This window comes from Excalfactoria chinensis, chromosome 2 (assembly GCF_039878825.1).
Source record: "Excalfactoria chinensis isolate bCotChi1 chromosome 2, bCotChi1.hap2, whole genome shotgun sequence".
NCBI classification, from domain to species: Eukaryota; Metazoa; Chordata; class Aves; order Galliformes; family Phasianidae; genus Excalfactoria; species Excalfactoria chinensis.
The window spans coordinates 121,440,459-121,501,406 of NC_092826.1; the positions used below are offsets into that span (position 1 = coordinate 121,440,459).

The following is a 60,948-nucleotide window of genomic DNA, read 5'->3' on the forward strand; positions in this document are numbered from 1 at the left end:
TCCAACCCTTCTGCCACAGGCAGGATAGCCAGTTGCTAGGTCAAGTACCAGGTTAGATTGTCCAGGGCCTCATACAACCTGGCCTTAAACATCTCCAGGGGTGGGTCATCCACAGCTTCTCTGGGCAGCTGGTTCCAGCACCTCATCACTCTCTCAGTAAAAGCAAACAAAACAACAACTTTCCACTGACATGTAATCTTAATCTCCCTTTCTTTAGATTAAAACCATTCCCCCTTGTCCTGTCACTATTTACCCATGGGTAAATAAAGATGGGTAAAAACATGATTTCCTTCATGATTATAAACTGCCTTTAAATATTAGAAGGTCATAATGTAGTCTTCTTCTCTTTTCCAGACTGAACAGAGTTCCCTCAGCCTGTCCTTACAGGAGAGGTGCTTCAGCTTCTGGATCATCTCTGTGGCCCTCCTCTGAGCCCACTCCTAATGCTCTGCATTCTAAGGATTTACTAATACAGAGTAGGGGGAGGTATTCAGATGATGGCACTATATGAAATTATCAGGCAGTAGGTTTACAAGAGACAAGGAAAAAGGGTGTTTTTTCCATACAAAACATCATTTAGGAGGTGAACTTAAAGTTTTGCATAATGAAAATTTAAATGAGAAAGTAATGAGACATTGACAAAGAGCAATCCATCAAGGTGCATTAAAAGTAAGTTTCTAGACTTCATCCGCATTCAGGCTGGACAGTGGGATGGCATATTAGGGAATGTCTACTTTTTAGTAAACTCATATCTCTCTCAGTGAATGGTATATATGACATGTATGATCATCTTATTCTTTTAGCCTTAGAATAATTTTTTTGGGGAGTAGTGATTTATTCTGTCAGGACAAAAGATTAGATGTATTTTTGAGAATCACTTTCATGGCATTGTGAGTTATTATGATATTCCAGTCTCTAACAATTACTGATAACGAACATCTATTGATGGTGCCTTTTAAGTTATGACCCATTTTTTTGTAAATTTTTATGGGAAGTTCCATCTCTTTTCAGGTCAAGGTCTTCCTTAATTGTTGACATTTAATGTTTGGACTGTTCATCAATGTCACTTTTTTTTCTTCTGGTCACTGCCAACTCAGTTTGGTCTCTCACAGGAAGAATTCATCATTTTAGATTATACTGAATGGTAGTAGGATGTGAAATCCAGCAAGCATATATCATGGCATTTCTTTTATTCTTTCACTTTCTATTGTTTTAATGATAATTAAATGTAACACGGATAATTAGATTTAAAAAAAAAGTGTGTATATATATATGAAATATATATATACGAAAAGTTTTCTCTATTACACGTGACCTTGTAATGCAGCTTTCTCTGTTACTAGGATTCCTCAAATGGGCATATTATTTGGTGAGAAGTATGGTTATTTTTTTGCTTTTCACTTTTTATGATCTGATACAAAATTAGAAAAATCTCCAAGGATGATGAGGACTGCAGTATTATTAGATGTAGTTGTCCTTCATGTGCTTCTATGATATTCTAGATCCCAGTTATTTAGGTATGTAGGTTTATTTGTATATAGTATACTTGGCACATACAGGACTCAGGTTCCCACATAGTTTTTAGGAAAATAAGACCTAAATTTCATGCTATAATTTCTGATACACAGACCTTTTGTCCATTAATAAATTCATTTGCTACTCTCTTTGAGTGCAAAAATAATTAAAGTTATGTATAGCAAATAGATAAATACAGAACAAAACAATTCAAAGGCAAATTGAAACATACTCAGAACAGTGTGTTGAACAATCTGTGGTAATTAACATATCCTACCTTAAATACGTTAAAAAATCCCTTACAGAATAGAGAAGTTCCTCACATGCAGCTGTTTAGCTATTCCCCGTGGATAGGTTTTGCAGCTCTATGTTAATACACACTCTATCGCGATCTGTCTAAAAACATTTTTGATTCTGCTCACATTCAGGGTGATTATTTTAACCGTCAATTCTGAACATGAGGGATGTCTAAGTTATAAACAAAAGCATATTAGTACAGAGAAGATGTGCAGGAAAATCTACCTGGGGAGATAGGGAGAAGATGGTGTAATTACTGTTATGGATGATGGGAGGTGGCTGTATCTGTCACCTTAATGGGACTGGAAAAACAAATTACACAGCTATTCTGTCTTGGTAAATGTAAAAATTAACAATCCCATGGGGGAAAAATGTGCAACCTTGTAGTAATCCTGTGTGTGAAGCTGTGAGATTTGGGTTCCTTCAGGAACAGCTGGAAAACAATAAGCATATAACAAATTAGAGCATAAAATTTGAGCCCTGCAACATGCAGAAGGGCGTGGGTTTGCCTTGGACATGCTGGCTACTAAAACTGTGACTGAGTATCTTGCTGGTTTTGCACCTCACTTCTTTTCAGGGAAGCTCTTAAATTACCATTATGCATAGCCAACTACATGAATATATATATATATATATATATATATATATATAACACTAATAAAAGTTTCTGCTAAGGCAACAGACTTTAAACAGTGGTAGCACAGCTGCCTCTTCATGATCAACTTTGTCTCAAGTCTGGGAAGCCTGAGAGAAGGGTGGGATGAGATACACCATTACCCAGCACGAAGTCAAGCTGATCCCAAATGTTCTAAATTGTATCATTTAAACATCATACCGTGACAACTGTGTTTTGAATTACTAGCATGAAAAACTAGATTTGTAAACTTTGCAGTACCTCAGATGAGCTTGAGCATGGGCTGGAAAGAAGCTGTCCCTTCCTTGGAGAAAAGAAAGAAGTCTCTGTGGGAGATGGCCTGGCAGGATCTGTGAATGTGTATTTTGCTAAGATGTTTCACTGCAGTACAAGCCAGGGTGAGAATCTGAAGGACTGTTTGGTGTCTCTGCCACAGCCTTTCTCCTAACAATTTAAGTACTCCTTTGCTCATTCATGTTCTTTCATGCATCTTGTATTAACTGTCATATAAACTTAGTGGCTTACTTTGGTGCTCTGGATTTCATAATGTAGTAGTGACAGCAAAAGCTCAGTTTGGAAATATGCCTTTGTATAGATCTAGGCTTTGATCAGAGTGACCTAACAAGGAAAATACAGGAAAGTAAATTTGCAGAAGTTGTAAGTAGGATCTCATCTAATAGGAAAAGTTACCATGTATCTACTAAGAGTCAACCTGGAAGCTGAAAAATATCAGAAGTGCCAGCTCCGTAAATCAAAGTCTCCTAAATCAAACTGAAACCTTTAGAAAAGTGTTGCAAGGAGTGCAGGCATGATGAGCCACTCCACTGTTACCCTTCTGTTAAAATCTGGTAAACATAGGGATGTCCTTCTGTGCAAGAACATGGCTTATTTCTCTGCAAATACATTGACTTCATCTTTTCCAGTTAAGCGCCTTGTGTGTAATTATGTGTTCAAGGTTTCCTGTAACTCAGCTGTAAGCTTTTTCTATCCTTTTGTGAGTAAAAGTCACAGTTGAAGGTGAATTTTGTTTAACAAATGCTGTGTTGCTGAGTGGTGAGAACTGACCTTTGGAGAATGTGGAGAAAAGATTTAAAAATAATAATAATCAGCTGTAATCTGTCAGATTCCTGAGAAAAGGTGAAGTAATAACAGCACAGTAACAGTGAAAATTAGCCTATGAATTCTGCATTGTAACTTGCTAATTTTAGAGAATTAAAACATTTATGAAATAAATGAATTAGTCCATTTTGAAGAAGAAAAATGGTTGACATGAAAGCAACTTAACTGGCTGATGGAAAGAAATGTTGGAAATCTGCCTGTACACTACAGGAGGATACTCTCTATAATGCAAGTGTAGGTCTCAGAATAATAAAACATGGCTTAAAATCAGCTGTTAATCTGCTCCCTGAAACTTCACATGGAAGTATGGAATATTTAATCTATCTGATTATTTGTCAACGAATTGAATGTATCTAAAAGAAAATTAGATTAAATTGGGGGGTGGGGGGGGGGGGGGTGGGGGGGGAAGGGAGGTGGGGTGGAAGAAAAAGAATTGTAAATACATGTAACAACATGAGACAGAGGAAACTGAAGGCAATGGTCATCAAAGAGGAATGGTTTCAAACTAAAAGGGGGGAGATTTAGATCAAATATAAGGAATATATATTTTCATAATAAGGGCAGTGAAGCACTTGGACAGGTTGGCTGTAGAGGCATGTGGTGGATGCCCTGTCCCTGCAGACACTCAAGGTGAGGCTGTATGGGACTATAAACATCTGATATAGCTGTAGGTGTCCCTGCTCCTTGCAGTAGAGTTGGACCAGATGACCTTAAAAGCTCCCTTCCTAATCAAATGACTCTATACATCTATATGACACTAGATGTACAGAGTCAAGGTGTTAGAATGAATATTCCTGAATTAAGATTCCAATAGTATTTGTAGTGTGCTTTTCAAGAATCATCACTGCTTGAGTCATAGCCATTATGATTAGATGGAAATAGCAAAAATTAGTTAAAATTTGTGCATAGAAAACACAGCAATGTAACATTTGATATTTTATCAGTCAAAAAAAAAACAAACAAACAAACAACACATCCTCTAGGTAAAGGCATGAAAGGCACAACTCAGAAATAGTGTTTTGTAAAAGCCCGGACTTAGAAGATATAAAGAAGGTATAGGGAGCAGCAATAAAAAAGGTTTTGTTTACTCTAGCCCACAGCTGTGAAGCCACTCCACTTGCTATGCACTTTACACAGATTTACAGTGCCTTTTGTACTGTGTGACACATTTACTCAGTGGCCCCAACTAAATGTTAACAACTTGGTCACAATCTTAATATTAAATATGGTGCAAACACTAACTTGTTATTCATGGGTCATGAGAGAAACCCAGGGCCATGTTTTTATAGACTTCCAAATAGTCTTTAAATTTACACCTGTTGGGTTGCAGGTACCCAGCTCCATTTGGCCAAATACTTAATCAAAGAGCAGAGATCCTGAATCAAAAGAAAATTCCACACCACTTAAAACATTTTGCTTTCCAATAAAGATCAAATGGCAGAAATAAATTCTTCTGTTCAAAATACCATGGAGTCTGAGGAATTTCTTTTGACCTTCCTGCCATCTATCTTTAATATCATAAGGCTAATTGCTCAATGGGAGATTTTATCTCAGTCTTCTATAATTACTAATACAGGCTAATATAAGTCATCTTCCAAGCTCATGCAATGGTTGTCAATCAAAATACAAGCTGAAAGTAAGAAACAATTGTGAAACACACACCTGACTGAAAAGTGATTTATCAGACTCTACAATGATATTTCTTCATTATTCTTACCACAGGAACAGCTGAAGAAACATTTCTGGACTAGCTATGCTTTGTGGAAGATACACACACCAGCAAGTAGGTAATCTGCAGGTAAGATAATGTGATGGAAATCTTCTGCTTCTGTCCACATAGTGTGCAACCTCCAGAGTCTGTGCTACAAGTCTTCTGCTCTTTCTCTTTGCCTTTCTTCCAGTTTTCGTAGATCCTTCCTTGTGCTTTGTGTGTTTGATCCTGCAAGCAGCAGCCCACACCAGATGGCTGCTGATTCTTGAAAGAGATGTTCTCAACTGTCTGCCCCTCAGCAGTAATTCTTGCACAGATCTTCAGTTCTCTGCCAGCTTTGACAAAATGTGCAAAGTTCAGTACATTTGTAATCACCACTTAAAATTATTTCAGACTAAAATTGTTCAGGAGGTTCTGAAGTTATTAAGAGCACTTGGTGGAACCCATTGTTTTTTGCTTCATGGAGATCTTGCTTTCTGAGGCCAATCATTCTGACAGAGATCTTTTTACAACTTGACTCTGCAATGAACAGAATCAGGCAGGAATTAATACAAGAGGGTAAGAAGAGTTTAATTTGAGATAGTGAAGAGTATTCAGCATAGCATGAAGAATACAGCTGCTCTGATAAAACCAGAAAGTCTTCATTATCATGGCTCCCTAAGAATTTATAAGTAAATTCAAGTTTCTAAGGAGACATGTAATCTTTTGTTAGATCAATACATACAACTGACAAAAAACAACAACAGAAAAACAAAACCAACCATCAAAACAGCAAACAAGTTGTCCTGCACATAACTTTATAGGCATGAAATACATGCAACGGTCTTCATAATGGAATACAGTACAGGTTGAAAATTATTACTTGGAGTTTAATTTGACAATTAGAATTTTGCTGCCTTAGTAAAGAAGGGAAAAAGAAGCTGCTGCTATAGCCTGTGTAAAATGTTGTAACAAGACCAGAGTTCAATAGAGCAGAAGATGACAGTCTTGTCTGTTCCAAAGCTTGTCATTTTTTTCAACTATATTAATTACTCTAACAGAAGCTCTACATACAAAGCCAATGTAGGAGTTGAAGTACAATGAAGGCTATAACTAAAACAAGCTCACTGTTTAACATGGGCATTTCTCAGCTGTGTCACACTGCTTGAAATTGTTAGTGATACATCTCACTTCTTATCTTCCAGATCATTTAATTAGACACTGTTTGCAGCCGTAGTTTGAGAGGCTTTTGAATTTAAGAAGAAAACATAATAGCTTTTGGAGAAATATAAAATTAAAAAGCCATTGCAGCTTTGTGGAGGAACAAATGCAACCACAGTCTGCAGTTATGCTCTGGATAGTCCAGCCACAGCTCTTGAGGATAATTACCTGAGACAACAGAGGTTAAGTATGCCAGCCAAGGCAGTATTTTCAGAATCCTGCTTCAAGGATAAAATAAACTGCAGAACAGAAGTGGGAATGCAAAACTGTTGTTCATTTTAATCATGACATAGTGTTCAGTCCAGGCAGGAGTGGACTCCTTACCAAGTCTTATCTGGAAGTAATTGTAGTTTCCTGCACATTCTGACAATATATTCCTCCAGGGGGATCTGACCCTGCTTCTACCTTTCTGTATGCTTTCTTTTTATATTTCACTTCAGTTGAGAACTCCTTGTTCATCCATGCAGGCCTTCTGCCTCTGCTGCTTGATTTTTATTTTATTTATTTTTATTTATTTATTTATTTTGCATACTGAAATAGATTACTGTTGAGCCTGGAGGAGATCTTTGGAAATCAACTACACTCATGAACCTCTCCTCTCTCCTGGGCTGCATTCTGTGGTGCTCTTCTTAGCATGTCCATTAACTGGTTGAAGTCTGCTCTCCTGAAATCCAAAGCTGTGATCCATCCTGTCGCTCTTAGGATCCTGAACTTCACTATCTCTTGGTTTTTTTAGCCAAAGTGAATCCCAGCCTTCTCACTGCTGATCAGTTTTTTCTTGATTGTGAGCAGGAGGTTTAGCAGAGCATCTTCCCCCTTTAGCTTTTGAATCTCCTGTGTCAGAAAGTTACCTTCAACGGGCTCCTGCATGATATTGGTGTGGCTAAGGCTCCCCATGAGATTTTGGTCTGTAAGCTGTTTACAGTTGTCTGAATATCTCATCTACTTTTTTACTAACCAGTCTGTAGCAGACACTGATAGCAATGGGATCATTCTAATCTCCAGTTCTGAGGCAGAGTTCCATGCATCCCCGACAATCTGTCATGTGATTCGTAACTCATCTTCTTCAACATACCATCCTGTCCTTCCTAAAAAGCTCATATCTATCCCTGCAGCCTCAGATCTACAAAGCCAGACTCTGTCAGGAGCCTGCTCTGCGTCAAGTCACTGCTGTGACCTTGTACCTGCTCCCATGGGTGCTAGGGAATCATTGCTGTGCACGTGTACACCAACATCAGTTTCTGACCAATTTCTGTGTGGAATTCCAGATTAACAGTTCCATCTCCTGGCTTGCAGAAGCCATGACTACAAGCTATACACTGGACCTTGGTTGGATAGGGGAGAGGAAAACACAGGCTTTGAGCCCACTGCATTTTGAGGAGCAGAGTCTGCAGTCCAAAACAAGGAAATTGTCAAAATCAAGCTGAAAGAGAAAGAAAAGTGGGAGAGTAGCACGGTTGCCTGTCTTGTAATAGACAGTAATTAGGACCTATCTTATAAAGATTCTGATTGTAATTCTTCCATTTTATGTGGGACAGAAAATCAGCAATAAACCAGTCAAAAAATATACTCATTAAAACAAGATCTACCTTGGTAAGGGATTTAGTTTTAAAATAAGCCTGGGATAGCATTTGTACTGTTTCCTATCTCTCTCTGTGAATTTAAAGGTCTGTAGTTGAAACCAGAGAATCTGGAAATTGCAGATGCATTATCTGATCCAGAACTAAGATACTACTGAGAAGTAACAATTAGTTCAGCCTGGTGAACTGACCTAACTCCACTCCAGTGTAGCTGCAGAGAGTTATGTGAAAGCTAGTGAGAGCAATTTTGAATCTTATTGCTACCTTGGTACCAAGTACAAGACATAATCTCTTTGCACAAGAAGGGAGAACGTTTCTGAGAGCAGCCAAAATAGATGCCAGTTTTGCATAATAAAATCAAACAAAAAAATCCTTCAGGGAATATGGGAATGAGAAAAGTCTTAAAAACAGGTTCATTAAACCATTTTCTAGCCAAGTACAAACGCTGAACAGAAAAGAAGAAATTACAGCCTGTATTTTAAATGTTACATGTTCTTACTGTCATTACAACCATCTAAAGGAACTAATGTTGGTAGAATTAGTGCCTGCCTCTCTGCAGGGAAAGCAGGCTCAGACAGGGCTCATTATACTGTAAGTGGAATGGCCATTTGTTAGCTATTGATTGTGATTCCAGTTATCTGGAGACTGCTGTGCTGTCAGATGCAACCTGGATTTTGTGCCCTCTTTAGCTGCTCTTGACAGTTACTGGATGTGGAATCCCCACCGCAAAAGCCATGTGGGATGTGGGGGACTGTCTTATCCTGTTGCACAGTATAAAGTATATGCAAAGCTTAGAGAATGAACGTGGCAGCTCTATTTCTTTTCCTGAAGGAAATGCCTCAGCAGAAATAGACACCATCCTTAACAGGCTTGTTATAAACAAACACATATGCATAGATGATATACATATATACATAAATGTAAAATACCTAGTTATAAACATACATATTTAAACACATACATATGTAAATATGTGCATACATAAATTTGTGTGTGTGAGCATGTGCATACATAGGTAGCTATGGCGGCATGTTGTTAAGAAAATGGAAACTGAGAATTAGTTCTCTCAATTCAATATGAAAGGGCCATTTAAAGAAGTTATTAGAATCATAGTACAACCCAGACTGGAAGGAATATCAAAATATCATACATTCTGACCTTTAAATTGACCCTGTCTTTCCTCATGATGCTGGCAAAGATGCTTCTTCTTATGGATGTTTTTTTTCCACTGTTACAATTTGTTACAGGCTTGAAGAACATACTCAAAAGTGCCTGATAAATCACATGGCTGCTTCTGCAGCATTCCCTGTTTTGGAGTAAGTGGAGAGAAAACTGGAGACCCATGTCTTGAGTCTGACTTACTATGAAATGTTAAAAGAAACAAACCTAAATTCTTTCTTTAGAATTAAGATCTGTTAATTAAAATAAGAAGGACTGAAGCAGAGTAAAATACTCCATCTGTCAGCTGAAAACACAGTTGTAGAGGCAGAGGTATAGAGCAGCTCTGTCTGGTTTGGAGGTCTGTATCTGTTATGTTGGCCCACTTCAGTAGAATCTTTCAAAACAAACTGCATGTTGAAAGGCTCAGCAAATTCTGCTAAATTGTCTGTTCTATGTCCATGTGGGGTAGGGTGCGTGGAAGGGAACTGCAACATCAAGAACTATCCCAACCTATTGTTTTCCCCTAAATGTTGGGTTTTTGTTATCCAAATCTGTTCTGTTGCTGCACAGAGCCAGAATATCTTTCCTTTAATCAGTGACTAGTATAAGCCTGCAGGATTACCTAACAAGTGGATGTGAACAATATAAGCTTTCCTGTAGATAAAACAACCATTTGGGAATGACTGATATCCTCATGCCTTAAGGACTGTTAATATATAGGACAGCCAACTTCGAGTACTTGCTTGATCTACTGTAGATGGACATGAGACTTCAGTGTCTTTCATTAGCATCTTTGTTTCTGGTCAATCATTTGTTCTGCAAGGAAAGAATCTTTAGTAATTTTTTTTTAAAAACATTTTTTTCTGAAGAAAAACACATTTTGTGGACTATGAGTGCATGTGTGGAGAATTTAGTTTTCTTTAGGAACTTCTCAATTCATTTGAATAAGCAGAGGCAGAATTGTCACTGTTATTACTAAGGTCAGTTAAGTCCCTTAGAGATTTTTTTTAATCCATATTCTGCTTCTCTGGTCACTAATTTTTGCTTTCAAAATAAAGAGAATGCATTCTTTGACCATGCCCTTGCTTTCACTTCCCTCCATCTTAAATTGTATCTGTTTCATTTGAGTGTTCATGGTGGTATCTTTCCTGTTTTCAGATAAATACTTGCAAGTCCTGTGATATTTATGTCATGATATTTTAGGGGAGCCAGAACATTTTCACAGAAGAAATTTGCAGGGATGTTTTGTTATGTAATTAAAAAAAGCAATTTGGAAGGCACTGGATCACCATGAGACTGGTTACTGCATTTTTACTCCTATTAGGCTTCAGTGAACTGTTGCTAAAATTAGTTCATAGCTGAAAATCCAAATATGCTTTCATTAAGATGTGACAGAATTTTTGCCATTCAAAGCAGTGATAATTCTGGTTGTTTGTGAGGAGTGTAGCTGTTCACTAGACAGGCAAGCAAGCAGGTGAGGATAAGAATGACAGATGGAAACAGATGAATGTGCATATAGTTGTTTAACATCAATTGATTGCAGGTGCTCACCCTATCCCTCTGTGGTCTCTGTCCTTTTGGCTTTCTGAGTCCAGCCTGACACCCTTCACAGCCATGTCTGCCTATGGTTCCCCATATTGCCACAAAATATGTTAGAAGGAAAGGTAAATGAACGCTCAGGCTCAGATAAGTGAGTCGCTTTGTCCCATTCACAACCTGTCCCTGGGGTAAGAAACCACCTTCTGTTGGAGAAGTAGAGCAGGTGTCTAAGAAGGGGAGCATCTGAAAGCACACTAACCTATTGGCAAGAGGATATCTATACTCTGCCAACTGAAGTTACTTTAAGATTTAATTGTGGGGTTTTGTTTGTGTGTTAAGTTGCATAAGATTTCCCTATTCTTATTTGCATTATTGTATCAGTGTATCAAATGCAGTAAAATCACCTACTTTGTATTAGAACAGTTCTTCTTGGTCAAAGTAGTGCCCCATTTCAAAGTTGATGTTTAGCATGCAGTGGTTTTTGTTATTTAGCATTAGAATAATTCTTAATCATTGTACTATCACTCCCTTACCTGTATCTATGCTTTCCCCTCCTTGTAGTTTTCACCTAAACATAACACATCTATACATATGTATTCTTTTCCTTCCTTCTTCTCTGAGAAAGCACTAAGATGATTTTTGTTTTCAAAAAAGGCTGAAATTTTACAAAGGCTGCTGGCAGGCAGTACCTGAGAATCTCTGCCACTGCACTGAAAACTAAGGGGAGCTCTGCTGTTAGGTATTTCTCAGGTGTCAGCCTCTTTTGTGATTTTTAGGTAACAAATTCTGAAGAGGAGAAGATACAGAGCAAGCTGTCTCCAGGCCATTACCACCATTTATGGAGAAGTCTTAAAAAAGATGTACTTCGCTGCAGACCTTGGACCAAATATTCAGTGCTATGTGAAAGGAAAGGCATTCCCAGAGAGAGCTGTTCCCTTCCCATACCTTGGATTTTTTCCTAAGAAGGGACTGATTTCTGACAGGTAACATACTGGCCCAGCGAGTAACGTTTGTGTCAAAGGGCAGTTGATTGGTTAAGATCTTGTAGGATTTGACTGTGGTGAAATGCATACAAATTGTAATGTGAGGGACCTGAAAACTGTTTTAAATGGTTTTAAGTCTTCAAAAATATTTAATTAACCATAAAAATAAAAAAATAAAAAATAAAAAAATAAAAAAATAAAAAGATGTAGGCTATATAGCTCTGAGTGAACCATTTGGTTTTTGCTGGCATTAATTAGAACATGGGAAATATCTGTAGAACATAGCCACGGACCCTTGCCTAAATATTTACTTTTCTGTGGTTCTTCTCTGTGTGAAACTATTGTTAGAGAAACAAAATCAAACCCTTTGGATAGCTCTGTGTTACACTGAAACTGGATGAGTAATTTATAAAAACTTGATTTCTGCTCTGAGGAGATCCATGTTAGAGTTAAATGCTTTAATTGGTAAACCAACATGTTGGTAGCTGCTCTGATGCCTGATTATAAAGGAGGTTTTTCAGTTCTACAGCTGATCACGTGACAAATCCACAGAGATAAGGGAAGAATATCAGAGTTTTTAAAGCAATTCCTGGTTATATAAAATTGCATCTCTTGACATGCTTACATATGAGCACCCACAGAGAACCCCCTCAAACTCTAGCAGTAAAGCACACTAAAACTAATTCAATTATTGCACTGATTTCCTGCTTGAATATATTAAGCAAATGCTTACTAACCATGCTAATGAGCAAGTGCAGACTTTTCAGTACATCTCTGAGGAATGAAATATAAGAATTCTTTGATTTGTTTGCCTACAACAGCTATAGATGCTGACATCAATAATAGGTAAATAAATAGAAAAATAAATAAAAAGTAGCAGCAGCAGGACCCTAAATGGTTCTGCACAAATAAACTCACCTGACATTTCATAGCCCGTGCAGTCTCTTTTAGCTCAGTGACCTTTGCTGGAAAAGAGAAGTACTGTTGATGGGCCCTGAACCAGTGCCCACTGGGAGCAACTGAGAGCTTTTACTTCAAGTGTGTCTTGACTGGGATCATATATAGAGATATAAATGAAAATGCAGGACTTAGTGTTGGTGTGATTTTATGAAGTGCATGACAGAGACCAGCCTGAATCCAGTATTGTCTGACTGGAAAAAGATCTAGTACTGCAAATATCTGAGGGAAAAAAAAAAAAAAGTCTTTGAGAAAGCACATACAGAGGAGAAACCAGCATGTTGTCTCGATTATGCAGTGACGGTGCACTGAGATTCAACAAACTAAGCAAAAAAAAAAAAATGTTTAGGCTGAGTTAGCAAATGAAAGTTGAAATTCTTCTGTCTAGAAAGGAGGGCCTTGCAGTTCTCAAGATGTAGAATAGTAAATCACTCCCTTGTGAGTGCTCATTTCTTTTGAAAAGTTTATCATTGTCCATGGTTAAGTATTACCCTGTCTATATAAGTGTAAAGATAAACTGTAAATGGAAATCAGTGTTCTCTGTTTAAAATATATAATTCTGTAAAGCAAGACACAGCTGATTTGAACACTGTGCACTGACAAATAATTGTTCTCATGAGGCAGGTGACCTGAGTGGGCAGTATCTTTCATAGAAAGTAAAGATCCCATTTCTGAGGCATGATGATAGAAAGGCTGCTTTGTTATCCTCACCTTGGGTATGCAGTTCTGTCTGCTGCTATTACTGGAGAATGCCCATGGGGTTCCTCCACCGTCTCTTACAGCACAGCAAGCCAGGACTTTGGCATCAATGCCTCTAACTGCCTGAATAACCTGCAAATTAATCAGAAATGTAATATCTGTGAGAATGTGAAAAAGACTTTAAATTGCTTTCTCTGACATCTTCAACAACCAAAAGATGCAGATGCCTCTCCCATGCTCCAAATCAGATCCAGTGGTTGTAACATCCTTTGATGGCTGATGCCAGTGGCCTACTCCTGCCTGGTGCTGATGACTTGCATGCTCTTCTAAGTAATTTCAGTTTCCATGGAAACTAAAGAGGGGCTAAGACCTATATAATTTACTTTTCTGTACATTTGTTATGAGGAATGCATTATTTTAGAACAGTACTGCAAGTACATAATCTGTAGGAAAAGTTTTCAGTTTGTACTACAGATTTGTATGGTACCTCCTCATACTTAGCCTGAATGCAAACCTCCTAGTAGCACTGTGTGTCTTGCCTAAGCATTCTGGAAAGGCAAAGTTTGTCTAAGTTGCATTTGCAGCTGCTTTATGCAACTCAGAAGTAGTTATGAAGTGTTTAAACTGCAGCTGATGGAACTATCTCTGTTCACTTGCCACTACTCTTGCCTTCCACGATTTCCCTTTATTGTCTGATTTAACTGCTCACATTACTGCTCTCCACCCTCCTCTGTAAAAGTAGCTCTCATTATCAGCCTTTCTTAGAGGTTTTTTTGTTTGTTTGTTTTGTTTTTTTGTTTGTTGTTGTTGATTGATTTATTTATTTTTAAATATCCAGCTCTCCATCTCTAAATCGTTGCGGAGAAAAGACAGAGAGCAATCATATGGGGAGTTATGCTAGCAAACCTGAAGTTTGGAAAATGCTGATGACATATTAGGAATAGGAGCAAATAGCTGTAAGGTGTAGAGAGGAAAACTTGTACCAAAGCCATTTCACTTCTGAAAAAAAAAAAAAATACAGTTTCCATCAACCAGAATTTTTTGCTTCTTTCTTTCCTGCAAAACCATGGAAGGGGAGTCACCTCTGCAGGTGGAAAGGAATGCCCATTTTTGGCTACTGAAATCTCATCTTACTGATATTTTCATCTAGAAAACAAAGTACTGACTACTGTGTCATGGCTACAGCTACCAGTTATCATTAGGGCTACTTTTCCCTGCTGCTGAATAATGAAGAAAGATGGTTGATCTAGGCTTACCATTCCTCATATTATAGTGATAGCATGCGTTTGTGAGTTATGGTTTAGAAACTTCATGTAATCCAGTTTAGTCGAGTGTTCTAACAATACCTGCTGGGTAATTTCAGAGAAGAAAAAGAGAAAGGATGAGGAAATCCTTCTTTCAGCTTTCCTTTCAGCATTTTCAACTTCTGTCCTTGTGGTCAGAGGAACCTGATAACATCTGCCTCTTAACTAACCTACAAAGATCTCTCTGCCCATAATATGTATACTTTGCTATTTGAACAGTAGTTGCCAGCAGGTTAGCCACTTTTAACTCCTAAATATATATATATATAATGTCTAACCATTTCTACCAGAACTTTATAATCAAAGGCTTTGGGGAAAAAAAGTGTTTGTCTTCTGCATGTAGCAGAGTCAGGCTTTGTCATTGGTTATGTGGCAAATCATGCACTACTATACATGCAACAATATATATGTACAATCCTAGTTTCCTTAGGAAGCCAGGCTTGAAATTTCTTCCATAGCAGATTTTATTGCCTCGCATTGGATTTTTCTCACCAGTTGTTTTTAAAGAGGGGTTGCAAGTTTTGTATAGAAATGTCTGTCAGCTGATGTCTTGTTGCCACACAATCCGAGCATGTGAACGCTTCACAAGTTTCCATACAAAACCCCCTGCAAGAAGGAGAGAGAGAGAGAGAGAAAGAGAGAGAGAGAGAGAAGTGCTGTAATGCCATTTTTGAGGTGGGGAACAAGGAAGAGATATGCTGTGTCTTCTGATAAGGGACATTGTTCCATGGTGCAGCCCCTTTAACCTCAGTCATCCCCCCAGTAGCCTTGCTGGAGCTTGTGGTATCTCCCAGACAGCCAGTGCGATTGGTTTTCTTCCTACAAAGCCCAGCTGCGAGGAGCTTATCTCCTGTAGTTCATACCTTGGTATAGGCCTAGAATAGGGTCAGCATGAGAGCCTAAGTCTGAGATCTCTGCAGCAATCCCATATCCACCAGTTTGCATGTTGCTTGAGTGACTTGCTGGAGGTGGCAGAGAAAACCTGAAACAGATGTACTACAGTGTCCCAGATGTGGAGCTGACAGCTACAACATCATATTTGCAAGATACCTGTTCCTTTCTGGTGTAGCAGCTGGAGACAAGTCTCAAAAATGAGAGTAAGATATTTAGTAACTGCATCCCAGCCTAGGATTCAGTTAGGTCTAACTGGATAGTTTTGAGAATCTTGGGCTTTATCCATTCTCTATTACTACATAGTCATTGAGTACATATGAATATTTTTATAAGCATTTGGATAGCATACAAAACTGAAATATTTGAATTCTGTTACTTTAAATAATGTTGCAGAAAAACACTTAATGAGGTCTAAAAAAGCCAGTTGTGCAATTAAAAATAATAAATATTTAATGGCACATCCTTTGTCATGACAAGCACTTGAAGGAAGGTATGAACCTTGACTAGCATCTCCAAGTGTCTGCCATAATACTGTGTTTGACATATTTGACAATAGAATTCTTTTTCACCCTATTGTCAGTTAGTTGCTTATACAAATGCATTTGCGTCTTTTGTGAAGGCTGAAAAACTCAGCCCATCATTTCCTGCTTGAATCTATTTGTCTTTGCCATGCAGTCAGAGCTCCAGGGCATGTTTTTGATAAATAATTAAGGGATAATCCTGGAAATACCTTGTATGTAGAGCTGCCATTGAAATCAATGGGAGTTCTGAGCACACAGAACTTGCCCTAGTGAGCCCTTAATCTTCCAGTAAACTGGAGAGCGTTTGTTTTGAAGCCTAATGTTTTGTGCAGTAAGGAGAGTGTGTGTACTGAGATTTTATTTTTCATCATTCTTTGCAAAGAGGAAGGACACTGTTGTGTTTATATTCAATACCAATGCAACGCTAGGAAACAGTAGTGGATTTCTGGAGATATAATCCTCCTTAGCCTATAGAAAAATCATTGTTGACTATCAATCACTATCAATTTTTCATCAACTAGTAGATGAATGGTATGTCTCCTCAGCCATTAAATGTTTATAATCATCATTACATTATCCTATGATTCTATAAGCCTATATACATAAGTAATCAGAGTAGCTTTGATTTTCTCTTTGCTTAAAAGTATCAGAGATAAAAACTGCAAACAGTTCAGGGCTTGTTCTTAAATACAAATGACTAAGGTAACTTATGAAAAACAAACGTGATGGATGGCATAATAACATATAAGATAAAGCTTATTGAGAAATGCTGCTGTTCTGAAAATTATGTCTGAAAAAAAATATTTTGCACTGCCACTGTCTGAATAATTCTTTTGAAATTGCTAGCTATTTTATCATGACTGTTATAAGATTTTTAAAACAAAATTGTAGCTGTGCGTAAAGGTCAGGAACCATAAACAGATGAGCCCTTCCTTTTATTTATATACTCTGCACTTGAAGCAAACATTTTAGTTCTTATTGCAATAAGGGTTTGAGGTTATTATTTTATTTTATTTTTATTTTTTTCATTTAGTTTGGTTTTTCTGTGCTACCTATTTACGAAGCAACAGCTTCAGTGCGTCTCAGTGGGCTGAAAAGAGGATTAGTAAAAAGCTGGATGTACACTATCCTAAACCAAACTTCTGCCCTCATTTGCCTCTTAAAAAACTATACTATGGAGGGTTCTCCACATTTATTTCTTCCATCAGCCCCTTTGTGTGCTGAGCACAACAGCCCACCCCAGCAGACAAGCATGATGGTCCCACTGGATGGCTCGGTGAGTCAATGTCTGCTTCTGAGCTGTGTGAAGTGATGTGACAGAGGCTGGTATTGTTGCTGTTGTGGTTTGAAACCCACAGTGTGGCCAGCTTTCAATTTCATTATGCCCTGTGTTGCATCTACCTGCCCCAGGTAGAAAAACAACCTGATTCCACAGCTGTGTCCTGGCCCCACATTTCATACCTGGATAGGACAACAGCAAAGTCACCGCAGTTCCCTCTCTTCTCCTCTCTTTAGCTTGAAATCGCACAGCTATGTAAGTATTTCTGCTCTGGGGCATAAGCTGGTTGGTTTAGTCTTTCTAAAACTCAGTCACTTTTTTATCTCCCTTTCTCCCTCTCTTTTCAATTAGTGCTGGGAAAAGCTTGGCAGGGCATGAAATGTTGTAGAATTAAATGCTATGATAAAAACATGAAGTCTGTATAAATTCTCCCTTTATAAATCATTGCAAACACATGGCTATAAAAATGTTTCTGGTTTGTAAATGTTGATAACTCTATTTCTAATATGTGAATAGAATTTTGGTTGAAAAAATTAAATTAAATGCCCCTGTGCATAAAATTTCTTTTCAAAGAACACAGCATTTGAGGTTAACTTTCATGTAATAGTCTTTTGAAAATCTTCTTGTATTTGAAAGGAGAACCACACAGCAGCAAATATCCAATACAGAATCCATTTTTCCTCTCTAAACTATAAGGATGCTGCTCATTAAGCAATTTGCATGACTATATGGCTTAGTTTTCTCACTATCTTCCATATCTGTGAAAGGTTGTGATCTGATTTTTGCTAACTTATGGACACTGAATTTCTGGTCATTCAGTTAAGGATTATGCTCCTGGTCCTTACCAGAGAACTTTCCATAGGTCATCACAATTGAGAGGTCAGGTATGAAGATGGTTTTTGTGTGACTTCAGTCATTTGGTTCCATTATGCTGCACAGAACAAATGCATGAATAATACTTTTAAGTGGGACAGCCCCTAGGAGGCAAGGAAGGATTTTCTGGGGTAATTTCTTTGAAAGACTCAAGGAGAGAGAGTAACAGAAGACAAACGACCAGGTCTTTGTTATGCAAACAACCTTTCTCACCTGAAGAATTCATTTGTTGCTGGCCATATCCACAAGATGCAAAATTAGGATGGCTTGGTGCACTGATGTAACACAGTTCCTGGCAGTTCCAGAACTAGGAAACAGGAATATGTTCCAGTGCCAGGGAATATGGGTTATGTTCTATGATGTCCTCTCTTAATTTCTCTGCTTTCCATCCCTGTAGTTTTTGTAACAAAGAGATGTAAGGCTTTCCACTGGAAGCATACTGAAAAGATTTGGAAATGCAGGTGCTCAGGAGGCTCTTTTTCTTGGCCAACTTTCTCTTCCCTCCCGTACCCCAGCAAGGACTTTAGTTTGGATGTATGTGATCAAGGATGGAGGCTTTACTAGAAAACAGGCCAAGGAAAACACAACTGGGCAAAGCTTGCAACTGGAGAAGGTGTGAGAAAATGATAAGGGTCATGAAAATCATGCAAACATTGAAACTTTAAATAAAAGCTAACAGAACATTTTATGAATAGCGAATGGCGATAATACCAGTGTTGTCTAAGCTAAAATAGGATAAGAAACTTCATTTTGTGTTTTATTAATGCTGCTTTTGAATCATCAAGAAGCTTAAGGTTTGGATTTTATCCTGAAATGGGCTGTTAATAGCATGGGAGAATATTAGTTGCAGCCTTGCCCTGATGCTGGTAGAGTAACTCCTGTGCTGCACACTAGTGGAGAGGAGCAATTTGTGCACAGTAAGCATTAGAGCTTCTGGCTTTAGCTTGATAAAGAGATCTAATCTATCTGCTGAATGAAAAAGCTTCTGAGTTTTAAAGCCCTGAACAGTTCTTGTGTTTTGGACTTGTGTAAAACTTCCATTCAAAATGAAATGTGGCTCTCGGTTTTGATAGATTCTGCTGAGATAAAACCCAAAAAATGAAAGCAGAGTTTACACTGCACCTACCCAGAACTGTATTCTCTTTATTAAGCCATGCAAGTGCCAGAGGGCTATGGTCTTGTTGATATGACAACACTATTATTATTTTGTCTATTAGAAAATATTAAAAAACAATAACAACAACAGCAACAATTGTGATTCAATATTAGCAAAAATAAACAAATGTATGGAATTATCAAATAGACTGTTAAGTGTGATGATGACGGGGTTCTCTTTTTGATCACAGAGCACCATTTCAAGGATATCTGGGAACAGATTAAGAACACCATCAATTGTTTTACTGATAACAACCTCATCCAATGCATCCGAGTTCTTTTGGCACAGGATACTCTGTAAGAAAACTGGTACATGGTGTAGATGCAGATAAACTGACAGCTTCATGCTTGGCATCAGATTTATTGTGCCTGTTTTACACGGGAAATTCTACTTGCACATTGCTGATGTATGCTATATAATGTCATATATATGTTATATATTAATTTTGGGTGCATTCAGAAGTGTTGCCTGTAAGGTGTGATGGAACTGTGGGCTTGTGATTGCTATGCGTGTGGGGCACATGGGAACAGCCTGCTCCTGGCAACAATGCACACATAAATGGAGCCTGTCCAGATATTTTTTTAAGAAACAGGAGAAGAGAGCTGGGTGTGGATAAATTAGTCTTGTTGAGGTTCTTCCTAGATCTAAGCAGAGGTGGAATGATTATGCAGTCAGCAGTGGTTTAGTTTAAATAATGTTGTCAATCAATTACACTGTGCAGCTGAACTTTACTTTGATGAACAACTATAGCTTTCTTGTTTGGTGAGTTTGTACACCTTGAAGTACTTGTTTCCTTTCCAATTAAGTCCTTCTGAGGAGTGGGAGTGTAGCATTTAGAGAAAAAAAAGCAAAGGCAATGGTTGTGTGTGCTCATTATATTGCCTCTTTATACCACATTTATTTGTTATTCTGGACGAGAATCAAATGGCAAATTCCTAAATATCTTTGTCCTGTGACCTCTCTGGTTGCTTGTCTAACTCTCTAATTAAACAAACAATTTTCAAGCTACAGGTATTTTTAGTTGTTTTATTTTAGTGGGCTAGTGACATTGCAGGCTTGCTTGTACATACGGCTATATTGTTGACGTAGCCTGATACAGTTTTGTTGCTTGTGTTCTTACAAAATTCTTAGGCAACTAGCATTAGATATGCTTTTCTATCTGCTCTCTTAGGTTCTTTTATACTCTGCTCTTTAAATTCTCTTTGGGGTATATGTTAACAGTTATGACTGTACAAAACAAGGGCATGTCTCTAGTGCAGTGTTGCTTCCCCATAGGTTGAACCTTCTTTGCAATTTTTATTTGTATTTTAAGAATGAATTTCTCAACCTTGAAAAAAAACTGTGAGTTCTTAAATTTGGACTTTTTTTTTTTTTTTTTTTTTTTTTTTTTTTTTTTTTTCTACTGGAATCTGTATAGAGCAAGCAGAAAACTTGAATTTCTGTGCATGGTTTCTAACATGCTTCAGACTTGACTCTGTGCTGAATCTTCAGAGACAGAAGGAACTCTGTGTTCCTTGATATATTGTCTTTCCTGCACCAAATGTCCAAAGGAGTGCAGCTTCGTCCCAGCTGTAGTGGATAGTCAGCGTAAAGGAAAGGGCATGCAGTTTACTGTGGCTGTCACTTTAAACTATTTGGTTGGAACCAGCTTTAAACAGAAATCAGAAGTTTCATTCAGAAGTAGGTATCTGTTTGTCTTGTTTTGTTTTATATTGAGAGGGAAAAAAAATGAATGCAATTTTGCAAAACTCTTATAATTGGGTCAAAATGGCCTAAGAATTATGATGATACGTTGTGCTTGCAATACTGGCATTAAAAGTCAGCATTTAAAAATTCCAGAACTGATACTTTTCCTCTTCAGCAAACTTTGCACTACCTGAAAACTCCACACTACCTACAAATTAGCTGAATCAATTCTTTAAATATGCTATGATGCTTCTTGGCAACAGCTAAGTATAGGGGTAATTTAGCCAAAATGGTGAGTTTAAATATTAAAAAGAGGGAAGAAATTTTGTTTGAATGGGTTAGCTTTTTTTTTTTTTTTTTTTTTTTTTTTTTTTTTTTTTTTTTCTCCCTGTTTCTTTCTAAAGGATGTGTTTTAGTCCAGGTCTTGAAAAAAATTCTAGAATATCTATGCCGATATCGTGCTCTCTTTTGGCTTAATCTGGGTCCATGAATATGGCCTCATGCACTGCTCTAGATTAGTAAGCTCCAGCAGTACATGGTATGTTTCTGAAATATAAATAATAGCTTCTCTGTTGCTAAATTCAATTTCTTGATTAACAGAGGCCAGCTGGATTAAGACTCCAGTAAGAGAAGCAGATGAATAGCCTTCAGTTTGCTTGACCTTGTCTTCTAAAGGAACATTAAGCTGTGGATATCTACAGTGAGATTTCTTTCTAGCAGGCCAATTCATCTTCCATTTTGTTTTAATTGACCTTTTGAAACATTAGTGCAATAGAACAAAGAGTAAGATTAATACAGATATCTTTACCTGGTCTATGAGAAATAATCTATTTACAGGAAAAAAACTAAGCTGAATAAAAAAAGAGATTATATCTAACCTGGGGGAAAGAAATAAATATCAGTTTGGAACTACAGACAATCATATCATATTTATATCTATTGCCTTCAATAATAAAGTATTACAGTATTACTAGTACCTCATAAATTAATAACTTTTTCAGAACATCATTTATCATCCTTCTTCAGTGTTTATTTCTGTCTTAAATAGGAGTACACTGCAGTTTATATGATATTATATAGCAAAAGGAACAAATTTCTGAAGCTTGAAAAACCCGATATTTCATGATTAAAATGCTATGCTGGGCTGACATTTCAAGTTCAATGACATTCTTTGTGGTTCTTCCTCTTTTTTTAAAACTTTTTTTTTTTTTTAATGTAAAATTTTTTGTGTGGAAAATTTTTGTAAGTAACATTTGTTACCTGTAGTGTTGAGAGAGAAAGAAGTGGAGGATACTCTTGCTTTGAAAATCATGTGTTTTGAGTCTCGATTTTAAGACTGAAACTACTCACAACTTTACAAGTCTATAAACAAAGAATTTTCTTAAAATATCTTCTATAAGCTAGCTATGAGGGAATGAAATAACATGTGAATGAATTTATGGTCTGTATTTAATGGCCTCAGCTAAAACTGTGAAACCATTGTCTTTCCATCTGGTTTTAACATTAATCTATTCTCTTATTCTCTGACACCTTCAGTGCTGTCTTTGAGATAGCTCTATCCCAAGAGCTCCTGGAAGTGCCAATTCCTGGGTAAGAGCAAGCTCAGGGAATGAGTTAGCAGAGATGAAAGACCCAGGAGTTATTTACTGCTAGCCTTGCCTCATTTCTCACTCTACTTTATTGATAAGAAGCTTTATCCAAGGCTTTGGATTAAAATTCACACTCCCTAGACATAAATAAATGTTGTTAAATCGTTTTTGTTTTTTTTTTTTTTTTTTTCTTTTTCTTCTTCTTCTTCTTTTTTAAACCAAAGAACACTGTAAGGCACAGAAACAGTGCTCTGATTTGACCTGCTGCCTTATCTTCAGCTTGCCTTAGCGCTGATGCAGTTGTAATTGCTTCTGTACTGGCCCTGCTCCACCTGCTTTGACAAAGGAGTAACAGAAGAATGGCTCAGTTCCTGCTGTTTCTTGCTGTTATTGGCAATACTTTGCACATTTTTTTCTGAATCTGTACGACTAAAGTGCCAGATCTATTCAGACTGTGATTGATCTCATTCAAATGTCAGTAAAAAAAAGAAGGATGTTCTTCATATCATCCTCTTTCAAACCTTCTATCTCTAGGACAAGTTTAGGACCCAACTTTAGAAGTTTAATGTTGTTTACTTAGTTGCTACAAACCCTGAAAAACCAGGAACCCAAAGCATTTGTATTTCTCTGACTTGATAGCACAAATTTTGCTCTTTCTCCCTCATCTGTGTAAATATTGGCCTCCTCCTCTGACAGAACACTGTATTGCAACTTTGCTGAAGTAATCCAGCATCTTTAAATAATAATTCTGCATCACATCCTCTCAGCTTTTTGATTCTTCTGAGATAATGACAGAGGTTTCTTTTCTCCCTGTCCCTATATGACATGCCTTCCATAACAATGTCAAGTGTTGACTCCTGGTCTTCCTTACTGTACACTTCACAGTCACCTAGTATGTACTGTCCTGATAGTGCTCTTCCCATGCTTGCTACTTTGCAGGTGCTTGTAGATGGGGTTACAAGTGAGTTATATAGCAGAGATAATTGTCTCACTCAACCACTAACATTTTTTTAAGAACTCAACTGTGCTGTGCAGTGCTACTGAAGATATAGTTCTGTTGTAGTTGACAGTTCATAAATGCATGCTAGATCTGTTGTATTTCAGGAAGACTGTCTGTCCTCATCACTTACTAGCTGTGTTATGTGTATCTTATTTTACACTGCTGCCCAGTGTGATAGGCAAGCTTGTCCTAGAAGCTGGTTAAGTAAAAGAGAAGCCACCTGGCACAGAAGGAGAGGGGGAAACCTCGTTAGTATGTGAGATGATGCTAAGAACTGAAGGGACCTTAGCAAAATATTGCAGTGATGATGGGGAAGGCATGAGTTAGAAAAAATGTGGAACGGGAACAGTGTTGAGGAGAAGAGAGTAAGGCAGGACAGGAACACAGGATGCAGCATAAAGAGGTTCATTTTATTGCTTACCTGTTGTTCTGTTGATGTTGCAATTTGTTCTTGAACCTAGTATCTCTTACCACAATAACAATTATCAGGTTTGGGAAACACTGTATAGGTAAGAATAAAAGATACTGTGAACTAGCTCCATCAGACAGGATTGAAGGACAGATCTCTCCGGAAAAAATACAGTTCTGTTGAAATCTAATGTTTCATGGGACTGCTGTGATGGGAGAATGGGAATGTCTAATGTTTCGCTTTGACAATGTAGAAGCATTTATATCAATTTGATGTGACTTACTTATTGAAGACAAGGTGTTAAATACAGAGTTTAAGTGAAGTGAATCAGAATATTGAAGTCTAATATGTTTAATTGATATTAAAAGTTCTGATTTTGAAAAGTTCTTTAATTGAATTCTCGAGTTGTTTACTTTCAGTTTTTTACTTAACAATATGAAATTTCAGGATACTTTGTGGAATGAAATAACTCATTTCAAATCAGGAACAGAAATAACTTTTAATACCTATTTAGTTGGTTGATTTAAAATTTAGTAAAATCTCATTTTCCTAAACACTGGAAGAATTGATTAGGAGCCTGAAAGAGCTGGCTACAATTCTGTAGATGAGTCTTTTATTCAGTAAGAAGTCATTCAATTAATTCCTGTTTTAACAGAAACTCAGTGCTTAGAATATGATTTAACAAGTCAAAACCACAAAGTTTTGCTATATTGCCCCAAAGGTTAATTACTTTCAGTGTAAATTTGTGCCTTGTTACCAGTATGAACGTGTCTAGTTTCCCTCGATCTCCAGCCACTGTGTTTTGTTATGCTTTCATCTATTAGATTGAAAAAAATTCTGCTCTTCATATTAGAATTATGAACTGGGGTTGTATCATTGTTTAATGTTCCCTGTTTAAAATTAATAGACTGAGGTCTTTGACACTTTCCTTATAAAAAATGTCAGCATTCTTTTAGTAGCTGTTCTTGGAATTTTTCTTTTTCATCAATACCTTATTTGAATTACGGATACCAAAAGTCAACAGTGCACTTGCTACCTTTGTAACGCATGCAGAATTTGTAATCTATGTTCCTCTGTCTAAATCTGTAGGGAGGAGAACAGCCTGCTAGACTAATGTTGCATTTCAAATCATTTGGAGCCCAGATTCAGCTTTTACCTCCATATCAGCTTCTGGTCCCATCTAGATTTCTGACTTTTGTTAATTAATCAAATTCTTCTGAAATGTTTATTTTCACTGTTTTTACTGAGCAATATGAAATTTCACTCTTCCTTCTGGAAATTAAGTAAGCAGAAGCAAACTACAAATTACTGAGGTGTTCTCCTATAACCTTTATGCTCTTCTATACTTTGAGACCAGTTCATCAATTTTTAATCCACTTAAGATTTGGTCTGTTGACTTTGTGTTCTCCAGATTTCTTTATCAAAACAAATGTATGTCACTAAATCACATGCACTGAAGAAGCCATAGCTATGATTAGTGTTCATTCTTCCAGGCAAATTTATAATTTATATATTTATAACATTATATGAATTCATATAAACCTCTCAAGATGCACCAACCTTCCTAAAAGTGAGCTTTTATACAGAGAGTCATTGAGGACAAAACTGAATGTCATAGTAGAGCCAGTAGAGAAATCAAGAGACTTGGCTTTATTGAGTGGGCAGCGCTTCTTCCTCATTCCACTCTGTAATAACCTTACATTTTGGTTTAGGTCTTTGTTATGGGAACAGCAGTTTGGAGGTTAAATACCAGAAAAACTGTGAACTGTGACTGCTTGGAATAAAGGACTGCCTCACACCTTCTAAAAAAGTGCAGTGCAGGAAATGGTTTGTATTTAAACATTTTGATTTGTTCATGAAATACTTTTGCTAATGTATGCAGCTATGTAAGTGCTTGAAGCTGATTGCGCACATTATACTGCTATTTTTGTATTAACATAAAACGTATATCTTTAATAAGTCTGTTCACTTTATTACTTAATCAGAGTGTGTTTTCTGCAGAATATCCAGAATGCTAAATTGCATTTATTTGATGTATAGTTACAATTCTGCAAGACTATCAGGAAAAGATCACAAGGAAAACCATTAAAGAAGAAATGAGCAGTTCTGAAAAAAGCCCACAACACCACACAATGTGCATCAGAGGGAGAGAAAATGCCTATAAAATCTTACTCAAATGCTGGATACATGAAGACAAGCTTTGGCGGCATTTGTCCCAAGGCAGACAGCAGTCTAGGGGACCTTTCCATTTTATCAGCTTGCAAAGCAACAGGGGACTGCAAGGCAAAGCTATGGGATTTATATGTGGTAGCAGAAAGAAAACTGTCAGTACTAAATTACTGATCTTTACCTGCCATATTCCTGACAAATGTCTGTCTCTTAATAAGTATCTATGCATGGAGTCCATCACCCTGCCATTAGCTGCCTCAAGGAGCATCTCTTGTCTGCTAATATGTTCCCTGCACACTGAAAGGTGAATGCAGAGGCACCTATGAAACTTAATTTCCACCCATTTTAGATAGTTTTGGAGATGTCAGTCACCCTTTGCTGTCAAGGGAGTCTGGGCTGAGATTAGTTGCTTGACATTTTGGACTTAACCAGTGTGATTATCTCTATTGTGAAATTGGCTGCGCTGTCAAATGGGGACTTAAAAAGAGTTAGAACTAAACAGGAAATTATTGTTGGTCATCTATGACAATTATAGGTATGTTTTTTTGACATGTCTAATGCTATAGCCATGATGTGTTAAGCAGTGTGGAAGAAATGGCATAGCTGCATAAGGAAGTATATTTTGCAGTAGTTGAATAATAGTTCCTGATTTGATTATTAATATGATTTCCTCAAAGTTTCTGGTTGAACAAGAATGTACACCGCAGAATATCAAACACACTCCTTCTCTTTGCGTGGTTGTTGAGATGAAATATAAGCGAAGAAAAGGATAAAGAGTCTGATACAACATAACAAAGTACTATGCATTAAGTGATTATGGTAACTTTCTCTGCCTGACTGCCTAGGGAAAATAACTCAGCATGGGCCAGATCCTCATCTGACACGGTGATGTAGATTCACAAAGCAAAAAGGAATTTTGAACTATAAATATTTTGCCAATTCAGAGTAACTGACGTGAAAAAATCATATAACAGAGGTTCTCCTGCTCTAAATTATTCTTCTTTCTGTAGGTACCAACTCTGGTGAACTCCTGCTATATTTAATTGTGTTACCGTGGTCTGCTCTCCTCAACAATCATGTTTTTTAATAACTCAAGACAGTTCTGAAGAACTTAAAGCTTACATGGAAGGAGCTGGGATTATTTTCATTATTTTTTGATTCCTTAAAGCCAGCTCCTCAGCAAACACAGCAGCCAGGCTTCATCAGCAACGCTTTTTGTTTCCTTTCTAGCCTGATTATTCCCTTCTCCCTTAACACATCTCTCAATTTTAAAGTTGTCCAAAACAGACTAAAGCAGGTTGGAGACAGCAGGCAATGTGCATCTAACCTCACACCTCAGTAAGGGTTAGGGTAAGGTCATCTGCAGTCATGAAAAATGAAGGTGATCCACCGGGACTAGGCAAGGTTTGGATCTTAGAACCAATAGAAAGGAGGTAAGACAGAAGGGGGAAAGTATTTCTAATTAAGTTTGGTTTACAAACCTTTTTTTTTTTTTTTTTTTTTTTTTTTTTTTTTTTTGTAATCCTGACACTTAAATGAGACCCTTAACCTGGTGATGTGTGGTTGAGTACAGTCTCAAAACCACTAGCTTAAAACAGCACACCTACTAATGTACTATGTGTTCTGATCTACCTCTGCAGAAGTATACATACTTTGGTTGGCTAAGTGTTTCAGAAACCAACTGTTTTCATCACAAACCTCATTTGGATAAGGGGACAAATAGTGAATGGATTATTGCACTTCAGTAAATAAATAGCTTTATAGAACTACCTCTACAGACAAAATATCTCATATCTGGTAATGTGTAGTTGGCAGAGATAGCAGAAAGTATCCCTCTGTTTTAACTGCTATGTGTGGTGCCTGATGATTCCTGCTGTAGTAAAGATGAGGAATGTTTGATATAATATTTCTAGTGAGGATTTATGATGCGCTCTATTGTTTTGAATCAAATAGAAGATGAAGAAGCATGTCTAATTAGAAAAAAATTCAGTTCTTCTAACAATAATGAAACAAATTTATTTTGGAAGGAACAGCAAAAGAGATTTCCCTCTCAGTTCTTTGAAGTCTGAGATTTAGTTTATTTTTATTTTTAAACACTTCCTCATATTATTGAGTCAACGGGGAATGTGTTCTGTTCTTTCACTTTTGCTGTGTTCACATGATGCTTTTGCTAATGCCATCGTGTCAGATCCACTCAGTAAATAGCCACTGTGCACTAAACCACTTTGCCACCTTGCATCTTTCTTTTGCAGAATTCTTTGTGTGCAGCAAGGCAGTCAGCAATTTTTTTCGTTGTGGCTGGCACAGCAGAAGATTTGGTAGGAGCTGGTCTGACAGAGAAATGATTGATGACCATAATTGTCCCTGTCTGGATGGGAAGTGTATCACCTACCAATTTGTTCTGTTCCTGCCGGCTAGAAAAGCAAAGGTCCTGACTCCACTAACAAAATAGCTGAAGGTCTCTGGCATAGCAGCAAACCTCTGCACCAACTATTAGAATTGGTTGACACCTATTTGCTATGTGAATAAAGAAATCTAAGCTTTCTCACCCTGTAGCTATAAATTAGATAAGCTGTGGTTTAATTCTGCTCTGCTGAGCAGGCAGGAGACATAAACAAACCAAAGTAGTTAATTCTGCAACACCAGGACGATGTGTACCTCACAGCTCCAAATGGTTGTCAAAGTCTGGGGAAAACAAAGCTTTAAAAAAGAATGCTCTTGAAACTGTTTTCTGGTTTTCTCAGTCACACATTCTGAACTCATACAGTGCGCCTTGAGACAAATGATTGTAAGGCAACCGTGTATTTGATCCTTGAAACAAGACTGATTTCTCTATGTGGTCCCTGTAAAGCTCACGGGGGAGGGCAGTGAGGTACTGAAGGAAGACTAGGATAGCTAACCTCACAGGGGAACTAGTAAAATTATTGCTGTGATCCTATTCAAAACATTTTGAAGTCACTGGAAGGCTTCTCAGCAGCTAATGTGTCTCTTTTCTGCAAGGACCAAAATGGATATTTTCTTTCCTTCAGAAGGAGGCTTGAGACATCTCATCCTGTTGTCAAAGAGCGCTTCTGCATCCAAAGGGCAATACAAACTCAGGATTTTATCAAGAATTTTCTTGAAGTTGCTGCTGTCCTGAAAGCTTCTGTACCCAACTGATAACGTCTGTGGTGTTTTTTCAGCATCACAATAATGTTATGCCTGTTGTCTGGGAAAAGAGCTTGAAACTAGAAACATGTGAAGGTGTGATGGTAAGATACCCCAGTAATTTTATTTATTTATTTATTTATTGGTCTTTTTAAGAACACCTCATGATACTTTCAAAGCAAACTTGCAGATTTGTTTTTTTTCTAGCTTTAAATGGTTTCTTTTGACAGTTCCAAGCCAGGTGCACAGCACGTGTCAGGTGAACAGGGATGTAGGCACTTTGCCTGGGGAAGAGACACTTTTGTAGAAAGAACAGATGAACAGGATGGTTAAAAATCAGTGTTCCCTTTGAAATATAAACATGATTGCATTTAGTTTGGCATATCTTTTAAAGGTCAAATCTGTTCATAACCACTGAGAAAAAATAAAACACACAACCCCCCCAACATATAGTTTATATAAAACAGAACTTGCAGTGACTGTTTCAGCAGATTAAAAGTAGCAGCAGTTCCTGAAGTGTACTGTGTTCATGCACTGTGTTCAGTGAAAATTCAGTAGCCTAAACTTTTGGTTTCCTTTTCTTTTATTTTAATTAGAGGATGACCTATTTCAAATTAAAATCTTCTGTGGATGCTGCATAATAGACTGCTGATCCCCTGCTCTGTGACAATTTGGACTGTTCCCAACCACTGTGCAGGTTTTTCTGTCAAAGTAACAAGAGTTTACAGTTCTTTTGAGTTAAGGTTCTTGGAACCATTAAATACACATATATTGTCTGAGCAAGAAATCTCTTCCAGGATAATCTAAAGAGAAAGGTATTTTGTATTTCTTAATTCAGTAGATCATTTTAATTTAGGCCCATATCAATTGTAAAAATTTCTTCCTGTTCTGGATTGATTTGGGTTATTCAGGCTGTTGATTATCTGGGTTTGTACAGTTTAGACTTCTTTCTTACTCTTTTGGTGAAGATTTTATGAAGGCAGAAGAAATAATTCACTACTTACTGATATTTCCCAAAGTCTCTGCTGATTCTTACCTGAGACTAGGAATAGCTATTAATTCTTAATTTAATTAATTAATTCTTCAAATTCATTTTTTTAATTGACAGAGGAACCATTACCTTAAGATTCTTGTCAGATATGTCAATTCTGCAGAAAATTCTTAATTCCTGCAGGACAAAAGGCAAAGTTGCATGAAAATCATTTCTTTCACTCTTTGTGTTTTCTTTCCAGTTTTTGTTATCCTGTCTATCTGCTGGCCATAGTCTTGAGGCCATCTTGTTGTTTTCTTTTCTTTGATAGTATACAGCTTTGTCTTTGTCTTTTATTCCAGAATGTTTTCTTGATTTCTTTTTCTGAAAATAATTTATTTGGGAAATATCATTATGAAGTCTGATTCTGTTGAATGTCTTCAGGTTTTTGGTGCTGGGAATTGTTTGAGGAATGAAGCCAAATCTATGTAAATGTAGATTTCAACTATGTAGTATTTTTCCTCTAAAATTTGGTCTTGTGAGGAATTCTCTGTCTGACTAAAGAGCTGACCCCAAACTGCAAAGGATCTTGAATAAATGGAAACTTAACAAAGTCCATAGCCTGCAACGACATGGCTGTTAGCACCCAGCACTCATGATTATGAAGCTCCCTCTGCTTAGGGATGTTCAGAGTGGCTACTTTGTGTGACAGTGTAGGTTGAGTCTTTGGAAGAAATGCAACATGAAAGGGTATGCACATTATCACCAAATAAATTACAACCTTAGCATAAAAGAAATAATGAAGGGCTTGAAATTTGTTCACACCCATGAATGGGTGCCTTGCTATCATATCTGCAAGCAGGCTTTTCTCCACTCATGGACATGTGCAATGTAATCATTTGTTATTTTCAAAACCAGCTAATTAAGCAGCCTGAGGAAGCTGGTCAGTTAAATACTCAGCATATCGTTATCTGACAACATAGAAAGATGTATTGTTTTTCCTCCTGCAGAGACTGGTAGCCAAAGAAGACTCTTGTGACCGACATCTCTATTATGAGTACTTTGGTGGGCTCCTCACATGGGCAGCGAAGCTGGTGGCCTACTTGTTTAATTTGGATTGCCTGAAATGTAGATTTCTGTTCTGTGTTACTTAGGCCTGTTCAGCAGTCACCAGTGAGAAGCAGACATTTCATGCCATGTTAAATTTTTGAGAGGTGGGAGGAATGGCTCTCAGATATGCAGCTGCTTTTCCCCAGTAATTTCATGGGGAGCAGATATGATGAATGATTGTCCAGCTTAGACTAGGCAATTATATTTTAGCCAGCTATAATGTTGTGCACTTAATCCTGAATAGATCAGTTAGAATCTGTCAGAGCAGCTTTCTGGCAGAGGAGAAAGTCATAAGAAAGAGCACTTAAATATTCAAAGCTGAATTTGCTTAATTTACACATGTGTTCTGCTTATATTATGTCAAGAGAAATATAATGGAACTGCCTTTGTTGTTGGTTTTATTTTGTTTTGCTTTAGGTAACTTCACATCTGATCAAAGACAAAGACCAGACATGATTGCAGTTTTTTTTGCTGATTCACAAACTCACATCTCTAGCAAACTCAGCATCACTTCTTAAGACCTCATTTATTTATATATTTACTTTGATGCTAATAAGATAACTAAGTATATTACACCTAAGGTGTTATTCAGGGACACCTGATATAGTATAATACACGTTCACAGTTGTTTCCAGAAAGTAAAATGTAATTGATTTTCTTGAAGTTGTTCTGTGTGCAATTTGCAGATGACACAAAGCTTGCCTGCATGGTGTACCGATTGTTACCAGAATGATGTTAAAGAACAGCACTTTATAGTATTCACTTCACTTTATGTTCAGTACTGCTGAGCATAGTATGTCACTATGCGTGTGACTCAGCATGGCACATAATTGTGAAGAAAATGGAGAAAAAACTCATGCATATTTCTGCTACAATGCTTTCTTTTATATATATATAAAAAAAAAAAAAAAAAAAAAAAAAAAAGCTTTTATTGCTTTGAAAAGAACAGAACTGTAAATTGCTTATATGCTTTATCTTCATGAGAAAGAACAACCATTGTCCAAGGAACTGGCAAGTAGGGAAGCAAGCCTGCCCTAAGCTTCATGTTACTGCATAGAGGCAGCACTGAGGTTGCCAGCTAAACTATTTGACAAGTCTGCCAGTGAGTCAGATCCTGCTGCTAGAGAAATATCTTTCAAAGCCCAGCATCTGGGTCCTTTATTGCAATCCAAGAAGAATGGGAACTGTGTTTTTGTTTAACTGTAGCTGGCATAGACTTAGACAGAGCTGTCAGAGTTACCATTGCCTTTATCTTCTTTCTGTTAGCTTGTTTTCTCTCACTTGCTTGTTTTATTTGGCTGTTTTGGTTTATTCTCCACCCCATCCTTCCAATATTGCTTTCTGAATACCACTGGTTGAAAGAGGTAGATTCTGTTCTACAGTGAGTTAGATGCAGATCTTCCTAGTTTCTTTGTGTGTTTGCAAAGGAGCTGCAAAGGAGAAACTCGTGCATTACATCTGGAAGTCCAAGGCAGGGACAGTCATATGTTTATATATGTTGGATATAGCTTCTCAGTTCAAAGGGCATAAAAATGCCAAACGGATAGGGGGGATTCATTTTTTATATTCATATTCCAGGTAGAATAGGGTCATACTCTTGTTTACTGATTCTGAATCCTTTTAATTGAATAACATATTTTCAGTATGACTAAGGGGATCGTGCATTGCGAAATGTAGCAGAGTAGCTCTGTGTTTCCAAATCATGTCCAAGTGGACAACAAATAGAAATGGTTACCCCTGAATGCAGAATACAGGCTGCTCCAGAAGGCAGACTTATCAAGTTTGACTTATCAAGTCCAACATAAAGGTCTCAAAAATCAGAGCTCAGCCAGCTCACATGGGTTAGAAGCTATAGAAACTTCTCAAGTTCTTTGGTACTTTCACTAGTGATACTGTGCTTGACCTTGTGCAGGACACATCCTTTTCCTACATACCCCATAGGTGAGTGGCGCTTTCTTGACATGATGACTGGTATTCAGTGTTGTAGCTTGGGGCAGGATGCAACACAATCCAAACATTTACAGTGCTCTGCAGACTCTAAAACAAACAGGAGATTTTTAAAGTAAGGACATGGATTTTTAAATATTGTTTTGAAAGAGAAAAAAAGTCTTTCTGAGGCCAAGATGTTATAAATTTGTATTTGGAATGGATTAAAGTTTTCCATAAGAGCACAGAAAACCTGAGAGAAGCTTTGATTTCTTTTAGAGCAGGAAGCCAAAACAGCTACAACCTTTCAGGAGAAAACTGTGCTTTTCTTTAATATTTTTTTTTTTTTTTGAGTAATTGTTCAATTTTACATAACTGTGGGGACATTTGCATTCCCTCCATAAGCTCTGTTCTGCTATATAATCATTCTCAGAAACATATTCATTATTCTGATATAGTTCATCTCTTAAAGACTGTTCTACTCAAAGTGCATAGTAGTTTGTAAAGTTTCTGCTATTTTTTAACATATAAATTCTATCATCAAAAAGTATAGTCAGTATTTGAGCAAATAGTCATTTCTTAAAATATTCCAGCTATTGACTTTCTTGATTAAATGAAGAATTGTTCTGATTTTCACATTATTGCACTCTTCATTTGACTGCTAGTGGGTGGATATTTCAAACAGAATCTTTTTGATTAGGGAAGTCTAGGTGATATATTATTTTCTCACTACCAAATAATCTCCCCATTAGAGAAAGTGTGAGTGGTAAATGAGAATTTTCTCCTTTGAATGTCCGCTGTTTACATACAGCAAGTTTCCCAGGAAGTGCTCGTTGGTATTTGTAAATGATCCATTCTCCATCTGAGAGCTTTAAGTACTGGATGCAGCTGCTCATGCTTTGCCCCATTTGTAAATAGTTTTAAATATGCATGATCGTTTCTGGCTGATTGCTTTATTTGCAGGATTTATGAGTTTTTTGACTTCTCTTTTACAGCATAATTCACCATAGTGTTTTCTGCACCTTCTTTTCCAAGTAAACAGAAAAGAAGCACGTTTTGGGAGGCAGGATTTTAGAAAGAGCTGTCAGAAAATGTAAAATCAGAATGTCAGTAATTTTTATGTTAAGGTTGCTAATCACTTACCCCCCAGGAGTATTTTTTTCTCCCCTCCTTATTCAATATGCCATATGTCAGCAATTATCAGTGAGTCAAATTACAGCTCAACACAGTTTTGCTCATGCAGTTTGTGGAGAAGGCAAGAACCAAATGTAATCCAGCAACTATTTGTAAGTGCAATGCAAAGGGCAAATGGAAATTGGTTAGAAAATTATGGATGGTGAAATGTCAATGTTATAAATTATTTTTGCTTTAGAGTTCTGGGATGCAAGGAAGGGCTTAATAAATGTGGAAGTATTCTAAAATTTCATGTGTTTTGGCAAAAACCTGTGAATCCTTGCACTCTGAGACCCAAAAAAGCTCTAACTGGAATTGGGACCCCATTGTGCTAATGATGCTTGTATGAAGTCACACAAATGAACAGGAAGACATGATCCATTTTGACCTGAGTAGCACAATGTTCTAGGCTTAATATACTGACTGCAACAGACAGAAGAGAGACCAGAGTTACATATGCTTCTTTCTAAAATAAGGGATGGGTGCATATTGCAGTTACCACAGCAAGGTAACACAGATCGCCGAACTTCGCTGAGTTTCATTTGAGGACTGACCCCAGCTCTTTACAGCTCAGGATTTCCTGGTTGTTTCCCAGAATTCTCTGCAGATCTTTCAAATATGTCTTTGTACATATGCACATATAATCATTTATCAAAGACTGTTCAAAAGCAGACGTGAAGTGTCACACTGGAAATAACACTAGTATTTAGAGCAATGATAACAACAAGCACTGCTGAAAGACACTGCAGTTCCCAGCAGAAAATATTATTTTTTACAGTTAAGTACTTTTACAAAAAGCACAAAATTTAAAGAGTATTAAAGTAATTATTTTTCTCCGTGTGCTAATTTCTCAAAGCCCAATTTTTACCTATTCCATATTTATTATCAAAATCATCAAATTGAAAGGTGACTCATAACAGTACAAACTAGATTTTGATTTTTTTTTTTTTTGTCTCTTAAAACTTTCCTTCATACCAAGACTTTCTTCTATTGTTTGAGGTGTTGCATAACTGACATTCATAAAAAATATCTGACAAGCCAAGACATATTGCAAATGCATATCAAACTTACCTATGCCTTGCCTATCTGTAATCTTTATTGAAAGATACTATTTCAGTTCTCTATTTATTTTGCCTTCAGGAACCAGAACCAGTATTACATTTTCTAACATGAATTTGTTTCCAGGTCTTCAGCTTGGTTTCACAGAATACTAACTATCACATGGTTAACATCATGTCCATCACGTTATCTTATTTCTTTGTCCTATTTCTCTTCAAGACACTTAAAATCTTGAAAGGGGGATTTCAAATGTCTCATCCCTTGTAGTCTGAACTGTATCTAGCATTGTATTTCTATCTACCAATTCTGCAGAAAATATATCTACTATGCTCGAATTCATGCTTACTTAAGGAAAAAATTAAAAAAAAAAAAAAAAGCAAACCAACAAACAATAAAACAAAACAAAAAAAAAAAGTGTTGTATTGTTGTACGTCATTAAGAAACATTCTCCAGGTAATTTTTCAAGTACAATGAAATATCATATTCTGGATAATATGAATCATTTGAAGGACTAGTCTCTGTCACAACTAGATGTCCTGCAGCTGTATAACCGTATTGAAATGTGGGTTTGCAACCTAGTTCTGATTAGAACCAGTCTGATAACTTGATGCATTTGTATGAGCATTTGCTCATTTAGATTCATATTGATTCAAAAGTTTCACATGAATGAGACAGAGATTGCATACGAGGCTGCATGACTAAAGAATTTCACATTACCTCCCCTTATTTTTTTTCAAATCTAACAAGAGTTTCTTAGGGGCTACTGTAAGGATATTTAATCTTACAGAAATATTATGTGGCCTTAAATAAATGCTCATTCTCCGTGTCTCAGATTGCTGGCATTCTAGCTGTCCTATAGCTGGTCATTGTCACGGGGCCTTTCTCAATCACAGGGACATGCATTTCTATTATAAATCTGTAAGGCAAAGATTACAATAAAAACATGTTGAAAACTGTATTTTCCGTATTACTTTCACTGTCAGATGTTTGACTGCAAGACACTGTACTCAGGTTCTGTCAGGCTTTCACAGAGTATCTTAGATAATCGGCAGAACATATATAACACTTCTTTCTGTACACAGTGAAATCCTGTGTACTATATGTCTTCTGTCAGCATCTAGAAGTTCCTGCCAGGGCGAGGATCAGTATACCTGCTGCACTAACCAAAAACCACAAGCCAAGAATCTCTTGTAAAGCCTTTCTCTTCTTGTAGAAGGCACTGGGTGTTATAAAAAACAGCTTGGAGGTGTAATGAGCAAATAATATAGACAGTATAGCAGGCAGCAGTCTATGTTTATCAGACAGCTAACTGTTGTCAAGTTTGCTTCTTGTAAGCATCATTACAAAGGACAGTTTCTAGGAACGATTTGAAAGACAGCAACAAGGTCATTTAGTGTATTCCTGTAGGGAGCTCAAAGGTGTTTGTCTAAAATCTTTATAAGTGTGGGATGGAGCTGGCTGATGGGCAACGGGGGACGACTTAGCAGTGGTTGGGTGATGGAGCAGTGGAGTGGGAGTAAGCAAAGACTAGTTATTTTTAGTGCAGAGCAAGTTAATTAGAGGAAGGCTGCAAGATGGGGACTCTAAAAAAGTGAGTTGCATGAATTCTTTTGCTACATTATTTTATATTATTTTATAACTGTATTTAAGATAGAGATCTTTTAGAGGAGTGATTCATTAAGATTTAGAAAAAGTTATGGTGTAAAGATGTAGGAAGAGGGCTAAGAGAAGAAAATGGCAAGGTTATCTGACAATAGCATGAAAGTTCTGTCAAAAGTGATCAAGAAAGAAGAAAGGCCAGAAGGCCAGTGGAGAGAAAGTTAAGTGTTCACATTGCTTGTGAACACACCAGTGGTTGTCAAAGAGAAGATTTGGTGAGATAGCTCATGTACATAGAAGGGGTCAGATCTGAAACAAAGAAACAGACATACAATATACCTTTCTTCCCCCTCCACTCCACAGAACTATCTGGTGGAAAGGGCAGCCTTGGGAATAAAGCACTGAGAAAATCACAAGAGGAGCTAAAGGAACAAATTGAACTTCAGCTGGAAAACTGTGAAAGATCTGCATGCTTTTAGAAAGTTTGTAATCTACCAACTGTCATAAAGAAGGAAAGAAATAGAACAACAAAGCGTTAATAACTTATTTTCCTATCCAAATCCAGTACTAGATCATTTAAAATTAGTGAATAAGGTATGAACATTAAGCCACAGACAAACATGATGAAATGTTACTGGAGAGCTTCAAATCAATGAGAGTGAAATAGCTGACGAAAGAATACTGTCAGAGGAGATGGAAATCACAGATTTCAGTCTGCTCTGTAAAGGGAAAATGGAGACAGCAGGAAAAGTACAGTTGAAGAAGCAGTGAGTGTGAAATGAATGAGCAGCAAGCAGACTTTATTTGAGAAAACAAAGGAAAGCATGTAGAAATAGATGAATAAAGTAGTACCTGTTTAGAAATGAATCAGGTGAGATGCATAGCTAGACTCAAAAGGATGAAACATCTATTTCCCTATATTTCTTTCCTATTTATCTTCATATTCCACTTTCTGAACAATATTTATATGATTCAAAACTGTTGTACCTACACCATATAATCTGAGACTGGAAGAGGTAGAGGGCTAGTCATGAGTGACTGATGGAACACTTGAAGACAGCTAAGTATCTCGGTCCTATAGAAGAAGTTTCAATTGAAATTTATAGCTTTATACATCAAATTGATTTAAGATAAGAAGCTGTAGTAATATGAAAACTGCCAACAGTAATTTTCTTCCTTCCTTCTGCCAGTTAGGAACAAATATGAAAACATTTTAAAATACAAAATGAGCCCTTTGTTGGTGAGAGTATTGCAATTACTTCTCATTGAGACACCATAACAGAAAATCTTTCCTGCATTTCTCTTTCCCTTTGAGACTGAACACCAGGATATGTCTTTTCTTACTGGCATTTTTTATTCACATAATTTGTCTCCTCGGACACTTTGCACCCCACCTGCAGAGCTAAAAAAACCAAGAAAATATTTTGAGAAAGATTAGAATTCTGTTGTGCATTTTTAAAAGCAAGAATGTTGAAAAATTTAACTGACAAGGTATTTGATCATTACATTTTCATAGATGATTTTCAAACTTGACTGGCATAATCAAGAAATAATAATTTGAGGCCCACTAAGGGAATTAATTTTTAGTCTACAATGCTTCACATTTTTCTTTTTTTGTACGTCTACCTTCTTGATGATCTCAAATTAAAATTTTCAGAAAATTGCTCTCAAGTTTGCTATCATCTTGTTAACCACAGGGATATATCACAGAAAATAAACAGAATCATTTTTTCTGTGCAGGGCAAATATCTGTTTTGCTAAATTGCCTCTTCTCAATGTGACCTTCACAAGTTTTAAGAAATTCAATAAAGAGAAGTCCTGTATAGGGGATGACAGAACTCAGAACTGAGCTTAAAAACAATTCTGCAAATTGGTCCTAGTGATCCTGATGGACAACACGTTGAATGTTACCAAAGAACATGCCTTTGCAGTAAAGAAAGAAAAAAAACCTTCTGGGTGCATTGGGAAGAGCAACACTTGCAGTCAAGAAAAATGATTCCCTCTGCTCCAGAGTAGTGAGTCTGACCTGAAGTGCTGGGTCCATTTTTTGGGCTTCTCGATATCAGACAGACAGGGACATACTGGAACAAATACAGTGAAGGGTCTCAAAAATGCTCAAGGGACTGAAACTGAGTAGAGGCTGAGAAAGCTGGGACTGTTCTGCATGAAGAAGAAAATGCTTAGCCATCTATATGAATATCTGCTGGGGAGTGTAATGAAGATGCAGAGCCTACTGCAGAGTAGAGCACAAGGGGAAAGGGCAAAACTGAAAAACTGGAGATTCCATTTAAATATAATCTAGGTGCTTTTTTGTTTGTTTGTTTTTGTAAGAATAAATAAAAGCTTCAGGCACTGTATATGAATTTTGATTGGTGGGAATTTAAAGATTCAGTTTAATTCATGTAAGGAGTAAAACATCCAGCAATGAGGAAACTGGCAGTGGTGTCTTTTGCTGTCTTAACATTCTGTACTAAAAATTTTTAATCAGTCCTACTCTTTTTTTTACCAGTCACTGAGCATGTAATTAATGGGTGTAGATTGCAGAAAACAATAACTGAAGAATTTATTTCTTGTCTAGTAATAGTTGCCAATATTTTGCAGACAGTGTCATTGTGATAGCACTGATATTGGTTGTATCAGTTCATAATTTTGCTGATAACCTCAAATAACATTTTCTGGATTTGTTTGATGACCAGAATATATTTCAGAGTAGATCTGTGTTCTCATTTCTCTTCATTTACACTTATTTTTTTTCTGTTGAAAAATAATATATGAAAGGACATTCCCAATTGATAAAGTTCCTCTTTCCCCTTCCTCCATTCTTCTACATCCTACCTTGGTCTCTTAAACTGACTATCTCCTGTTGTGTGGAACTCTACATTTTTTATTACCCTTATAATTAAAAAAAATGGAATTTTGGTCCTTAGTTGGCTCATTTTTAGTTGTTTTAACAGCTTTCTTAAAAATGATCACAAGTTTTGAAAAATGGTGACAGTATTTTAGAAATGAAATGTCAGTAGAAGCACCCGTTTTGCAGAATCCCATCAACTTTCCAACTTTTCTTTTGTCATTTCATTTTTTGATGACCATCTTCCCAGTTACACACTGGATAAACCTGGATGATGGAGGGTGTCATCTAATCTGCTTTCCTTAGTCCACTTTGTTCTGCTAGCTATGAAAGTAATTGCAGTAATACTGGCACAGGGCTGTATGTGCCATCATCACTTCCAGTGCACCTCAGTTCCTTGCTAGGATGTAGTTGAGTGGTCTTAAAAGTATTGGTTTAGAAACAAATAGATGGCTCTTAATCTACTACTACGCTCAGGTGTAAAAGATGAGATGTCTAATGGGAGTAGGAGGAACTAAATCTGCTTATAGTGAATAAACTTTTTTTTTTTTTTTTTTTTTTAAAAGAGAATATAAAATCAGTTTGTGATAGTAAGGGACTAAATTTGTTAAGCTTGAATGCAGATCATAGGAACCTTTGAATCAGTCATCTCTCTCTGAATCAATTAACAGGGTGTTAGACCATATGGATGCTTCTAACATGCAATGAAAACATATCTCTATGATTATGAAATACATTCTGTTAGCACAGAGGTCAAAATCCCATGAACCGTTTCTTGTGATAGATACATTTATTTTGTTTCTTTTCCCTTAAGAGAATTTATGCTGCAGTCACTTAGGAGAGTTTACATACTAGAGACAGATGTAGTGCCTGATTACATAAATCCAACTGTTCTGTCTTGGGCAATGGGTTGCCCATTGAGATTTCAGATTGAGAAGTAGTGATGTGTTCCTTCTGTTGTAGCAATTACTCTTCACACAATAACAAAAGGATTTTCTAGTTAGCAGTGTTTTGATGTACTTCAATTTGCAGAACTAATTCAGAGGAATGTAGTAGCCACTTGATTGAGCTATACTAGTTTGTTATGAGATGACGAACTAATTTCAACTAATGAGCTTTTATGCAACAGAAGCCAAAACTATTTATAATATGTTTATTCGTTTGATGGACCTCGTGAAATTGTCCTGACACTATAATGAAACTTGCCAGTCTTTGTCCACATATCACATAAAAAAACTTTGTTAATAAAAATTGCTGTGTAGTTGTAATGTTCCTAGACTAAATAAATAAATAACAGAATGTTTGACTGTATCTAAGTACTGAGCTACGGATGAGAGTTTAGAACATCTAGGTTGGTTTTCTGTCTCCAATAATGATTTATACCAGATGATACAGAGCAGATGAATGAACATATTGGACAATCAAAGAAAAATGTATTCACTGAACAGATTTTTCCCTAACCTTATGATTTTTATCAGTTTTCTCTCACATTGGGGAATTTATTTGTTTATTTATTTATTTATTTATTTATTCATTCATTCATTCATTTTGTCAGTGTAACTGGGTTTTGTTTCCATCTTTGAGAAACTTTCCAGTGTTGATAATTCAAGTCTTAATGGTAACTAATGAGGTGTGCATAGGTTTTGAGGTTGTGTTATGTGGGAGGAAAAGAAGAAATATTCTTCCTGGCAGTGTTACATGGAATGTAACATTGCATGGAATATACATAGAAAAACTGAGAAAAGAGGATTTGAAATCAAATAAGCTCTTTTTATATCCTGTCTGGCTTTATTGTTTTTTGTTGTTGTTTGGTTGTTGTGTTTTTTGTTGTTGTTGTTTGGTTGTTTGTTTATTTGAAGGAAAATGGATGCTTCTTTACATTTTCAGTGTTTTTCAGTCTAGTAAATTAAGTGTTTTATCATTTTGAGAGCTGCTACTATAATTACTCAAGTCCATTGCTTCAGCGATTTACGATAAAATAAAATATTTTTCCCTTGCAGTTGTGCCTGACAACTTCTTCTGATATTGACTAGATTGAAAAAATATTTATGTAGGTGATTTCTTGGAACTACTCTAGGGTGACCCCAGGGTATAAGTATCAACCAATGTAATTTTCCTCTCTTTAGATTCTGACAGATTACATCATAATTCAGATTTCAAGTCATTTAAATTGTCCTCATTTTATATTCTTTATCTTCTGCAGCAAAACACTAAGAATAAAATTTGGCAGATGCATATGTTTTAGCTGTTGATTACTCTGATTGATGAGTTGCATTATCTAGTTTTATATGAACATGTGGCTTGAAATGTCCATTCTGCAGTACAAGTGAACCAGTCAAGAAATAATTTGTACAGATTCACTTGTATGAGATGTTGAAAGCATGTCTCAAATGAGACAGCTTTGGCTGCATAACCTCACCTCTTTTTCCAAAGTGCAGAAATAATCTTTTAATACAAGCTAGTAAATAAAATTGGATTTTATAGGGTATAAGACTAAGAGTTTTTCTATGCTTAGTAATTTAGAAACTAATATATTTTTTGTCCTACTACCTGCTAATGAAATTAAATCAGTTCTGCCTTTGTTCTTAACGTTACTCCACATTGCATTCTTCATATGATCTTTGATTACTCTTTCAATATATTTCATATGACAAAGTACAATTCTGTTACAGAAAGAGAAATCAAAAAGCATCTGCTACTTGTACTTGACACCGCTCAGCTGAGCACAGAACAGACCAGGCCTCTGGGAAAAATTTTCCCTGTCAGTGGTCTGTTTTCGTTGTTAAGGGCATTGAGTCGATGACTCTTTGTGATTACTGTTGCCAAAATACTCATTTCATTATGATCAGAAGCCCCACACACTTTCTAAAATCTGATGTAAAACCCCAATCTGTAGGGTTTCTGGTCATGATAAGATGAGTGTTTTGGCAAATGAAGGACTCAGCAGGTGTAAATCAGCATACAGCTCACTCCAGCTGACAATGTAGTACAACTATTCTGGTGCTGTATGGCAAAGTCAATTTCCCTTCAAGTAATGATTGTGTTTCCATGCACAAAGCCCACAACTCTGAAACCTTTAAAAGCATAATTCCTTCAGACTAAGTTTTCAGATAACCTGCCCTCTCAGAAAGCAAAATCAGAGGAAGAGACAGAAGGATGGAATTTCTAAATAAACAGTTCCACTTTATGGTGAAATTAAAGCACAAGACCTGCTGGATGAGAATCAGGTTACTGTTATATTTACTCTTGTGTTGTTTGCACACTTCTGACTTGCAGGGGTTTTATGTATACTCTAGGAGTAACCAATACAGTAATTCAGAAAAATTCCTTTCAGTGAGCAAGGGAGCATTTGGAAATATTATACTGTCATAAAATACATGCTGAATTTCCACAGGGGCTTCAAGTGCATGTTTATTAGCCTATGTACAGTTGAAAACCGACATTTGAAATTTTTTCTCATTCTACCAGAGCTTGGGTTGATAAAATCTATTAATTCCTTCAGAGTCATTCAGATTCATGATTTTTCAATATCCTCTGCTTCATAAGACCCCTCCTTTTTTTTCCTTTTTTTTTCTTTTTTTTTTCTTTTTTTTTTCCCTACTCTTTTCTTATACAATCCTGATAAAATCTCTATGATGTAAAACTTATTGAATACAATTTTCAAATAAGTAGCTTCCTAGTTCCTCAAGTTGAAACAAAAGTACAAGTCTCTGAAATAATACTATCAAAGAGAAAATTACAGTATAAGAAAGCAAGCAAAAAAAAACCACAAAAAAAAAAAAACAACAACAAAAAAACAACTTACGCTGTCAATGAAGCATAACTGGACAGAGTTAATCACAATGGACAACTGAGTTACTTTGCTTTTATTTTTTATTAGTTCTTTTCAGATTCTTGCAACAGTGTACTACCAATTTACCAGTGCCTTGATGGAGGAAATCCTAGCTGAAGGAGATAAGAGAGTCTGTATAGACGAGCTTGGAGAGAGAGATTTCCCAAGGGTAATCAGGACAAAATCTCCCCAAAGAAATTAGTTTGAAGTCAAGTCTCAATAACTCCATCATTCTCTGATTCTATCATTCTCTGATTTTCCTCCTTTTTCCTTTGTCATCCATAACCAAAGTCTGGAGATGTAATACTCATGTATGATAACCACCATCTTCAAAATAGACCAAAATGACAAGCCAGTGACTGAATGAAACTGGTGACCTTCATTTTGATCCTTTCTGCGTGCATGAAAATAGTTGTACTTGGGAACAGTGAGCATAGATCAACAAGTGTAGATCTTCCTTGACCACACCAGTTGTATTATATGATAAATAACTGGATTTGTGGATGCAGGGAGAGCAGTGTATGTCACTTACCTGAAAATCAGCCAGACTTTCAATTCAGTTTTTGTAGTATTTTTTAATCCAAGATAGGACTGCAGTCTGAATGGGTGAAAAAAACAACTTGGTAAAAACTTCTCTGGATAATTATTATAAGTGATTGATGGGCCATACTTTATGGAAGGCTGTGTGGAAGGCTTTAACTAGTGGAGATTGGTTAGACTTCATAGAAGTATAGAGTCATAGAATTGTTTGAATTGGAAGTGACCTTTAAAGGTCATCTAGACCAACTTCACTGCAAGTAACACTTGCACTTACAGAAAGTGATGTACTGCAAGTCTTGATATAGAATTATAGAATCATAGAATCATTAAAACTGGGAAAGACCACTAACATCAGTTACTCTAACCATCAACTCATCAGCATCATGCCCACTAAACCATGTCCATCAGTGCCACATCTATCCACACTTTTCTCAAAGACCTCCAGGATTAGTGACTACACCATTTTCATGGGCAGCCTGTTCCAAGGTATCACCACTCTTTCTGAGAACTTCCTGATATCCAACCTGAACCTCCCCTGGCACAACTTAAGACCATTACTTCTTGTCCTATCACTAGTTACCTAGGAGAAAAGGCAGAAAGCTCTTAAAATTAATTCATGTTTTCTGTAACAATAAATTTTTCAGCTAGATTTGATGAATTTATCTGAGCCATGAGTCCCTGGGCATCCTCAGGAAAAGGTCTTTAAAAATACATTAAATGTGAGTCTGAGTGGGTTCTGAAGGATTTAGTTTAAACTTGTCATGTCTCTCTTAGTGCTCTATAGCTGTATCACACTTATCCTGGAAAATATGGATGGCTTTTCTGAATGCCATACTATGGACTGCCAGTTCTGACTTTATCTTGGGAATAAGACTGGCTTCTTCTTATATATTCCAATTGTTACATGAGAGGTGCATAGAAAGAGGCTATCCCATCACTTTGGCCAAATGGAAAGACTGATCCTAGGGAACAAGAAGATTTATATTTGTGTGTGTGGTTTTTTTGGTTTTTTTGTTTTGTTTTTTTTTCTCAAATAATTCATGTTTATGATAAAAAATGACAGGACAATCTGGCACTTGGTAGTGGCTAGCAAAGCACTTTGGCTGTAAGGGCAGAGGACAAAATTTAGAAGATACTTGTTTGACATGAAGAAGAAATATGACCTTGGAAAGGAGGTAAAGTGACAGAATTTGAGTGTGCTAGGGTAGCCAGAAGCTGAAATTTAAATAATGAAAGTGCTTGGTTAACAGACAGTCTTGTCAAAGCAAATACAGATGACCTCATTCATAGACTTTCTCCCCTGTTATCTGTAGCCACAAGCTGGGCTTCTCTAGCCATTCCAGTATATGGTTTCCTCTCTGCCCTTGGATATCTGCTTTCTGGTAATGGATTGTGCAGATATATCAAAAACAAAAGGTTTGGAAAATGAAGCAGTACAATCTTTAAAACATCAGTAGCAGGAGACAGAAGCAAAATGTTTCTTAGCCTTGGGCCCAATCTTGTAAACATTTTTTCTAACTGGCTACTAAGAAGAACCGTTCTATTCAATTCCTTGTCCTTCACGGGGATATCTGAGTGAGAACATGCTGACAGTAAATATGACAGCATCTTCCAGAAAAATGTTTCTGTTAATAACAGGTGCTATTGCTAGCAAAATTCTTATCTTTTTAGCTCTTCAAACACAAAACAAACAGCATGAGAGCTACAGCATAACAGAAGCAATGACTTGTGTTAGGTTATCCAGGTTAACTAACTCCTACACCTAAAATTGTTCTGTAGGGCTTACATTTCTGACAGTCTTTGCGACTTAGTGGATTTGGTTGCTAGAACTGAAGTAAAGATAATGCAAGTTTGTTTATGGTCAGCAGTAGAAGATGATAAAGGTAAGTAAAACACAAAGGTTTAAATTGTGTATCTAAAATCAGCAAAAACTTTCACCCATCTCACCTCTGCAGGTCCTGCCACAAGCACTAGCATCTGCCAAGATATTGCATTCCTTGCATCAATGGAACAAAAAAGCACTAATAAATCTGGAGACATATGATAGGTGTTGTCACCTGTTTCCTTTCTAAAGTAATTTTTGTTTTTCATTCTTATTCCTAACTAGCAAATAACTGCTGAGGTTTAATCTCTTAACTTTTTTCTTTTTACTACAAAATGGAAATAGTTCTGTAACTGATTGAAAGCTGACATTAATTATTTCAGCTGTTTATCTCTTAATAGCAATCTTTCCACTAGTGGAAAAAGGCTGTTTTTTTCCTGCCTACAACACATTCTTAACATATGACTCTAGTGGGAAGATGGGAAACTTCTGGCTTGAATTCAGACTCAGTTAGCTTTCTCTGTGTGCAATTTCAGTCTTGCTCATGCTTTTTGTGGTTATTCTACTTGTGTTTGTTGTCCTGCAAAGAGAATGTATCTCCCCAGTGATAATTAATGGAGGTTCTCCATTAAGCCCAGTTGGGAGGATTCAGTACTTCCAGAGCTAATGATTACATGTTAGCTCTACTGCATGTACCCTAGATGGTTATTTTTTCTTTGTCTATGGGAAGCAGAGAAGCACAAATTATTATATAATAGTAGCTAATAATCGATTTTTTTTTTTCTGTTCATTTGAAGGTTCTATAAAACTTTGTAGTTTTCCTTTTTTTTTTTTTTTTTTTTTTTTTCCTGAAACAATCCTTCCTTTTTCAATAAATAATAATCAATCAAAATACTTGGATATGTTTATTAAATAAGGCTTAAGTGAAAATAATATGCTTTTATGCCTCTTTCTTCACAAGAGGAAAATAGATCATATGTTAAAGTGATCATTAAAGTGATCATTCTTTATTTCTCATACATTACATATCTCCAGCTTACTGTAGAAAACAGTAGGAATAATTATTGATCATAATATGAATATTGGCCAAAGCAACTGAAAGTCTTTTGGTCAGTAAATTATTTTGCACAACTTTGCTTTAGTGAAACTGATTAAGGGGCTGTACCAAACTGGCTGCTCATTGTTAATTTGTATGACAGGGTGGATCTAGATTTATTCTTTATTTTCTATTCTCGCATGATACAACTGTGTTTCTCAGTTTCTTATGTGAAATGTTATAGTTACATAGTACCAGTTTATCACCTCAGTAAAGCAATGAAGGCTGCTGATCAGGCTGGGTTATGAGGAGTCTCTGCTGACAGAGAGTCATTTTTCATATTGAACAGCCATTTGGGGGAGAAAAGAAAAGAGAAAAAAACAACTTTAATAGCTTGCAATGTAACTAGAATTCCCTGTACCTTTGCTAGTTTATAGTTGGTAAATAGCTTGCAGAAACTCATTCCCCTTGGTCTAATTCCATTGCTTCTCTACCTAATAAAAATGTTTGCAGAAACAGCAGGAGTTGTAATATCTGCTTTCCTAGTTCTTCACCTGATGCTATCTCTTACAGTTTCTGTACTTTGAATTATAGCAAACTGTTTGTTTTTGTATAGTTAAAGATCCCTTATTGCTGCTTCAGTAGGATAATCATATTTTCCAAGGTTTATAATTTGATTATCAATCTTTCTTTGTTTTGGAATCTTGACCACATAGTTTTTATTTTGTAAATGAATAGGCTTTTTTTCATGTAAATATTCATTTATATTAGAACCGTCTGATCATGTGTTATTTGTACTACCTTATTTATAGACATATGATGGACTGTAAATCTTTGGGTACAGAATATACTTTACTCCAAGGGTTGATTTCTTGGCTAAAATGAAGAGGTGGAGGAGGCTCAAAGCTGTCCTGTGGTACACTTCCATCTAGAGGTGCTCTTCTGGCCTTTCAGTTTTGGTCACAGCATGATTTCTTCCAAGCTCTGTTGCTTATGCTTTGCAGACAAAGGAGGTGAAAAATCTAACTGAGCTAAAGTTACTCGGGTTAAATATGTCTGCATAGTAGTAGAAATCAATCTTGTACTCCTGGATATCTTTCTATAAATGACTCCAGACCTATCCATAGAGATGTTTTTTCTGATAAATTACTGGATTTGAATATGTGTACTGTTTTCAATACCATGTCCTCTCCCACTTAAGAATATTATAGCAATGGATATAATTTCTTCTAGACAGACTATTTTCTTGTGACCACGTCTCTTGTGTCTCTTGGTGTCTATCTGCCTGAAGGCTTTTGTTATTCTCTTTTGGTAAAGAAGATTTCTAGCCTGTGACTTCCCTTCCTACATACTACAGGAAATCATTTCTCGAAGGCCTAGCTAGTATTTGCTACTGTATATTTTACTGAGGGTATTTCTTTTTCTTACCTCTTAATGTTTTTGTACAATTAGTATATTATTTGTAGTTTCTCAGCTAAAATTTTTGGCAATTCTTTTATATTACTTTTAAAGCAGTGAGCTAGAATTCCTGACTGGCTTACCATTTTTTTCACATGTGCCATGTTCTCTCTTTGTTAGCACATCAAAGGCAAACAGTCCTTTTAAAATAACTTTCCTGACATATGGCAGACTAGTATTTGAGGACTATAGAGCCTCTTGAAATGCAGTTTAATCTATAGAAAAGTGCTTGACGATACTTACTTGGGATTTATTATTATTTTAATTTTGTATTAGACTGCCTTCATCATTGGATACCCTAAGTGATCATATTGAACTACACTCCCATAAATCAAGGAAAACAAGCTAAATTAGTTTGCTGCCTGTACAATAGGACGGGAGTTGAGGATGAGATGAGACCTACTCTAAACATAAGAAAGTAAATAATATACTATTGGATTAGACCTTGACCTACATTTAAGAGTGTTCTACCTCCAAAAACAGCATGAGGAAATCTAATTTAAGAAAAACATGAGAGCCTGGCCGCTATGTGTATTCCATTGCCCTAGTACTCTGCCAATATCCAATTTAAGAAAGAAAAAAAGAATAGAAAGAGCAGCAAAAACAACAAAAAACCAACAAAAACCAAACACACAACAACTCCAAACCTTTCACTTCTCAGATTACTACAAGTTTATAATTTTATATCCCCAAAATTAAAACAATGTAAATCTACTGTTCTTATATCTCTACTTAAGAGCATGTATTTTATGTGAAACTACAAAATTAAAGATATCACTGAAAGCAAAAGAAAATGCTTTTAAATTAGTTGCATTTTTCTCTATATTATCTGATATTATGCAATGTTTCATAACGGTCCTTTGTGACATTCCATCTAATCAGGAGTATCATTGACCAGAAATTTGTTACATGCTGTTGTATATGATTTTGGCTTCACTCTGTACCTGCTGCTTTCAGTGGTGCACCCACATCAGCTCTTCAGTGCAAAATTTCTCAGAGCATTCCAATATTGCAGAGACCTATTTTAATTTGTTCCCTTTTAGACCATATCTGTACAAAGAGTCAGTGAGAAACTCAAGAAATTGTGGGCCAGAAAACTTGCTTCATGAAAGATAGGTGGTATAGATAGATGGGAGCCCCAACTTTATCAGACATCAAGCAAATGGATGTGCTATGGTTTAAGATCCTTATTTTAAGCATGTTACATACTTGGACTGACATCTTGAACAAAATGTCTGTCTTTCCAGATATTTCCTGCAGATTTCCTTGTCTGCTGCCAGGAGAGAGGAAGGTATCTGATATTGACTCATTTTGTGAATTTCAAATAGTTGGTGATTCTGTAGGCAGGCAATTCAAATCCCAGTACCAAGCCTTCTACCCTTTCCATGATAATATCTGTAAACTGAATTGAGTTAACATATTTATACTGGAAAAAATGTTTCATAGCAGTTGTTACCCCATTGTCTTCATAAGAAATATTAGTTGGGTAACATTAGTCTTATCTTAGATGAGCCTATATTTCAAATAGTTTATCTGATGCATTTCAAACGATGCCTCATAAATTATCTGATGACTTTTTTTTGATCATATCACAGTTCAGTAGAATCTGTGTTTCATAAACAAATGATGTATGGAGAACCAAAAGTATGATCACTTAAAGAATACAAATCTGTTCCCAGGTTTCTAGCCAGAAGAAGAAGAATTTTATCACATATAGGAAATGAAGAATTTGACCTGTGGAGAACAGACAGGAAGGACAACCACAGCACAACCCCATTTTGTATTAAAATATTTGCTTTTCTAACTTGGTCTTTATTGAAATTTCCCTATATAAGTTTTGTTTGTTTTTCTTGAAGAAATTGATGGTTTGTTCAAGAGTTCTGGTCTGTGAAGAGAGAGTGCAAGATTCAGGTACTGAATTAAGTATCTTGTTCAAGCTGAGATGTTCTTGGTATTTGAGACACCTTTAGAGTCCTGGCAGATGATAGAACAAAGTACCTACAGCAAGTGTTCTTGAGGTGGTAGCTATATACACAGATTTTCCTCAAGCAAATGAAGTAGCCCTAGGTACTCAAACTGAAGCTCTGGTGATGACTGCAGTGCCTGGGGAGCAGCTCACCTGATAGTCAACAACAGTGGCTCTGATTAATTGCAGGCTTGGTCATCTAGAAGCACATCACATCAGGTGATGGGGGTGGAGGCCCTAGTAGTAGCTCATCAGCTACAGCTGTAATGGCAGATTAGGCAACTAAATCATGGAGAAACTTTATGGGATCTGAATTTAGGTGCTTTATTTCTTTTTTTCTTTTTCTCTTTCTTTTTTTTCATTTTCTTTTTTTCTTTTTCTCTGCAGGGTAATCGCAGGGGGCTAGTTAAGGTTAAAGCATGCTCCATTTGGAGGATCATGCAGCAAAGGATTTTGTTTCATACTGAATTGGACCTCAGAAGAGAACTGAGCAAGAAAGTCCATCAAATAGATGAAAACCATGCTTAGGTACCCTGTGAAGAACTACCTGTTCTTCACCCTTTACCTTCCATGTAGGATATCACTAGGCAGACAGTTTTGGAGGAAACAGGTTAAGGAAGAAAACAAGAATAGGAGAGCACAGAGAAAGCAGTAAATATGTGCTTACCTAGTGTTAAGGTAATATAATTATGTAATAATATAATAATATAATATAAATATGTAATGTAATTACCATCATCTTACTCCAGATTTCAGTGTTCTACCTGTGTTTTTGTATTGTCTAGGATATTTAAAAATGTAATTTAACTATAATAAATTCATAGGTATTTAGTTGTTGTTTTTTTGTTTTGTTTTGTTTGTTGTTTTTTTTTTAGGTCTTCACTAACTTTTGGAGTTTCTTATTTAATCCCCTACAGTGATTGTTTGGTGAGCTGTCTTCTCTTCTCGATCCATAATGAATTTTATAGCAAGAAAAATAATTCAAGTTGGTAAGTCTTTTATAAAGAAAACTTTTTTGTAATTGTGATTAACTGAAAATGCATATTAACTGTCCTTAGTAATTCTCATGTTTATCTAGCAGTACGATTCTGTCAGCTGTATGAATTTAAACAGCACTCTGTCAATCTGTAGAATAAAGTTACATAAGGTAATACTGTTACATGTACAGTAGATAAAACTATCTCTGGAGATTTCTTTTCTAGAAAAACAATTATGTACACTGAATAACCTCATACCTTCACAAGGCCTTTAGAGAAAACTTACTGTTTGTTTGGAATTTAGCTTGTCACTCTATTGATTGAGGTGAAAATATTTTTGCTTGTCAAATATATTTATGTTTAAATATCCTTCAGTGTAGTACATGTTATTTGTAAAACATAGACATTTTTTTCCCCTGCATCATTTCCATTCAGTTTATAAAAGGTAACATTATGCATTTTTGTTATGCTTGTGAATGATGGTAACAGAGTAAAAGTAAGCACATATCATATCTGTTTTAACTGAGAACAGAGAATGAGCAAACTGTTACCTTTTAACCTGAAGACAGCAGGATAACTTAGTCTTCGATTTCCTGTGTGGGTTTAGTGTTGTACATAACTATTGCAGATAATAGCAAATACTAATTATCATTTGAGCAGATTTTAGGTTTATTTTCATCTCACAAATATCGATATAGATCCACTTACAGTAATAATACATTCATTTATATCAAGTTATATATTTGGCTTTTTTTCTTCTCCACATTTGTTGTTACTGCAAATAATGTATTTTGGAGTAGGAAAAAGTATGGGAGGAACTTCTTTAGCAGTAGGTAGAGAAGAAAATATGCTTTAAAAATCTAATGGCAAACTGTCCTCTCGACACGAATCAAATATCTGACAATTGCAGGAGCTTGATTAGCAGTGCAGTGAGCAAAATACAGCTGTTCATTCCTGGGCTGCAGATGTTGCAGTAGGTGTTCTATTGTCAGACAGACAGTATTTTGAATCTAGGCAATTATTTCTTATTATAGATAAAAAACAAGTTTTATCTGTGTCATTATAACAGCAATTACCCATCTGTAACAAGCTGGCCACTTGGAGAACATTACTGAATTTCTTATTTTGTCATCATTAGATTCTCCTTTTTTGCTTCCAAATGATGTCAAGCGTTTCCCTTCTGTTAATTCTATTAATTCCAGGTTCAGTTGCTGTACACTTCAAATTCCTCAGCTCCTGTGAGCACTAGAAGATGCACCCAGCCTTTAAGCAGACTGTTTTAGCAGAGAAGCAAGTGCTGCTGTTTTACAGTTTGTGGTGAACATTGAAATGACACTGTCCAATCTATTCACAAAGCAGCCATAGCCCATAGGACAGAACATCAACACAGCAGTAATGAGGAAGTTTTCAAAGATGAGGTGATCTAAAGCTCAAAGAAAAAACATTAGTCATACAAGAAATGTTTTCTACCTGGCAACTTCAGAATCAACAGGTTGGAAATCTAGAAAGCAAGAGCAAGAAGCAAATGAACCACTTGTGTTTGTTCCCAAGAAGGGATGTCTGTATATCATTAATTTAGACTCAATTTTTTCAGCATCCAGCCTCTAGCCATTTAGTAAAGAAAAGCTCAGTGGACATTTAGTGTTTGTGTACATACTCACTCTTGCAGTTCTGAGGAAATTCACTTGAGGTGAGTGGGCACTATTTCTAGAAGACCACCTGCCCCTAATATTTGTTACTGGTGTAAAAGTGCACTGAATGAGACTGCATGAAACCAGAACTCTTTTTCTTCCCCAAATCAACAAAAACAGGTTCTCCAAGAGAAGACACTGCACATGGCAAGATTTCAGAAGACAGCCTCAGCTCCCAGCCTCTATAGGGTTCACCTGTATATAGATCAGGTGTGTGTCAAGGGTTGGTGCCTATTCTGATAATCAGACCCAGAGACAGTGACCACATTGAGTGGTGAGTAGGGAACTATAAAATTCAAGGATATGTATTTTTGTCTTTTGCATATTCTGGAATTCTATAAGTACTATCTTGCTTTTGTTTGTTAGTGGTATGAAATCATGTTTCTGATGTTGCTTCAGTTCTTTGATATTTTGATATGATTGCTACAAGAGACAGCCAGTCGTATATTCAACTAATGTGAAACAATAATAATTACGTTTATTCGTGAATCAATTGACAAAACAGATTCAGTCCATGTATCCACTCTGTAATGAGATATAAGGAAAAAAAAACATTAGTGAAGGACAGGAATTCTGTAGTCAGTACCTGAAGACTGCATAGACCAGCTAACCTAGGGGTTTACGGAAGGGTAATTATTTGAATAATTATGATATCATCTACCCTCATCTCTCACATATTCTGTTAAATAAGCTTTGTCATGACAGACAGACCATGGTTAGGCCTTTCCAAATTGAAAAGATTATATCTACACTCTTTCCTAGAAATAACAGTGTGAGCTGGCACAGTGGAATTAGATGAGTTAGCTAAGTGAAGACATGGGGACATCACAGATGTCACCATGTACCTTGGCTTCTGCAGCTTAAAGAGTACTTGTTAGAAAGCAATATTTATTTCCTTTGTGACATGGTTCTCTTGTTACATTTAATGTGTCTGCTGCAGCGAGCAGTGAAATGTATTATTTTCTGAATCTAAGGTGGCACTGCCTACTGATGTACTGCAGCACAGAGATGTCCTGCTTGGAGGCTTCTTCAGGATCTCTGCAAGGTACATTAGTGACTTATCAAGGATGACTCCATTAAGTTGCAAAGTAAGCTGATGTCCTCGTAGCTTGTTTATTCTTAAATAAGAATCTGTGAATGATTTATGCATTTATTTATTTTTTTTCATATGAGTAGAGTCTTTGCCTTTAGAAGGATGAAATGACTAGATGTATTCACATATTCCAGAAAGCTGCAAAACATTCTAGATGATTCATGCTAGGAAGACCCCAGGGCATTACTAACACAGGCTTTCCAGGATGCGAGTTTAAGGGCTGATATGAGAGACTCTGAAGTGAAAATTGTGACCTCAGTTTATATTACTCAACACTTTAATATAAGAAATGCTGAGGTTTGGATAGAGAATTTAGATTTGAAAATAAGCGAACATTTGCTGCTGTGGTAAATAATAGAAATGTGTCTCTTTCAACTGGTAACTCTGTGCTACTGGGTAGAAGTGTGCTTATTGTGCTATACTGAAATACATTAAACTTCAAAACATACCAAAATCTGGAGCACTGTTCAAATGACAGTGGCTTGCTTACCTGCTGCTTTCTGCTCTGCTTATACTTCTCTTTTTACAAATTTAAAGATAGATGATTTTGATGTCAGGAAGAGCTAGGAAATAAAATTGAAGACTCCACCTGATGCATTCAGTTCCCTTGATGCATTTCCCATAGGACTTCCTCATTAACTTTTCAAAACTGTGCATTTGTAGGAATCCTGGTAGGAGTTCCATAAGTGATAGAGGAAGTAAATAGCTGCTATCCCACAGCCACACAGAGAATGAGAGATTAAAATAAAACAGGTGCAGCAAGAGCATCTGTTTTTGATTAAAAAACAAAGCATTAAAATGCACATGCAATGTTAGTTGTTCACTTAAACATTAGCTCTTATGAGAAGACACAAAAAACATTTTGGAGTTCAGGTAGACAACCTCTATCCATGTAGGGCTGGAAGGTTCATTCTTCATGCACTCAGCTACTCTTACTTTTGAGTGAAATTAACTGGTGGCATGAGTAGCTCCGGAAGATCAAATGCTCCGTCCTTGCCACAGTCAAATAAAATGGACTCCCAAACTGCAACACAATGGCAACAAAATTCAAGATGCAGTCCACATATCATGGAATATTTTTTTCTGTCTACCTTTATTTTTTACAGGCTATTAACATTCTACTGATAGATGACCATCAAAATGGCACATATTTTTTCAGTGCTGAATAAAACGTCAAATAATAGGAAGCAAATTGGTATTACTATTGATAAGTGACATTTTTTGTTTAAACAAAGGTTTAGAGAATTTCTCACTTACTGTCCTGGTGTTACATGAATTTGTACTATGCAAATAGTTTATCAGGATGCATCTTTGTGGTACAGTTACTTAAGCAGCTTTCAACATATCCACGTTCCCTCTTGAGAGTAAATCCTTGTCTCTGAGCAGTAGATAGTACAACACCATCAATTATAGATATTTTGGATACTTCTAAGATGTAATAGATTTAATTGATCCTGGTTTTGATCTCCATCTTGACTGTGTGCTTCATCTCAAAAGTATAATCATAGCTTTATTTCCAGAAATTTTTCTCCAATGAGATTTTTTTTTTTTTTTTTTTTTCTCATTGGAATTAATAAGATGAAAAATGGTTTGGGATTTCTGGTTGTCCTTAAAGTCTTTGTCAGTATACCTCTTAATCTATGGATTCTTGTGCATGTACCTCATCAGGAAGGAAACTTCATATCTCAATAGCTGAATTGCAAAATAGGAATGATTCTCCTAATGGCTCCCAGCAGAAACGGAAACATAAAATTTTGTTGGCATGAGTGTATTTTGTAGTTTTACTACTTTTATACGTATTTCTCTATAGTACTTATAATCTGCATAAGAAAAAATACTAGTAATTATGTAGCTTGTTTAGTGGAGGGGGAAAAGTTATATTACAAGGAACTAAAAATAATTTGTATGGTTGTATTTATTAGATTGTTATCCATACAATGGTATTTTTTTTCCTTCATGACATACTGTCTTTACATTGTTCCAGTTATATATTCTATCTGTTATAGAATTTGGAAAGAGTTGCTGAGAAAAAAAAATATGCCTCCAGAGCTACAGTTTTCTTTAAATAATAATGTGAGCTAGCACCAGAGTAGGATCTTGTCTGTTGGCTTATGTGAAAATAGTACACAATTTTGGATGTGAGGTTATTGGGTCAAACCCTGGTTTGGGGCCTGATCTGTGATTTGTTTTTTTTCTTTCTTTCTCCCAAGTTTTATTTATTTTTGTCAGACTCTCAACAGCCTCAGTCTATGCCTCAGGCTCTGAGCAGTCACTGCTGAAGTGTTCAGAAGCTTGACAAAAAGTTGCTCTACTTCTTATGCTGTAATGCTGCTTGGACAAAAATCAATGGAATATGTGCCATTATGCTTCATTCCACTAAGACGTCCAGATATGTCTCCACTGTCATCTAAGATCTGTTTATCCGAGTCATGTATAATTTTATATTCTGTCAAAATTGTAATGTGCATAATAGTCCCAACCATAATTATCCACCTAACAGTGGGAGACACCTCCTGGGAATCAGTAGGCAGACTGCTCCTGGTTTTCCAGATTTCTCTCTGGTTATGGATAACGGTATCACATAGTGGACCAGAGAGTATAAACAGAAAATTATAGAATTGTCAATAGAGGACTTCTGTGCCCAAAGCTCACTTTTTGCATACTTCATGTGCAGGAAATGAGTTACAAATTTAGAAATAAGCAGAGTTAAAGACTTAGTCCAACTTTCATGCTTACATGGAGATGCTAACCAGGAGCTTCTACTGCAAATGCTTGCTAGTGTAGAACAATCTTAAAGTCAGTTCTTATACTACCTGTCAGAAATGAAGTACTGTTTTGAAAACCCAGTTTCTTTCATTGTGACTGGACGTGCTGTAGGGTCTTTGCTACTATTGTCCACTCAAGTAGAAGAGTTTCAGCTCAGTCCTGTGTGTAGCAGAAAAATGCCGGAAAATCTTGCAACTTTGGCCAGACTTCATGGGTTCCATCTGTGGCATCTTGTTCTGCATAGAGATATTTTCTAAGAAGTTAGAGAACTGTATGAACATGAATATAAAGAAGGGTGTACAACTGGCCATCCAAATTCATAATAAAACAGATGTTAGTGATGTCTTAAGAAACTCTTCCCTCTCTGCCTTTCTCACTTCTTTTTTCCTCACTGCTTTCAATGCTGTACTACTTATGTGTAAAGCTCAGATATTCTGTAATTACTGCATGCTTGTCTGAAACAGTAGCAGTGAGATTAGATAAAAATGCCACCTTGAATCATGTTACATGGTGCCATCCTACAGGTACAACACACTTCAGTGTGACACAGAACAGCTCAATGCACTCTACTGCAAGCTAAATAAGGAAACAGAAATAACCCATGCAGTGTGCTGTTGATGGAAAAGAAACTGCAACAGAAGAAGATATTTTTATTGTTCCTTTGTTTTTCAAGAAAGTTTTTTTCATTCTCTTCCTCTTTGCATCCTCTTGTTTTAAAGGACATGCCCAGTGAATTTTTTTTTACAGATTTTGGTAGTAAGCTTCAGAATAAATTGAATGCAGAATGAAATTTAAGATATTATCTACCAAGTAATGGCTGCAGAGACAAGAAACACATAGATGATCTTATAGATGGTGACCAGCATAAAGTGTTATTAAGCTATAAGTACAGGTCTTCTGGGCCGGATGCTTAAATATCTGTGTAAATAGAAAATGTGTCATTTCTGAGGAACATGGGAGGTACCTTTCCATCTTTGTGTGTCCATGGCATGTATGTGATTAATATTAAAACAGTAATCCTGCTCATTAGAAACCTAAAGCCACTACAGATAGCCTCAATGGAAACTGCATGGGCAGAAAACAATGCATCTGTGGAGCATCTTCTTTACAAGCGCATAATTTCTGTAGCTTGTCTCCAAGTGACACACTCTGCACAGAAATGTTTTAATTACATCAATCTTTAAATTTCTGTACAAGTTTAGCTACTTCTACAAAAAAAAGCATGATGTAAAAAGTGACCGAGTTGGAGACACATCCTGGATAACTTTGTATTCTTCTATCATTCATGTGATCAAAACTCTGGATCGCAGGCTATTTTCTTGAAAACATTACTACTCTGAAGTTCTTTGGAAGATCCAGACGGGTGGTATAATCCATGGATTTATTTCTTGGAATTGGACAGCCACATGATAGAGCTAATGGCACAGGATTGTCAAAGAGTTGCTTTAAGAATGACAGTGGGAAAGAGCAATTTTGCAAACAGTGAATGCATTTCCTTTGTCATCTCTCCAGCAGTTTATGTGTTTATTTGGAGAGATAATGCCAGTTCATGTGGAGTAATAGATGCTTTGAGCACATTTCAATGAATTGTTTGGTCCTGATAGCAGCTACCTGAGAAATTTTAATGTTCAGGCACTAACTATAATGGCTTAGAGGCTTATGCTTTGAAGACATCTATAGATAGGTGCCATATCCAGTCACTGTTTCTGTTCTTCTAGGACAGGCATAATGATCCTTCTGTTCTGTGTGTGAAACTTCTCTCCATCTTGGCATCTATGCCGTCTAGTACAGCTGTACTCAGTTTATTATCAGCTCTTTAGGTTGCATAATTAGCTCTTCGTGTACACCAGTGTAACCTGATGTTATTTAGTTCTCAAAATAGGATTTTCAGTTCAGATTATCTCATGAACTTGAACAGACCCATGCAGTAGAAATTCTGCATAGGAAAAGGACAACACCCATAAAGCATGGATTTATGGCAAGCAGTCCTGATGTGAGAGTTCTCCTTCACTTAGATTGTCTCATGTTCATTTAATCACAGCAGCTCACATTAACCAGAGGGTTTGAAATGATCTAGATTTTGAAGGGCAGTTTGCTTTCATAGGCTACTTAGATATCTCCATGCTGTTTGTTTTTCTCTACTGAGCCAAAGTAAGCCTTAAAAATGGAATCATATAGTTCCTTAGGTTGGAAAAGATCTTAAAGATCATGAGACCAACCACAGCCTAACCATACTACCCTAACTCTAACAACCTTCTGCTAAATCATGTGTCTGTGCACCACATCCAAACAGTTTTTAAACACATTCAAGGATGGTGATTCGAACACATCCCTGGGAAGCCTATTCCAGTGCTTAACAAACCTTTTTGTAAAGAAGCTTTTTCTGATATCCAACCTAACTTCCCCTGGCACAACTTAAGGCCATTTCCCCTCATTCTGTCAAAGCCTTTCCCCATGCAAGTGGACCTGCATAGCCACCCCTCTTAGTGCATCTCCTCTCCACAGCCTGGCAGCTTTCCCTGGCTTACCTTACTGTAGGATAACCTTTCTCCAGGTCTCCTGCCTTCACTGGCATCTGCATCTGCCATCATGCTTCCCAGAACCATTCGTTCCCCTGAGAAGGATATGAGACATCATGGCAAAGGTCTTTATTTCCTTTATTCCCTATGATCAACAAGAGCACAGAGATGAACAACTGAGGATGAGAGACATCCCTTGGAGTGCTGATTTCTTTTTTTTACCAGAGATTTATTTTTTTTTTTTTTTTTTTTTCTGAATTCATAATTCATGAGAGATCGTGCTATGTCATCATATTAGGTCTCTTTCAGACTATCACATTCATTCGCAGAGCTTGGGGCTTTATGCAGATGCTTTGGTAGCTTGCCACAGAGTATAATGTAATTTTTTGTATTATTTACTTTTATCGGGAAAAGATTTGTTGGAAGTTCTGTTTTTTGGCTTGTTAGAAAGAAACCGTAGGTACCGTGTTATCTGTACTTGTTACTCCAGATTTATTTTAATTGGAGCAAGGATAGTCCCACGCATTTATTTGACAAAATCTTTTGGAATGTTTCATTACTGCATCTTTCATTCATTTCAAGCTGCTGAAGCCTCTGAAAAACAGACAAAAAGTTTCAAAAGTTCATGTGATGTACTAATGACTGTTTAATACTAACAGAAAACTGAAGTGAAACAGTCTGATGAGGAAGGCATTTTATCTGCATGGACAGAAAGAAAAGCAATGCAAATATGAAAAGCAACAAGTGAATCTGGCTTACATTTTTATACTGCATGCAAATGTATGTAAGAACTTAATTGAATTATTTGAACTGAGCAAATAATGTGAAGCAAATAGCCAATTTAAATATAGCCTTTCTTATTCCACAAATTGCTCATAAGCTGCTTAAAAATGTACTTATATTATTCACAAATTATATATTAGCAAAGAATTCTACACTTCTCTCATAAAGCAATGCAGCTAAAACTACCCATATTTGAAATGTCAGCTCTATTGGATGGCCAAGGCAGGTGTTTAATAAGCAGCTCCTTATATGCTGTTTAATATCTTTGTCAGTGGCATCTACAAGTGGAACTGAGTACAACTTCGGCAAGTTTTCAGTTTACACCGCCCCCTGTAGTGTTTTAAAAACACCTGAAAGA

At 36.5% G+C, this 60,948-nt stretch overlaps 2 long non-coding RNA genes across 2 annotated transcripts in view; both read left to right on the forward strand.

Annotated features, from left to right (window-relative positions):
- Window positions 1-8,184, forward strand: part of LOC140248775 (uncharacterized) — an 11,345-nt gene extending 3,161 nt beyond the window's left edge. The window contains exons 2-3 of the long non-coding RNA XR_011902886.1: window positions 5,288-5,363; window positions 5,467-8,184. This is a non-coding gene — a long non-coding RNA (uncharacterized lncRNA). The remainder of the gene's footprint in view (window positions 1-5,287; window positions 5,364-5,466) is intronic.
- Window positions 8,185-51,261: 43,077 nt separating this feature from the next.
- Window positions 51,262-53,125, forward strand: LOC140248901 (uncharacterized). The gene is made up of 3 exons (XR_011902907.1): window positions 51,262-51,439; window positions 51,679-51,750; window positions 52,941-53,125. It is a non-coding gene; the product is annotated as an uncharacterized lncRNA (long non-coding RNA).
- The last annotated feature ends 7,823 nt before the right edge of the window (window positions 53,126-60,948 follow it).